General features: G+C 44.4%; 2 protein-coding genes across 3 annotated transcripts; one reads left to right on the top strand and one right to left on the bottom strand.

Moving 5' to 3' along the window:
* The first annotated feature begins 18,343 nt into the window (after window positions 1-18,343).
* On the top strand, window positions 18,344-23,414 carry Tsr2 (TSR2 ribosome maturation factor). 2 transcript variants are annotated; one of them, XM_077793886.1, is made up of 5 exons: window positions 18,344-18,427; window positions 18,592-18,682; window positions 21,296-21,387; window positions 21,924-22,100; window positions 22,345-23,414. In XM_077793886.1, the coding sequence occupies exons 1-5, from the start codon at window positions 18,344-18,346 to the stop codon at window positions 22,477-22,479; spliced, it is 579 nt and encodes a 192-aa protein (XP_077650012.1). In that variant the 3' UTR covers window positions 22,480-23,414. The 2 variants fall into 2 exon arrangements, with proteins under 2 accessions (XP_077650012.1, XP_077650013.1); XM_077793887.1 differs by lacking the exons at window positions 18,344-18,427; window positions 18,592-18,682 and adding an exon at window positions 19,995-20,071.
* Window positions 23,415-23,782: 368 nt separating this feature from the next.
* On the bottom strand, window positions 23,783-65,846 carry Fgd1 (FYVE, RhoGEF and PH domain containing 1). Its single transcript, XM_026407432.2, has 18 exons — window positions 65,540-65,846; window positions 47,440-47,613; window positions 46,930-47,107; window positions 46,367-46,808; window positions 44,707-44,796; window positions 43,861-44,009; window positions 41,303-41,459; window positions 41,054-41,192; window positions 33,698-33,756; window positions 33,408-33,554; window positions 32,928-33,020; window positions 32,684-32,763; window positions 28,153-28,183; window positions 27,558-27,659; window positions 27,092-27,217; window positions 26,754-26,915; window positions 25,069-25,212; window positions 23,783-24,321 (listed from the first exon to the last, which is right to left on the bottom strand). Exons 1-18 carry the CDS (start codon window positions 65,844-65,846, stop codon window positions 24,016-24,018), a joined length of 2,886 nt encoding a protein of 961 aa, XP_026263217.1. The 3' UTR covers window positions 23,783-24,015.
* Window positions 65,847-71,354: the final 5,508 nt, after the last annotated feature.

Below are 71,354 nucleotides of genomic sequence, written 5' to 3'. Positions count from 1 at the left end.
TTTTTTCTGGGGACATCAATGTGGGGGTTTGGTCTAGAAACTGGACGACTGTAGTCTGTCTAGAGGCTCAGGCATTGGTGTCCAGGATCAGTCTCACTGTATTGGTCATTCAGGAGCTCTTTCTGAATCACTCACTGTTGGATGTTCAGCATTGGGATTCAGACGTAGAATGCTGAGTCATTGTTGCTCAGATTTTAGCCCACTCAAAAGGCCTTAGTTGACATCATATGCAATTTCATATAACCATAAACTATCAAATAAAGTTGATTCAAACAAGATAGGAGCCTCTATATTTCTCTTGTAAAAGCAGTCGTAAGGAACTATCCTTTTAATCTTATTGGCTAAAGCTTATATCACATGGCTATACTCTGTTGCAAGGAAGGCTGGGAAATGTAGTCTTTTAGCAGACAGATGCTCACCTAACTAAAAATATAGATTTTGTTACAAAGGAGGAAAGGAGAATGGATGTTGGGGTGTAAAGCTAGCAGCCTTGCCACAAGGTGTCTCAGCCTAAGATTCTCAGTCTGGGTCTCTGATTCTATGGATACCACTTTGAATACTCAATTCAGGGAATATGGTTTTAGAGAATGATAGATTGGAATCTCAATCTGAGGGAATCAATTTCATGATCAAGGACTTTACCCTAAAGGACTCAGTTCAGTTTCTGAGTCTGTAGACAGTCTGGCTGATTGAACATATAGATTCCCATTCGTTTTTGGAGGTAGCGGGAGGGTGCTGGGGTGGAACCCAGGGCCTTTTGCATGCTAGGCAATCACCCTAGCACTGAGCTACCCCCTCACCCCTCAGATTCCCATTCTTTTTTGGGGGGGAGGTACGGGGATTGAACTCAGGGGCACTTGACCACTGAGCCACATCCCAGCCCTATTTTGTATTTTATTTAGAGACAGAGTCTCATTGAGTTGCTTAGCACCTTGCTGCTGCTGAGGCTGGCTTTGAACTCTCCATCCTCTTGCCTCAGCCTCCTGATCCTCTGGGATTATAGGCATGTGCCACTGTGCCTGGCCAGATTCCCATTCTTAACGTTCTGTTTATTGGGGGCTCAGTCTGTGCTTGGTCTGGGTGGGACTGGGGGATCGTTCTAGTATTTCAGTATAAAAATTCATTCTAAGAAGCTGGGCACAATGGCACATGCCTATAATTCCAACTACTCAAGAGGTTGAAGCAGGAGGATAGCAAGTTTGGATCTCAAGTCTGAGGCCACCTTGGCAACTTAGTAAGACAACCCTGTTTCAAAATAAAATAAAAATAGGACTGAGGATGTAGCTCAGAGGTACAGTGCTTGCCTAGCATGCATGAGGCACTGGGTTCACACACACATATGCGCACATACACACACATAATTTATTCTGGCCTGAGCTCATGGTGTGTACCTGTAATGTCAGTGACTTGGGAGGCTGAGGCAGGAGGATCACAAGTTCAAGACCAGTCTCAGCAATTTAGCAAGACCTTAAGCACCTCTGTGTTCATTCCCCAGTACAAAAGGAGGAGGAGGAGGAGGAGGAGGAGGAGGAGGAGGAGGAGGAGGAGGAGGAGGAGGAGGAGGAGGAGGAGGAGGAGGAGGAGGAGAATTCATTCTGAGATCCTGATTTTTGTGATTCTGGCCTCAGGGCTCAGTTCACGGCATATTTGAGCCTCTATATTGCCAGTCTAGTACTTCTTCTGAACTTTGGGTTTGTGGGCCCAGATTTTGGAGGTTCAGTCTAAATAAACCAGCTTATTTTAGAGCATTAGGCCTCTGCCATTAGTTTTGGGATTCAGTGTGAGGTCCTCAGACTGGATTGTCATGGGCCTCCCCTCTCTAAATGCTTGTCTGGGGATTTGTTCTGAGGACAGGACTTGGGAGTTTAGGTATTGGGAACTCAGTGTAGGAGCTTGACATGGCATCTTCTTCAGGGGGGTCAATTTAATTAATAAACTTGGAACTTATTCTGGGGTATTTAGGTTAGGATTTGGTGTTGGAGGCTAATTCTGCAAACTTAAGCAAGGTTTTGAGAGTGGAGGTTCAAGTTGATGGCCCAGTTGGGGTCTACCTCTCTTCCATAAAAATTTTAGAACTCAGACCAGGGTACTAGTTTGGGGCTGAGACTCTGCAGGATCATCTCAGAGGACTCAGATTCATGATCCTAATTTGTGGGTTTATTCTGGAAATGGAAGTTGAGGAGCTCAGAAACTGGCAGCTCAGTCTGAAGCAATTAGCCTCATGGTCTTATATCTGGGAATTTGTGTTAGTCTCCAGAAGCAGACAACAAGGTATATTAATTGTGAAATATTCGGGGTTTTTTTTTTTTGGTACCAGGGATAAACTAATGATAGAGTATAGATTACTTTGTACTCTAACCCTAGAGGAGATCCCCAGAGATACTTACCCACTGAACCACATCTCAAACCCTTATTTCATTTGTTTTAGTTTTTTATTTTGAGAATGGATCTCGCTAAATTGCTTAGGGCCTTGCTAAATTGCTGAAGCTGGCTTTGAACTTGAGATCTTCCTGCCTCAGCCTTCCAAGCCACTGGGATTACAGGCATGCACCACCATACCCCATTGTGCAGGAATTTTATTAGAGAAATTATCATGAAAGAAAATGACATCACTTCCATAAGAATGTGATGCAGTCTGACCCAAACTAAGGTGAGGCCAGAGGGATGTTGGGTGACAGGGTTCTAGACTGCTGTTCAGTGCAAGGGAGATTTGGCAAGGCTGTCTGGGATTCCTTGAGCCAAAGTAATCTGTACTCTATCATTAGCTGAGAGTAGTTTATGGAAGCATGGTCTGTGCAGATACAGGGATGCATTTCAGGACAGCAGCCAGGGCTTTTAACCAATTATATTTAGCTATAGTTTGAAGTCTGACATGTAGTCTCATGGGGTACATACTGGCAGTTGTCTCTGGGGATCTCCTCTAGGGCTCATTCTAGGTATGTTATTTGGGGGCTTGAAACATTAGATTTTAGGTCTGAGGCAATCTGCTTCAGAACATGGGCTCAGTCTGGAAATGAGCCTGTGGTGTCAGTATGTATGGAATTCTCATAGGAACTCAGCCAGGGCCCACTGCAGGATATTGGTCCCCATACTTCTTCAAGCAGCTAAATTTAAGTGCTTGGTTCCATGACTTTACCTAGAGACTTATTATGAAGACATAAATTTGACACTTTAGATGTTGACAGTTCATTCTTGAGATACTTATTCTAGTATCCCAGTCACTTAGAGCATTAGATATTGGAGTCTGATATTTGATCTGAGATGCAACTAAGCCTCTCATTGATAGAGTGTCAAGTTCAGGGTTCAATCTGCGTGGCTCAGTTTGGAATGTTTTGGGAGGCTTAGATATTGGGAACTTGTCCTATAATATTTTAGTCTGAGGTCAAGCCTAGAGGATCTCCATGTGATGAACTCACCTGGGGATCTGTCAGGTGGGCTTTGTGTTGGGGTCTCAGGCTGGGTCTTAAGCTAAACATTTCCCTCCTGACTCACACTAGCAGTTTGGTGTGGCCATTCAATCTGTATTTCAATCTTAGAGCTCATTCTGAGGTGTCATCATGGGGGTCAAAATTGTGCTTAGGCTTTGTGAGTCAGTGTTAGACATGTCAATATGGCCATCTGAAGACAAAAATCTAGTCTGAAATATTCACTCTTCAGTAGGGCACTTAAGTTGAGATACAAACACTCAAAGTATTATGCATAGAATTCAGAGTGTCTGTGTATTTAGATGTGAAAAAAATTATATTTTTCTCACTAACCTCTAATGATTTTTTTTGTATTGGGTATTGAACCCAGGGATGCTTTACCACTGAGCTACATCCAAAACCCTTTTTTCTTTTTTGTTTTTGAGATAGGACCTCACTATGTTGTTAAAGACCTCACTAAGTTGTTAAGGCTCTAACCTCTAATGAAATTTAACGCATCTTTTAATAATCAGCAACCAATCACACTTGTGTTAACAGTACCTATGACTTTGTCACCATTATGAATATTTTGTGTGTTTGTGTGTATGTGTGTGTGTGTGTGTGCATGTGTGTGCGTGTGTGTGATGGCGGGATTGAACATAAGGGCATTCTACCACTGAGCTACATCCTTAAACCTTTATATCTTACAAAATGTTTAAATTTGTTCTAATTAGTTATACATTGACAGTAGAATGCATTTTCACACATTGCACACAAATGGAGCACAACTTCTCCTTCCTCTAGCTGTACATGGTGCAGAGTCACACCGGTAGTGTAATCATACATGTATATAGGGTAATGTCTGTCTCATTCTACCGTCCTTCTCATCCCCACACCCCTCCCTTCCCCTCACTCCCCTCTGCACAAACCAAAGCTCTTTCATTCTTCCCTACCACCCCCATTATGGATCAGCATCTGCTTATCAGAGAAAACATTCAGTCTTTGGTTTTTGGGGTTTGGCTTATTTTGCTTAGAATGATATTTAGAGGTAGCAAAGCTATCTATCTATAACAAAACTAATGGGAGTATACTGCTGAGCTATGTGAACTCTAAAATTGGTGATCAAAGCAGGTGACCAAAAGCAAATAAAGCTAGAGGGTTTATTCAGGTTTTTTCCTTGGTTTCACAGATGGTCCTCCAGCCTCAGCTTCTCAAATAGCTGGGAGTATATGTGTACCACCAAACCCAACCTCAAACTGTATTTTAAGATACTTGATGTCTTTTGTAATCCTATATTTTATTTTATGCATTTAGAAACAATATTCTGGCATCTAAGATTGCTAAGGCACAAAAAAAGATGAACAAGTCTGCTGCACAGGATACTCAGCCTTGAATTTCAGTCTGCAGGCTAAGTCTCAGGGTTCATCCAGAGACCTTAGTTTGTTAGACCCCAGAATGGGACTCCACACGTGGGAATGTCTAGCAGGCCTACTTTCTATATGTATTTTAGAGGCCTCAGACCCTGGGAACTCAAATTAATTGCACAGGACTTTTGTGTGTAACAGTGGGGACTGGGGATCAAATCCAGGGCCTCATGTATGCTACGCAAATGCTTTACCAACAACCCACACCCCCAGCCCTGGGCTCAATCCCAGTAGTTTTGCTCAGTCCTCTTTGAACTCAATATGGCTTACTGAGTCTATACAGTTCCAGAGGAGCCTATATGCCTCCTGAAGTTCGCAGTCTGGGAATACCAATAATTGTCACACCTTGTTATTTCTCATCTCTGTATTTGCATACAAATTCAAATGGGATGATTCTGCCGGGATGGTTCTTCCCTGCTTTTATTAACACACCTCCACTTCCATACACACAAACTCCTATCATTCAGCAAAATTCTGCTCAATCTTTAAGAATCAGCTCAGATATCATATCCTATCAGAAACTTGCCATAACCCCCAATGCCAGGTCAGGAACCTTCTGCTGCATTTCCATGACTATCTACACCCTTTCTTCTCTAGCACTGCATACTGAATGATTTATCATTGAATATAGCTTAAGCCTCAGGGCCTGGTGCTTACAGAGGTCACTTCCAAGCCTCTGGTTATTGAGTGTGGTCAATTTGAAGAGTATTTAAGCTCTGTCACTGCAGAAATGAACTAAACTATCCTGAACTCATAGCTCACAAGTAAAAGAAACTAGATATTTTCGAATATTTAATGATCATCTTAAAATTTACTAATAATGAGTTGCAAAGTTGAAACTTTCCTGAACTACTACTAATTTAAAAAATTGGCCAATCAAACGGAGCTGAAATCAATTGAATTCTTTGTATGGTTTCTAGAATATATTATAAAATAATTGTCATAAATAATTATCGAATAAGGAGGATATAATTCCAGCTACTCTGGAGACTGAGGCAGAATGATGGCAAATTTGAGGCCAGCCTGGGCAATTTAGCAAGACCTTTTCTCAAAATAAAAAATAGAAAGGGCTAGGGATGTAGTTCAGTGGTAGAGTGCACTCTGGATTCCATCTCTTGTACTGCACAAAAAAAGAAAAAAAAAGAAAGAAAGAAAAAAAAACAGGAAAGGAAAGAAAACTGTTAGGTAGTTCTTGAAACTGTAGCCAGAGCAGTTAGATAGATGAAAGAAATTAAAAGGATATAAACAGGAAAAGAAGAACTTACACTATCATTATTTGCTGATGACATGATTCTATACTTAGAGGAACCAAAAAATTCCACCAGAAAACTTACAGAATTAATAAATGAATTCAGCAAAGTAGCAGGATATAAAATCAATACCCATAAATCAAAATGCATTTATACATCAGTGATGAATCCTCTGAAAGCGAAATTAGAAAAACTACCCCATTCACAATAGCCTCAAAAAAAATACTTGGGAATCAATTTAATAAAAGAAGTGAAAGATCTATACAGGGGCTGGGGATGTGGCTCAAGCGGTAGCACGCTCGCCTGCATGTGTGCGGCCCGGGTTCGATCCTCAGCACCACATACAAACAAAGATGTTGTGTCTGCCGAGAACTAAAAAATAAATATTAAAAAATTCTCTCTCTCTCTCTCTCTCTCTCTCTAAAAAAAAAAAAGAAAGATCTATACAATGAAAACTATAGAACAGTAAAGAAAGAAATTGAAGAAGATCTTAGAAGACTGAAAGATCTCCCATGCTCCTGGATAGGCAGAATTAATATTGTCAAAATGGCCATACTGGGCTGGGGATGTGGCTCAAGCGGTAGCGCGCTCGCCTGGCATGCGTGCGGCCCGGGTTCGATCCTCAGCACCACATACCAACAAAAAGATGTTGTGTCCGCCAAGAACTGAAAAATAAATATTAAAAAAAAAATTCTCTCTCTCTCTCCTCTCTCACTCCCTCTTAAAAAAAAAAAATGGCCATACTACCCAAAGCACTATACAGATTCAATGTGATTCCAGTTAAATCTCAATGTCCTCCTTTATAGAAATAGAAAAAGCAATCTTGAAATTCATTTGGAAAAATAAGAGACAATGGTACAGAATAGAGTACACAAAGACAAACCCACATAAATATAGTTACCTCATATTAGACAAAGGTGCAAAAAATATACATTGGAGAAAAGCCTCTTCAACAAATGGTACTGGGAAAACTGGAAATCCATATGCAACAAAATGAAACTAGACCCCTCTCTCTCACCATGCACAAAATTCAACTCAAAGTGGATCAAGGACCTAGGAATGAGACCAGAGACCCTACACCTAATACAAGAAAAAGTAAGCCCCAATTTTGGGGGGTTGGGTAACTGGGGATTAAACTCAGTGGCACTCAACCACTGAGCCACATCCCCAGCCCAATTTTGTATTTTATTTAGAAGCAGGGTCTCACTGAGTTATTTAGCACCTCGTTGAACGTGGTAGCCTTTTTTGTGGTGCTGGGGATTGAAATCAAGGCCTTGTGCATTTGAGGAAAGCACTCTACCAACTGAGCAAGAATAATGCAAGAAATAAAATAAAAAAACATTGGTCTGAAGTTTTCTTTCTTTGAGGTGTCTTTGTCCGGTTTTGGAATTAGGGTGATATTGGCCTCATAGAATGAATTTGGAAGTACTCCCTCTTTTTCTATTTCCTGAAATAGATTGTAGAGTATTGGTATTAGTTCTTCCTTAAAGGTCTTGTAAAACTTGGCTCTATTTTCGTCCAGTCCTGGGCTTTTCTTGATTGGTAATCTTTTGATGGCTTTTTCTATTTCCTCATTTGATATTGGCCTGTTTAAGTTGTGTATATCTTCCTGACTCAACCTGAGCAAATCATATGACTCTAGGAATATATTGATGCCTTCACTATCTTCTATTTTATTAGAGTATAAGTTTTCAAAGAAATTTCTAGTTATCTTCTGTATTTCTGTAGTGTCTATTGTGATATTACCTTTTTCATCCCATATGCTAGTAATTTGAGTTCTCTCTCTTCTTCGTTAGCATGGCTAAGGGTCTGTCAATCTTATTTATTTTTTCAAAGAACCAACTTTTAGTTTTGTCAATTTTTTCAATTGTTTCTTTTGTTTCGATTTCATTTATTTCAGCTCTGATTTTAATTATTTCTTGCCTTCTACTGCTTTTGCTGCTGGTTTGTTCTTTTTCTGGGGCTTTGAGATGTAGTGTGAGATCATTTATTTGTTGGCTTTTTCTTCTTCTAAGGAATGAACTCCATGCAATGAATTTTCCTCTCAGTACTGCTTTTATAGTGTCCCAGAGATTTTGATATGTTGTGTCTGTGTTCTCATTTACCTCTAAGAATTTTTTAATTTCCTCCTTGATGTCTTCTGTAACCCATTGTTCATTCAGTAGCATATTGTTCATTCTCCATGTGATGTAGGAATTTTTCTTCCTTATTTTATCATTGATTTCCAATTTCATTCCATTATGATTGGATAAAATTCATGGTAGTATTACTGCTCCTTTGTAAAACTTCAGACCAATATCTCTAATATAGATGCAAAAATCCTCAATAAAATTCTGGCAGATCGAATATAAAAACATATCAAAAAGATCATGCACTATGATCAAGTGGGATTCATCCCAGGGATGCAAGGTTGGTTCAACATACGGAAATCAATAAATGTAATTCATCACATCAATAGACTTAAAGATAAGAACCATATGATCATCTCAATAGACGCAGAAAAAGCATTTGACAAAATACAGCACCCTTTTATGTTCAAAACACTAGAAAAACTAGGGATATCTGGAACTTATCTCAATATTGTAAAGGCTATCTACACTAAGCCTCAGGCCAACATCATTCTAAATGGAGAAAAACTGAAGGCATTCCCTCTAAAACCTGGAACAAGACAGGGATGCCCTCTCTCACAACTTCTATTCAACATAGTTCTTGAGACACTGGCCAGAGCAATTAGATGAAAGAAATTAAAGGATAACTATAGGAAAAGAAGAACTTAAACTAGCACTATTTGCTGATGATATGATTCTATACCTAGAAGACCCAAAAAAACTCCATCAGGAAACTTCTAGAACTAGTAAATGAATTCAGGAAAGTGGCAGGATATAAGATAAACACCCATAAATCAAAGGCTTTTCTGTATATCAGTGACTAATCCTCTGAAAGGAAAATGATGAAAATTACCCCATTCACAATATCCTAAAAAATAAAATAAAATACTTGGGAATCAACTTAACAAAAGAGGTGAAACATCTATACAATAAAAACTACAGAACCCTAAAGAGAGAAATAGAAGAAGACCTTAGAAGATGGAAAGATCTACCTTGCTCTTGGATAGGCAGAATTAATATTATTAAAATGACCATATTACCAAAAGCACTATACAGGCTGAATGCAATTCCGATCAAAATCCCAAAGGCATTCCTCATAGAAATAGAAAAAGCAATCATGAAATTAATCTGGAAAAATAAGAGACCCAGAATAGCTAAAGCAATTCTAAGCAGGAAGAGTGGTATCAAAATGGATCAAGGATCTAGGAATTAAACCAGAGACTCTGTTCTAATAGAAGAAAAAGTAGGCCCTAATCTTCATCACGTGGGGCCAGGCTCCAACTTCCTTAATAAGATGCCTATGCACAAGAATTAAAACCAAAAATCAACAAATGGGATGGACTCAAACTAAAAAGTTTTTTTCTCAGCAAAAGAAATAATCTGTGAGGTGAACAGGGAGCCTACATCCTGGGAACAAATTTTTACCCCTCACACATCAAATAGAGCTCTAATCTCTAGGATATGTAAAGAACTCAACAAGACAAGCACCAAAATAAACAAATAATCCAATTAATAAATGGGCCAAGGACCTGAACAGACACTTCACAGAAGAGGATATACAATCAATCAACAAATATACAAAAAAATGCACATCATCTCTAGCAATCATAGAAATGCAAATCAAAACCATCTCACTCCAGTAAGAATGGCAGCCATTATGAAGACAAACAACAGGTGTTGGTGAGGATGCGGGTAAAAAGGTACACTCATACTGCTGGTGGGACTGCAAACTAGTGCAGCCAATTTGGAAAGCAGTATGATGATTCCTTGGAAAGCTGGGAATGGAACCACCATTTGACCCAGCTATTCCTCTTCTCAGACTATACTCAAAGGCCCTAAAAACAGCATACTACAGGGACACAGCCACATCAATGTTTGTAGCAGCACAATTCACACTAGCTAAACTGTGGAGCCAAGCTAGATGTCCTTCAGTGGATGAATGGATTAAAAAATGTGGCATTTATACATAATGGAATATTACTCAGCACTAAAAAAGAATAAGATCATGGCATTTGCAGGGAAATGGATGGTATTAGAGAAGATTATGCTAAGTGAAGTTAGCCCCCAAAAAACAAATGCCAAATGTTTTCTCTGATATAAGGGGGGTGACTCAAAGTGGGGTACAGAGAGAGAGCAGGGGAGGAAGATTACCTCTAGATAGGAAATAGGAGTGGGAGGGAAAGGAAGGGAGAAGGGGAACAGCAAGGATGGTGGAAGGAGACAGTCATCATTATACAAATTACATGTATGAAGATGTGAATTTGGTGTCAACATACCTTATATACAAACAGAGATATGATAAATTGTGGTATAAAGGTGTATTAAGAATTGTAATGCCAAAAAAAATCAATAAGAGTGCTCATGTACAATGGCATAATTTGCCGTGAACATACTTTATATACAGAGTTATGAAAAAATGTGCTGTGAATGGATAATTATGAATGTAATGCATTCCACTATTGTCATGTATGAAATAAATAAATAAATAAATATGAACATAATCTCCAAAAAAACCAAAAATCAATAAATGGGATGAATTCAAACTAAAAAGCTTCTTCTCAGCAAAAATGAAATAATAATAATAATCAATGAGGTGAAAAGAGAGTCTACATTTGGGGAGCAAATTCTTGCCACATGAACATCAGATAGAGCACTAATCTCCAGGATATATAGAGAACTCAAAAAACTTAACATCAAAACCAAACAACCCAATCAATAAATGGGCTAAGGAGCTGAACAGACACTTCTCAGAAGAAAATACACAATCGATCAACAAATATATGAAAAGATGTTCAACATCTCTAGTAATTATAGAAATGCAAATTAAAACTACTTTAAGATTATATCTCCCTCCAGTCAGAATGGCAGTTATGAAGAATACAAACAACAATAAGTGTTGGAGAGAATGTGGGGGAAAAGGTACACTCACACACTGCTGGTGGGGCTGCAAATTGGTGCAGCCAATATGGAAAGCAGTATGGAGATTACTTGGAAATCTGGGAATGGAACCACCATTTGACCCAGCTATCCCACTCCTTGGTCTATACCCAAAGGACTTGAAATCAGCATACTTCAGGGACACAGCCACATCAATGTTTATAGCAGCACAATTCACAACAGCTAAATTGTGGATCCAACGTAGATACCCTTCAGTAGTTGAATGGATAAAGAAAATGTATATGTATATATATATACACAATGGAATATTACTCAGCATTAAAAGAGAATAAAATCATGGAATTTGCAGGTAAATGGATGGAGTTGGAGAATATCATGCTAAGCGAAGTTAGCCAATCCCAAATGTCTTTTCTGAAATAAGGATGCTGATTCATAGCGGGGATTGGGGGAGAGCATGAGAGGAGTAGACAAACTTTAGATAGTGCAAAGGGGAAGGAGGGGAAGGGAGGGGGTATGGGGGTAGGAAAGATGGTGGAGAGCTGGGGTTGTAGCTTGGTGGTAGAGCGCTTGCCTCAAACGCATGAGGCCCTGGGTTCCATCCTCAGCACCACATAAAAATAAAGACATTGTGACAATCCACAACTAAAAACAATTTTTTTTAAAAAAAGATGGTGGAATGAGACAGACATCATTACCCTAAGTACATGTATGAAAACACAAATGGTGTGATTCTACTTGTGCTCTATTTGTGTAATTTGAATTTATTTGCATTCTGTTGTCATATATAACTAATTACAATAAATAAATTTTAAAAACCAAGATACTACAGTGACACAACCACATTAATATTTATAGCAGCACAATTCACAATAGCTAAACTGTAGAACCAACCCAGATGCCCTTCAGTAGATGGATGGATAAAGAAACTGTGGTATATGTACACAATGAAATATTACTCAGCAATAAAAGAGAATAAAATTATGGCATTTGCAGGTAAATGCATGGAGTTAAAGAATATCATGCTAATATCATGAAATAATCCCCCCAAAACAAATACTGAATATTTTTTCTGATAAGTGGATGCTAATCCATAATGGGGGGGGGGCATGGGATGAGTGGAGGATCTTTGGATTGGCCAAACAGGAGGGAGGAGAGGGGGTGGGGTGGGAAAGATGGTGGAATGAGACAGACATCATCACCCTAGGTATATGTATGATTGCACAAATGGTGTGACCTACTTGGTGCACAACCAGAGGAGTGAAAAATTATGCTCCATTGTGTACAATGAATCAAAGAGCATTCTGCTGTCATGTATAACTGATTAGAACAAATAAATAAAAGAAGAAAGAAAAATGTTAGGCACATGCAGTACTTGCAAATTTGTGCCCCCAACTTTCTTGGGGTTAATTATAATATCATTTACATTTTAGTTTTGACTCTCCTTGTGGTATTCACATAGATGGTTATGCTAAGCACCAGCACATGGGGCCTAAATTTACGTAACTTGTAAATGTCAATCAAATGACTTAGAAGAAAAAGAAGGGATTAATTTATATCCTCACTGGCATAAGAACAGTCACACAGACCCAGGTAGTGGTTCTCACCACTCCTTGGTGCAGCCTGCTTCACTTCCTTTGGAGCATATGTTTGTACTTTTGCTTTGATAATAAATCACAAATCCACTGAGATTACATGCCTGTAATTTCAGTGATTCAAGAGCTGAGGCAGGAACAGAGCAAATCCAAGGCCAGGCTAGGCAATTTAGCAAGACTCTGCCTTAAAAAAAAAAAAATGTCTGGGATGTAGCTCAGTGGTAGACCAAACCTTGGTTCAATCCCTAGCACCATTTAAAACAAAACAAAACAAGCACCATAAAAAACCCATAAACCACTGCTGCTTTAACTGCTTCTGTTAAATCTTGAGTTACTTGACTGAAATCTTTCTTTCTGGAAGACAAGAACCAACCCCTCACCACCCACCCAATACCCTGCAGCTGGTAATAGGTTCAATCCCTAGCATGGCACACACACAAAAAGTACAGCAAAGAGTTTACAGTACCCAGAAGTGTAGGAAAAAAATTAATAGAGGTGAGTTGGACAATGAAGTAAAATATTTTATTTTTCTGCAAAAAATAAAAATATAAATAAATAAAACAATTTTTTTTCTGGGTTTGAAAATGTTCATGATATTTTTCACGGTGTTTTGATTTTCACATATTTTTATAAGGTTTTTTTTTCCTTCCATTTTTTAAATTTTTTCTTACTAATTATATTTTTCAGTTTTTAAAAATTTGTTATTAAGGGCTGGGTGTGTGGCTCAGTGGCAGAGTGCATTCTTAACATGTGCAAGGCCCAGAGTTTGATACCTAGAACCAAGATAAAACAACTACATAAATGACTGCACATATGGTGCAACGATACATCATGTACATCCAGAGAAATGAAAAGTTGTGCTGAAATTGAGTACAATTAATCAAAATGCATTCTGCTGTCATATATGCCTAATTAAAATTGATTAATTAATTAATTAATTTAAAAGACAAAAAAACCCCCAAATACCCCAAAGCAACAAAAAACTTGTAAAACTTTAACATTTGTGATTTATTTTATAATGATAAAGAAACACTTTTGTACTTGCGTGGGGGGTGGGGGTGTGAAGCCAGGGCTTCCTGCATGCCGAGCAAGTGTACTACCACTGAGCTATCCCAACAGCCCTGTTCTCTTTTTCTTTCCTTTTCTGTTTTCCTGTTCTATTTTTCTTAGAGAGGGCTGGAAAAATTGCATCTAATCAAGCCTAGATTCACCTTAGGCTCTGTTCATTCTCTATGGTCTTTGGACAATCTTGCATGCCAGACTACAAGGTCTTTGAGCAACCCATTAAACTTATGACCAAGCAGTGCTCATTACAGGCCCAGGCACAAAACTGTCAGGGCTGCTTGTTAGCATGGTCTAGTTCAAAGTTTGCAACCTTTGATGTGTGAGGAAAATCACCTAGGACACTCTTCTAAAAACAATTTTATTGAGATATTACTTACATGCCATGGCTTCAAGCATTTAAGGTATACAGTTGAATGGTTTTTAGTATACATTTTTAAATTGATAGCATACCCTTATTTTATTTGTTTATTTTAATGTGGTGCTAAGGATCGAGCTCAGTGCCTCACACATGCTAGGCAAGTGCTCTGCCACTGAGCCACAACTCCAGCCCTGTTTTTAGTGTATATAGAGAGTAAACTCTACTATGTTTCTAGGTCTGCAATAGGAAAATATAACAGACTGGGTAGTTTAAACAACAAAAATTTGATTTTCTCAGTTTTGGAGGCTAGAGGTCTAAGATCAAAGTATCAGCAGGATTGGCTTCTATTGATTTCCTCTTTGACTTTTAAAAAAAAAATTTCTTTCTTTCTTTCTTTCTTTCTTTCTTTTTTTATGGTGGGGAGGGGTACGGGGATTGAACTCAGGGGCACTCAATTAATGAGCCACATCCCAAGCCCTATTTTGTATTTTATTTAGAGACAGGGTCACACTGAGTTGCTTAGCACTTTACTTTTGCTGAGGCTGGCTTTGAACTCGTGACCATCCTGCTTCAACCTCCTGAGCCACAGGGATTACAGGCATGCATCACCATGCCCAGCTTCTTTAATTTTCTTTCTGTGTATTCAGCTGGTCATCTATGTATGAATACACCTATCCACCTGTTGGTGTCTCTGCCCCTTTTCTCTCTCTCTCTCTCTCTCTCTCTCTCTCTCTCTCTCTCTCTCTCTCTCTCTCTCTCTCTCTCCCTCTCTCTCTCTCAACCGGGATTGAACCCAAAGGGGCTTAATTACTGAGCCACACCTCCAGCCCTTTTTAATATTTTATTTAGAGACAGGGTCTCAATTAGCTGCTTAGGGCCTGGATAAGTTGTCCTGGATAAATTGTTCAAGGTGGCTTTGAACTCACAATCCTGCCTCAGCCTCCCGTGTTGCTGGGATTACAGGCATGCACCACTGCACCTGGCTTTTATCTCTTTAATTTTTTTTTTTTAGTTGTAGGAGGACACAATACTTTTATTTTATTTGTTCATTTTATGTAGGGTCAGGGATTGAACCCAGTGCCTCATGCATGCTAGGCAAGTGCTCTACCATTGAGCCACAACCCCAGCCCCTTTTATCCATTTTTCAAAGGATAATAATCATATTACATTAGGGCCTACCCTTATGACCTCACTTCACCTTAATTGCTTCTTGAAAGGCCCTATCCACAAATACAGTCACATTCTAACGTACTGGGCTGTAGGCTTCAACCTGTGAATTTAGGGTAGGTGTGGACACAATTTAGCATAGGTGTGGACACAATGGCACCATATCGCTGTCATTACATATGTAATTTTAGAACATTTTCATTACCCCCAAATTAAACTCTGGACCCATTAAGAGTAAGTGCTATTTCCTTTCCTTTCCATGCCCTGCAAAACAATTCATCTATTTTCTGTCCCTACACATTTGCCTATTGTGTACATTTCATATAAATAGTATCATATAATTTGTGGTCTCTTTTGACTAGTCAGTAGTGATGTCCCCTCTTTCATTACTGATTTCAGTGATTTGAGTCTTCTTTTCCCCCTCTTAGTCTAGCTAATGGGAGATAAATTTTCTTGATTTTATTCATTTCTTTTGTAGTCTTTGAGGTACTAGAGTTTGAAACCAGGGCCTCACACATGCTAGGCAAGCATTCTACCACTGAGCTACATCCCAGCCATTTTTATTTTGATATAGGGTCTTGCAGAGTTGCTGAGGCTGCCCCTCAATTTGCCACACTCCTGACTTAGCCACTAGAGTAGCTGGGATTATAGGCATGTGCAACACCCAGTTTGTTTGTTTGTTTTGGTACCAGGGATTGAACCCAGGGGTGTTTAACCACTCACTCACTGAGCAACTTCCCTAGCCCTTTTTTATACTTTATTAAGAGACAGGGTCTCGCTGAGTTGTTTAAGGCCCCACTAAATTGCTAAGTGCTGGGTTTGAACTCACGATCCTCCTGCCTCAACCTCCTAAATTGCTGAGAATACAGGCATGCACCACCACACCTGGCCACAATACCCAGTTTGATCTTTTCAAATAATCAACTTTTGGCTTCACTGATTTTCTCCATTGTCTATTTAACGTTTTCCTGCTCTTCTTATTATTTCCTTTTTCATGTTTGCTTTGGGATTACTTTTCTTTTTTCCTAAGCTTGTTAATTTAAGATCCTTCTTTTTAAATATTTATATAATGGGGGCCCACTTTATGCTTTTAATATAAACTTTGTTGCTTGGCAGCTTTTAGTTTTGTTTTTTTTTTTTGGTACTGTGGAGTACCCAAGGGCACTTAACCAAAGAGCCACATCCCCAGCTCCCCTTTTTTAAAATTTGAGACACGGTATTGCTAAATTGCTTAGGGCCTGGCTAAATTGCTGAAGCTGGCTTTGAACTTGCAATCCTCCTGTGTAGGCCTCTTGAGTTGCTGGGATTGTAGGCATGTGCCACCATGCACAGCTTTGATGGCTTATTTTAAAACTGGCCCTTTCCCCTTTTATCTTCTTCTCCCCCATTTCCTAACAGTGGGAGGAAATAACATCACATTTTCCCCATTGCAGGCTAAGCTATCCTGTCCTTTACCGCTCGGAAAGCTATAACTGCCCACAAGAATAAAGAAACTCCAAACCCACATGCTGAAGCAATGACTCTCTCAAGAACACCAGGTGGATATTAACTAAGTATGTCTGTTGATAATATTTAAACACCAGCCCTCCTATTCCTCTTTTTAAAGTGCTCTGTTCCCCTGGGGGAGAATCACAGTCTCTGGGACAGGAGTCCCCTGTGTTTCTCCCTTGCTAGCTGAACAATAAAACTTTTCCTTTTTCTCAATACCTTGTCCTCATTATTGGATTGGCAACAGACAAGGATTGAGATTTTGTTATCATTGACAACTACATTAAAAAAAACACAGCTTCAAATTTCCCTCTAAGTGTTGTTCCAACTATAGCTCACAAATTTTGGTATGCTGTTTTCATTTCAAAGTATTTTCTACTGTCTCTGTGAACTTTCTCCTTTTGGACCCATTCATTACTTTGGAGTGTACATTTCCATGTATTTCAGAAGTTTATTTCTGCTATTGATTTCTAATTTTACTCCATACTGTAACAGAGGTCCACTTTATGCTTTAAATAAGGCCCATGCTGCTCTGCCATTGCAACTTATTTTTTTTTCATTTTTTAAAATATATATTTATTTTAGTTGTAAATGGACCTTTATTTTATTTATATGTGGTGCCGAGACTCGAACCCAGGGCCTCACACATGCTAGGCAAATGCTCTACCACTGAGCCACAACCCCATCCCCTTTTTTTCATTAAAAATTATTTTTTACTTGTAGTTGGACACAATACCTTTATTTTATTTATTTATTTATTTATTTATTTTTAGTGCTGAGGATGGAACCCAGCACCTTGCACTACTGATTTTTAAAACGGACATTTTTCTTTTCTTTTGTGGTTCTGGGAATCAAATCCAAAGGCTGAGCCACATTCCCAGCCCTTTTTATTTAATTTTTAAAAAAATTTTAGATGGACATAGCACCTTTATTTTATTTACCTTTATGTCGTGCTAAGGATCGAGCACTTGTACTAAGTGAGCACTCTACCAGGCAAGTGTGATACCACTGAGCTGCAATCCCAGCCCATTTTCTAGCCCTTTTTATTTTGAGACAGAGTCTTGCTAAGTTGCCCAGGCTGGTCTCAAACTTGTGATCCTCCTGCCTCACCCTTCATGCACCACTGTGCCCGGCTGATTTATGGACTAATTTATGGTAGATTCTGGAGAATGTTCTTGTGCACTTCAGAAAAATGTGTATTCTGCTCTCGTTGCTTGCAGTGTTCCACAGATGTTAGCATGCTATTTACGATATAGATTTTGTTTTTAGGCTAAGCTCCCTGAGTCCTCTGTCCCAGAGCCTGGAGTCTGTAGACCTAATAACTACCCCACATTTTTCTTGCGCAGCACCCACGGATCGGGAAATCGAGGCTCAGAAATCATTCACGTTGGTTGTCCTTTGATTTAATTATTACAAGTGTTAACTGTGGTGGTGTCATCAATCGGTCTGATAGACTTTTCTATTGCTCTGGTCTTGTTGCCAGGTCAGCGGAAAAGAGAGTCTGTTCTCAGAATCAGCTTTCGGTTGGTTCAGCCTGTAACGATCTGTGGCGGGATTGGGCAGCCTGGGTTTCACGTGGTACAGACTGGATGATGGCGGGCGCCGGGGAAGATGCACGAGCCCTCTTCAGGGCTGGCGTCCGCGCGGCGTTGGAGGCTTGGCCTGCTTTACAGGTGAGTGAGGCCACGGCAGAATCAAGGTTAAGGCCACCCGGGCAAAATAGGAATCGGCCCAGGCGAAGCGCCTGAGGCTTGGCAGCGGCGTAAGCGACAGATCATTCAGGCCACACCAGGCCAGTTCCCAAGCTGACGTGGTGGGCTTGGGCCTGTGTTCGCAGATCGCTGTAGAGAATGGATTCGGGGGCGTGCACAGCCAAGAGAAGGCGGAGTGGCTGGGGGGTGCAGTGGAGGATTACTTCATCCGCAATGGTGAGTGAATGGGAGGCAAAGCGATCTGTGTCCGGGCGTGAAGAAGAGGGGCTCCATCCTGCTAAGTACGCACTTCCTCTTTAGCGGTTGTCGGTTGGTACCTGGACCGCGGTGGAATGAACGCAGGCTTTGGAGTCAGAATTCTATCTTAAGGGGCGTGCCACGGAATCATGCTTTTGCCCTGAGCAAGGCATTTTACCTACTGAGACTCAGTTTTCTAATTCCCAAAAATGAATGTAAGAGTCTCTACCCGCAGTGCTGTCCAGTAGAATTGTGTGTCATCCATCATGTAACTTACAAACCGTTGGGCTGTGGGTGTAGCTCAGTGGTAGAACACTTGCTTATCATTCTTAAGGTCCTGGGTTCCAACCCCAGCACCACACCCACCCACCCACCCCCCACACACACCCATTTTTACTAAAGCAAAGAGAGGCACATGAAATTAATAATACATACTTTTCAATTCACATTCAAAATATTTTAGTATGCCATAAGTATAAAACATTATTGAGCCAGGGGTGGTAGTGCATGCCTGTGATCCCACTAAGTGGGGAGGCTGAGGCAGGATGATAGCAAGGTGGAGGCCAGCTTGGGCAATTTAGTGAAACCCTGTTTCCAAAGTAAAATTTTTAGAAAGATCTGGTGATGTAGCTCAGTGCCTGGGGCCCTGGATCAAGTTCCCAGTTCCACAAAAACAAAACATTATTGAAATATTTTTATGTTTTTTAGTATTAAGTGTTCAAACTCTGGTAATTTCATTTTAGCACATCTCAGTTTGGCCTAGCAGCATTTCAAGTGCTCAGTAACCACATGTGGCTATTTCCTGTCTTGAGGATTATACAAGAACAAGTGGCTCAGAAGGGGGCCTGTTGCATTCTATGGTTTTTTATAAAATTATTCATTTTTTTAGCCTTGGAGATGATATCAGACAGTCATATCTCAAGAAAGTTTACAATCTAGTGAGGGTTGTAAATGGGTAAATGGACAGTTAAAACACTGGGAGATAAGTGTTCTGATAAAGGGGAGCTTGTAATTCTAGTTACAGGGACCTTGGAGAGAGGCTTCTCAGGGAAGTGGTGATTAGACTGGGTCTTAAGGGATGAGAAGGAGTTAATTGAATAGGAGAGGCGAAGAAAATAACACTCATGAATACTGTGGTATGAGGAGATAATGTGCTATATTTGGAAAGTGACAGAGGGCTCTATTGTGAAGGAGTAGTAGAGAATGAGGCTAGAGGTAGGGAGACCTTTCCCCCCAAAGGGTAAGACCTGGAAGGCCTTATGTGCCTTTGATTTTATCCTTTAGGCCAGTGTTTGCCAAAATGCATGCTATGGAAAACTTGTCCAGTTAGATGTTCAGTGAAGAAAAAAACTTCTCCAGTCAAATTATGTAAGTTCTTTTTCTTCAGCTTCCACTTGGGAGTTACAACATAACACTCATTAACATATTGAAGACATGCATAAGGATAAGAATCACTAAGAACCCTGTTTGCCTTTGTTTTCCATTAACATTCTATGGATAGCTTCCCTTAACATCAACAGAACAGATGTTTCCCAAAGGCAAACTATGAAACACTGCAGTAGGTGGTAAAAATTTATGGGCAGGTTCTAAGGTGAGTCATAGGATGGGATTTGTTGGATAGAAAGTAACAGTATAGAACATGGAGTGAAGACAGAAAGACTGAAGGGTAGGTTGTTTTGGTCTAGAAAATGATGAGGTCTGAAGTAGGGCAATGACAATGGTCACAGAAAAGAAAGGAATGGATTATGGCATTGGAGAGTACTTGGCAGGAGAGGGGTGAGGGAAAAAGAGACAGGTTTCTGGTTTGAGTGACTGGGTGGGTGGCTTAGGTGCCTTTTGTAGAACAGAGGAACTCTGGAGGATGAGGTTTGGAGGGTAAGGTGATGAGTCTTTGGATTTGGAGGTCTGAGGCACCTGTGAAACATCTATATACATACATACTCTGAGTTGGAGACAGAGTTGGGTGATATGAGCTTTGAGTGGTAGGGAAAAGCAAGAGGCTTGATGAGTTCTCCCAGGGAGACCATAGAGACAGAAGAGAGACTGAGGAACTTGGTATAAGACATTTTTGAGTTATTCTCTAGTTCAGAAAATGTAGAGAACATTGGCCCATAAGATGACTGAAGCCCAAAGAGGAAGACTTGGCCAGAGTCCCATTATAGGATGTGATTTTAGTCATTGGAAGTGGCACATCCATTTCTTCCTAGCCCTTTGGTCTGTGGCTTCCTGTATCAATGGAGCCACAGTTGTAATAGATCTATATATTTTAAACACTTCAGCCCATGAGTGATGGATATTTACACAGATTAGGGATCTCCCCTTTGCCATTCATTGGGTTGAGTGACTTCTTATTACAGATATTCAAGGAGGGCACTACTAGAAGAGGCTGAGAGAGAAGTAAGTAGTTTATACAAGATTACATAGAAGGGAGGCCAGTTAGAATAGGCCAGATGAAAGAGAGCACTCTAGTGAATAAAAGGCTCATGGTTTGGTCTTTTACCTCCAACCAGATTCAGACCTACCAAGTACATATTGAAAAGTAATGGGCAGTTGCCTGGTCTTTGACCGAGGGTCCTATCCTTTCCTACTCAGCTGACTTGGAGCTGGATGAGGTGGAAGACTTCCTTGGGGAGCTGATGACAAATGAGTTTGATACAGTTGTGGAGGATGGGAGTCTGCCCCAGGTGAGATTATCATGGACACAACTGCTACCTCCCCTACCTGTCATCTTTCTTCTCCTCAGCCGTATGTTTTGGGCTATAACTGTTCTTTTCTTGGGTCCTGCACAAGATGCTTCTAAGACTCCTTTAGCCCAGAGGAAAAGGTCTAGTCTTTCTAGGTCTTTTCAAACCTTACATTTCTTATATTTCTTCATATATTATTCCCATCCGGGCCTGTATCTAACCCCAGTAGATTTCTACCTCTGCTATGGTTAACACTGCTCCCCCTGATGAGATTGCTCTCCCTTTGACATCTTCTGTCTTTGAAAGTCTAGTTCTAGTGCCTTTCCTACTAGGAAGCCCTCCTTTAATGCTTCAGACCCTCACCTGAGCCCTACATATGTGATTTCTTCATTAGCAAACTTCTTAGGGAGGAAATAGCCCCATTCTCTTCTGGAAAATACAACTCCTTCCACAGTCTTGCTGCAAGCACAGACTGATTATATATATATAGTAGATTCTCTGGAAAAATCTAAGCTGGTTGAGTGTTTTCTTGGTAGGTGAGCCAGCAGTTGCAGACCATGTTCCACCACTTCCAGAAGGGTGATGGGGCTGCTCTGAGGGAGATGGCCTCCCACATCACCCAAAAAAAGTGTAAAGTCAAAGCCACTGCACTCAAGGCAGCCAAAGAGACTGATGGGGATCAAGATGATGCAGACAGCGTGGAAGAGATGGAGGTGAAAGGGGTGCTCCTTGGGTGGTGGGGGGATGCAGATGTTTTCAGTTTTCTGGGGGAGGATCTAAAATCACAGAAATGATTGGGGGTGATTGTTTCTGGAGGCTGTGGTATTATCCAGAGAGGCATAGGTCACAGCCAGTCCTGGGGAAGTTGGGAGCAGAGCCTGGGTCTACAATGGCTAGTGTATTTAACACTCTATCATGTACTTCTCTTCTATTTTTTTATATTTCTTGTATTCACAGGTCACAGCTACAAATGATGGGGCCACCACAGATGGGGTCTCCCCCCAGCCTGAACCCTCTGATCCAAACTCCCAGAATATTAAGGAAGAGGATATAGTGGAAGATGGCTGGACCATTGTCCGGAGAAAGAAATGAGTGGGGCTGGAATTGGTTTGGGCCCTTGTTTGCTAGGTATTCGAAACTTATTTGTAGGGCTTTTATGGAGGGCTATAGACCTCTGGATTGGTTATACTATTCCCACCCTCTTTCTTGTTCCTCTGTGCAATTCCCTACAGGGGAAGAAAAGCCCTAAGGTTCTTGGTTTTGGGGGGTCTAAGGCACTTGGTCCATCATACCCCCTTGGGCTTTAAGTTATCTGAGTGATGAGGCCAGTTTTCCCAGCATAGTTCCTCTTGGGTGCAGTCAGTGAAGAGGAGGGATGAGTGAATGTGGGCATGGATGGAGGAGGAGCTAGACTCTGGTGGATACTAGACAGGAGGATTATGGAGAGGATGAGCCTGGGGACCAGTACTCAGTGCCAAGGGTTGGCTGGGTCAGGAATGGTGAGATGAACATGCAGATGAAAGAAAAGTTGAAGATGTAAGCAAAAGTAGCTGTGGTGCCTCTCCCTTACCCCACCCCACCCCACCACACCCAACACATAGCAACTCTTATTCCTGCTCAGAGCTTAAAACCTCCCAGGAATGCTCCCTTCCTCCAGCCCAGCCTCTCACCCCAGGTTCCCTTAGGAATTCTAAGATCTTGGCAAGGTGGTGAGCTTGGAAGAAGAGTTGGGCTATTTTCTGTCTCCTCCAACCTCTTTCCTCATTCTTTATCCCATCCCATTTAAGTTCAGGGATGAGGCTTATGACCCTAATAAATAATACCCTCTTGTTTAATCTGTGGCTTGACCTGTGAGTAGCCTTGGAATCAGCCTTTTGGGAGTTGAACTTGAGAGTTCGGCAAGGGAGTGGTTTCTGGGCCCACCCTAGTAGCCTGGTACTTTGTATAAACAAACTATATGGATGAATGGAACACAGCAGTGCTCTGAAAGTTACTGTAAGCCTGAAATAAACTGTATTTTTCTTAAAAAAAAAAAAAAACAAAGAGTATCCATTGTCCTCCCCCCTGTTCCCTTGTCCTGCCCGGTGGCCCTGCCATGGGTCTGGACGATAAAATACTGGGTAGCCTTGGAGCTGGGTAGAAGCTATAAGCCATGGGAGAGGCAGGAGGGGTCTAGTCACCACTCCACGTGGAGTTGTACACGTGAAGACACTGGCTGAGGAGGCAGGAGTGGTTTGGGGTTCCAGGGTCAGTGGCAGAGCTGGCACTTTGAATCCAGAACTCCTGCCTCTGATGCTTTTGAGGGAAATTGGGTGGAGGCAGGATCTGTGGGGTATTGTTTTTTTTTGGGGGGGGGGACAGCCTAATTCAGGTGGGTATAGCAACAGCTCCTACCCTCCCTGGAGATGGGGATTTAAAAAAATGAATATCACTGTAGGAATACTTTTTAAAAGCCCACGTTTTGTGAAAAGATGAATTAAAAAACCCAAGACCCAGCATTCGGGATTGAAAGTGCCCGTGATGGGAGTTCAAGTATTGACTGAGCTGGGAAGGAGGGGGCTGGAACCCCCCAACTGGACATGGGCAGCTAGTGTGTGGGATGGGGGCTCCCAGTTCCCCCCAAACCCTCTAGGTCTTGTCTCGGGTCTGGGGGACTTCGGGGGGTTCAGCAGTGGCTCCTGAAGCTGCCACTGGTGGCTCTTCCATCTCCCTGTCCTCGGACAGTGTGGGCCCTGGGCAGAACGTGTCCCCACGGCCTGCCCGGCCAAGCACAGCCATCCAGCGTCGCTGGAGCTCCTCTGTTTCAGGGCTGAAGTACCAGCTTAGGTGGCTCTGGGTGATCTTGAAGACGTGTCTTCTGTCGGGCCTCTCCCCTGCCTCAGGAGGCCCCACCTCGAAGCCAATGAGGGGCAGGCTGCGCTGGGCTTTCACATCCTGTGGAGGAGGGATAGGGCTGGGATCACCTGGGGGCTGGACATTCCCCTTTGCCCCAACTTATAACGGGTTTTGCATGTGCTCCCCTTTTTCTTCCCCTGCTCAAGAAGATTTCCTTGGTTAGGGGCCATAGTGCGTGCCTATAACCCAGTAATTCAGAAGACGGAGTCAGGAAGATCAAAAGTCTGAGGCCAATCTCAGCAACTTAGTGAGATCCTATCTCAAATATTACATAAGGACTAGGGATCTCAGTGGTAAAGCATCCCTGAGATCAATCCCTAGTACCAAAAAGAAAAAAAAAATTACTTGGCCTTATTGTAACCAATAGGAAAATGTTTGAACTGGGGCTAGAATGCAGGCTGCTTCAAATACCCGTTTCCTCCCGCACCCCAAAATAGCTGGGCTTGTCTCTTTGGCACAGTGTTTTCAGGACTTTGTCTAGGTCATTGCCCCTATTTACATGCTTTTCCCCACTCCAAATTGAACCTAGTAGTGCCCTGTCTTCACTCCTGATTCTTCCAGAAAGCCAGCTTCCACCCCAAATTCACCTGTTTTCCCTACATGCCTTGGCCCACAACACTCCTTGTCTCTAGTCAGTCTTTGTCACACAAGGGTGGGAATTCTAACTTTCCCTTAGGTAGTCACCCTATCCCCCCAAGGCCAAGGAAAGGTCAAAGGACTGGAGAGAAGGTGGCTAGCCTGATTTTGCCAGGTGGCTGAAAAGACCCAAAGGAATAGGATGCACACCTGAGGGGCTCCGTAGATGTACAGCACCAAGGGTTCATTCTCAGGGACCACGAACCATGCCTTGTGCCATCCTTTCCCACCCTTCTCCATGTAGTGCAGGAAGCTGCAGATGACACTGTTCTCTGCTGCCACGGAGGCCTGTTTCTATATCAGAGACATGGGGTGGTGTCAATGTTGATAGAAGGCCTAGCCTGACTCCTCTTGGCTTAAAGAGCCCCTTAGAGTATAGATTCCTATTCCCATGTCTTAGAGGAAAACAGTGAAGCTCAGGTGGCAGAATTGATTTGCCTGGTGCCACCCAGAAAGTCAGGTAGAGTCAGAATTCAAAGCTAGGCTTATCTGTCTGGCTCAGGCCAGGGCTGCTGCTTCTAGAACCAGGGAAGAGGGGGGTATAGTTCTCAGTAGGGGCATCTAATAAATGTCTGTCAGGCACTCTTACTTCTGTCAGTCTATTTATTCAAGTCATTCACACATTCATACCTCACCTTTTTTCATCTTTCGTCACATTCATTTGTACACTCAAGAGGCAATCTAGCATTATGGTTAAGGGGTGGGTAGGTGGGTGGTAAATGTAGTCTGGCTCAGAATTCCAGCTCTAGATGAAAATGGTCTTGGAAGGAGAGCACAGAGGGCTGTTATAAACATCAAATGAATTAATACATGTAAATATTTAGGATAGTTCCTAGCACAGAGTAAGCACTCTAGGTGTTAAATAATAGTTTGTAAAAACAAACCCTTGGGCTGGGGTTGTGGCTAAGCAGCAGAGTGCTTGCCTAGCACATGCAAGGCCCTGGGTTTGATCCTCAGCACCACATAAAAATAAATAAATAAAGATATTGTGTCCAACTAAAAAATAAATATTAAAAAAACCCCATGTATACATGTACATGTGCCTAGAAAGATGGGAAGGATTGATGTTAGCAGTTGTGTCTAGGTAAAAGGAATATAGTATTTTGTTGCTTTTTGTTTATGCTGTCTTATTTAGCCTACTTTGTAATGAGAAAAGGCAGTTTGTTAATTGAAAAAAATCTTAGGCATGCATGGTGGTACGTGCCTATAGTGACAGGTACTTGAGAGACTGAGGCAGCTTTTCCAAGTTCAAGGCCAACCTGGGGAACATAGCCAGACCCTGTCTCAAAAACAATATAAGCCAGGCGCAGTGGTGCATGCCTATAATCCCAGCAGCTCAGGAGGCTGAGACAGGAGAATCGCAAGTTCAAAGTCAGCCTCAGCAATGGCGAGGTGCTAAGCAACTCAGACCCTGTCTCTAAATAAAATACAAAATAGGGCTGGAGATGTGGCTCTGTAGGCTAGTGCCCCTGAGTTTAATCCCTGGTACCAATCAAACAAACAAAAAGCAACACAAAACTCTAGCTTTGTCACTCACTGGCTATGTAATGGGCAAATAATCTCTCTGGGGCTCAGTTTCCTTGTTTGAAAACTAGGGATATTAATAGCATGAGGTAGGTTAGTTACTGTGAGGATTAAATGTGTAAAGCATTTCGAAATAATTACTGTGTTTCATTCACTCTTGCACTCATTTTATTCACTCCAAGCCTGGATCACTTGATCAACAGACGCACATCACACCCTAGTATTTTAGAGATTCCCAGGCTTCCTCAATCATACTAGCTAGGTGGCTGATGCCCACTTGTGGGATATTTGGTTAGGGGCCTGGCTCTTACCTCTAGGATGGATCTCCGGCGCTGAGGTGTATGCTGGCTGCAGGCTGGACTGCTCCCAGGCACCCCATGCAAGGCCACGTAGCAGTCAGTGCACACACGGTTGGAGCGGTTGTTGTCATAGATAAGGCGGGCCCGGAACTCGGAGCACTTCCCACAAACCACCTGGGGTGGCAAGTGGGCAAGAGCAGCCTGATTCCAGTGGGCCTTCCCCTTCAATGTATCAACTCCCACAGCAGACTTGCAGCCTCCCCCGACTTGGAGGGTGCCCACTTATAAGTGAGTCTTTGGGCTGTCAGCCCTAACCCTCCTGAGCTCCGCCCCCGCCTCCCAACACTCACATGCCCGCAGGCCTTGCAGTGGTGCCTGCGTTTGGTGATGGAATTGAAGGGCTCCTGACAGCGCATGCACATGGTGACTTCCTTTTCCCGGATGGGCGTAGGTGCCCGCTTCCCAAGATCCACGTTCTAGGGGGAGGGCCAGTTCCCAGGTCAGAGACAGTTCTTCCTCTGCCCAGTCCAACCAGCCCTTGTTCCTGCCCCAAGGCTTAGATCATCACAGCGGGGTTGGGGGGGGGGGGCGGGCAGCAGACAGTCAGAAGCCCTGCCTTTGAGTCTGGCTCTGCTCCTATCTCACTGTGTGTCTTTTCCTTTGGGGGCCCTAGTTTCCCCACTGATATTTCTGTGGCCCTACCAACAGAAGACTGCACATTGACTCCAGAAGGGGAGTGGATCATTGCAAGGGAAGGTGGGAATTTGGAGGCCTGGATAGGGTCCCAGTATAGGAGGAGAGGTTAGGGACTCTTACTGGAGAGTTGGGGGGTGTGTCTTCATCTTCCCTATTTGTTGAGTTCAACAGTTTGAAGGTCTCCAGCGTCTGCTCATGCTTCAGGAGGGTGGAGTTGATGGCCTGGTGAGGGAGGATCAAAAAATGAGAGATCAGATTGCCCTACAAGCCACCCATTTCCATCCTCACCTCTCCTTCCTATGCTATCCTGGAGTCAGAAAACTTGAGTTCTGTCCCTGCTAGGCATATGACCTTGAGCAAATTCCTCCCAATCCAAGTCTCAGTGTTATAATTATAAAATGAGGGAGGGGAGCAATAATTGAAAAACCAGGGGCCAGCTTTTCTGGCCCCTGTCTGGGCATAAGGTTTTATAGGGCTTGACTCACCAGGATCACACCCTCAAAGAAGACAGTTTTCTAACAGAAGAATTTGTAAGATTCTGTTTAACCTCTGGACCTCAGTTTGCTTATCTATAATATGGGAATGCTAAAATTCGTTGGAAGGCAAGTGTCCAAGGCCATAGTGTTCAGATGTGTTTTGGGGAAGAGGCCACCAACCCCTATGACACCTGTTAATACTTTCCCAGCCCCCACCACAAAGTCTTCTTGGATGTTACCTGGACCCAGTCTTTCTTCTCCTCCTCTGTCCTTGGGGGAAAAAAGATGTTGGGTTAGGCAGGTCAACAAAAAGCAATTGGAACAAAAAAAAAAAGCAACTGGAGAGTTGGGAATATAGCTCAGTGGAAGAATGCTTGCCTAGCAGGCATACATGAGACTCTGGGTTTGATCCCCAGCACTGTTGGGGGAAAGGCAACAACAATGACAACAACAACAACAAAAGCAACTGGTGTGGCAAAGAGCCAGTGTTTTAGAATTAGACAGACCTGGGTTTGACTATCTTCTTCACTTATTACTATGTGACTGGGGACCTGCCCCAGCCTGAAGTTTGGATGGGGGTTTTTAAGGAAACTTTCCTCAGGGAGGTGCAAGGGTTAATGTAAAGGAATAAGGGTGAAGTGGGTGTGAGTATGGAACATACACAAAACCACATCAATAATTCCCTGTGGCTGGAATGTCAAGTTTGAGAAAGGAAGCAGTTTATTTTGTTTTCATTTGTAACATAAAGATGATTATCACTCTTTGTGTTGTTCTTAGCATAACTGAGGTGAAAGATAAAATGTCAACCAATGTGAGGTTTTCCTCCCTTTGCCTTCTTCCTGGACTCTCCTGTCTGCCCTCCATTCTCTCAGGTCTCTGCCCTGGTATAGCTTCATCAACTGCTCACTAGGAATAGGACCCCAAACTCTTGCTGCCTTCTATCTGGCCTATTTTAATTTCTTTCCTCATCCACACACTCTAGACATCAAAAACATTCTTCCAATATGAAAGTTCAATTATATCCCTAGAAACACTTCGTGAAAAAGTAAGGATGTAAGTCAATATTTAGCTCCAAGAATGTCCACTGCAAGGCATTTTTATTATAGTAAAAACTGGAAGCAGTTTAAGCATCTGACAATAGAGATCAGGTTAAAACAAAACAGATCATCCATGTCATTACTACAAGAAGACATTAGCTGGGCATGGTGGTGCACACATGTAATCCCAGCAGCTCAGGAGGTTGAGCCATAAGGAAGTTCAAGGCCAGCCTCAGCCACTTAGTGAGGTCTTAAGCAATTTAGTGAGACCCTGTCTCAAAAAATAAAAGGGGGCTAGGAATGTGGCTCAGAGCTTAAGCACCCTGGGTTCAATCTCTGGTACCCCCCCCCAAAAATTAATGGGGATGTGGCTCAGCCCTTGTCTGGCATGGTGAGGCCCTGGGATTGATCCCCAGCACAGAGAGAAAGAGAGAAAGAAAAAGAGCTGGGGAGAGGGAGAGGGAGAGGGAGAAGAGAGCTATTAATGGTATAGAATATTTATAATATGTTGAATGAAAAGAACACATATAAAATTATCTAATATCCAATATCCTATTTTTTTTGGCACTGGGGATTGAACTCAAGTGCACTCTACCCCTGATCCTATTTTATTTCAAATTTTGAGCAGGGTCTCACCAAGTTGCTTATGGCCTTGCTAAATTGCAGAGGCTGGCCTTGAACTTGCAATCCTCCTGCTTTAGCCTCTGGAGTTGCTGGGGTTACAGGTTGTACACTACCATGCCTGCATGTGTCAAACTCTTGAGGGGGGATGTGTAATGATGTTTGTAATTTATTTTTAAACACATTTAAAAAACAAATCACTTGGCTTGGTAGATGAATAGAATGATAGATAGATACGTGATAAAGTAAATATAGTACAATGTTAACACTTTTATAATCCAAATGGTGGGTTTATGAGTGTTCACTGGGCAATTCTACCAATTTTCTGTATTTTGGAAAACTTTCATAATAAAATGTGGAAAGAAAAGGTCATGGGTTATGCCTATGTGGTAGGGTTCTAGGGAGAATTTTTACTTTATTCTGATGGCTATTTATGTATATTTTCTAATTTATAATTTCTTTGCAGTGAAAAAGCATTGCTTTTTTTGGGGGGGGGGGTACTGGGGATTGAACTCAGGGGCACTTGACCACTGAGCCACATCCCCAGCCCTATTTTGTCTTTTATTTAGAGACAGAATCTCACTGAGTTGCTTAGCACCTCACCATTGCTGAGGCTGGCTTTGAAATCCCAATCCTCCTGTCTTAGCCTCCAAAGCTGCTGGAATTACAGGTGTGCACCACTGCACCTGGCTTTCTTTTGTTTTTTAAGAACCAAAATAGTATTTTTGGCCATTCATGCTGAATTATATAGGGATAAAATTTCATGATTTTTGTAATTTAGTTTAAAATGACTCATGTCAGTGCATGCTTATAGTCCCAACTACTTAAGAGGCTGAGGCAGGAGGATTATTTGAACCTAGCAGTTTGAGGCCTAGGAAACATAGTGAGACCCTGCCTTGAAAAACAAAAACACAGCTGGGTGCAGTGACGCATGCCTGTGATCCCAGTGGCTTGGGAGGCTAAGGCAGGAATCTTGTGAGTTCAAAGCCAGTCTCAGCAATTTAGCAAGGCACTTAGCAACTCAGGACACCCTGTCCCTAATAAAATAAAAAAAAAAAAATCTGGGGATGTGGCTCAGTGATTAAGCATCCCTGGGTTCAATCTCCAGTACCAAACAAAACAAAACAAAACAAACAAAACACAAAACAAAAAACAAACAACAAGAAAGCAAAAACCCCAAACCAAATTATATTAAACCAAAAAAGATATAGATGGCAAAATGTCCATAGTTGTCTCTCTCTCTCTTTCTCTCTTTGTGGTACTGGGAATGGAACTCAGGACCTCATGGATGCTAGGCAAGTGCTCTACCACTTGTTGCATTTGACTTGGTGATTCTAAGCCCTGGTGCACAAATTGAAATAACCTGGGGAGCTTTTAAAACTCCCCATTTTTTAAGGCTACATCCTAGAATAATTAAATCAGAATCTCTGGATGTGGCTCCCAGCTATCAATATTTACTATAAGCTCCTCAGTTGATTCCAAGAGTTGCCAAGGTTGAGAACCAGTTGTCCAAATTGTGAGCATATGGGTGCTTGTTATAGTTCTACTTTTCTTGATACTTGAAAATTTTCATTAAAAAAATAATAAGGGCAGTAAAAGCAGCTGCAAAGCCAACTTTCCATACCTTCCTGTTGCCACTAGGAGGAAACCCTACACTGCTTGGTCCAGTGATCTCTGCAGCCCCCTCCCTCTCTGTAGTCAACGTGTCCCTGTCACGTGGCTTGTCATTCTTTCAGATGTGTCTGTTTTGCTCCTGCTGTCCCTGCTGCAGGCCTCAGGGAGGCTCTCTCAGGCTCCTTCAGTTTCAAGGACCAAGTCTCAGCTAGCTTTACTCTCAGTTTACACTCATCTCTGTTCTGTCTCAATGCAGTCCCTCCACACAGCCTGTCAGAGGCAGGTCATCTGCTGAGGTGAATCTATTCTCCAGTCCTGGCCATGAACTTCATATCCCTTTCCTTAGAAGGCAGCCTAGACAGTGGTTGAGGGTGTGGACATTAGACTCAAGTGGCCTGAGCTCCAATTCCAGCTCTGTTCCTTTACAGCTGTGGGATCTGGGGCAACACTGTTTTGTGCCTCAGTTTCCTCATCTGTAAAATGGGTTGATGGCAATCATAGCCGAAGTAGCTACTTGAAAAAAGTGTTGTTGAAAGGAAGGACTTCAACTAGACAGTTCAATTAAGTTAAAATAGTACCTGGCACAAGAGTAAGATTTTATGAAATATAATCTATTAATATAAACATCCACATAGAGGATAGATATCAAAGCCCCTCTGTTAAAAGGCTCAACACTTTACTCATGCTATTACTTTTACAATTTTATTTTATTTTATTACTGTTATTATTTGCAGTACTGGGGATTGAACCCAGGGACACTTAACCACTAAGTTACATTCCCTAGACTGTTTTCTTTTTCTCTTTTTTTGGTACTGGGAATTTAACCAGTGCTTAAACACTGAGCCACATCACCAGCCCTATTTATTTGTTTATTTATTTATGTATCTATTCATTTATTATTTTGGGACAAGATCTCACTAAGTTGCTTAGGACCCTGATAAGTTGCTGAGACTAGCTTTGGACTTGTGATCCTCCTTTCTCAGCCTCCTGGGTCACTTGGATTATAGGAGTATGACAATGTGCTCATTACATCTAAGGTTCAATTCAATCCTTGTCTAGCAAATCTCATTTAAAGCTGTTTTTCCCAAACCAGGCTTCTATCGTGGAACACACATTGCATTTAGTTATTTTCCTTAAGTCTGTGAATCTGCAATAAACTATCTGTGGTGCTATTATTGTATGTTAGAGTTAGTATTCTACTCTTCCCTGTCCTCTGACAGAACCCACCAGAAGAAATTCTTGTTTGAATCCGGGAGAGCTTATTCTTTCTCCAAAAGCCCCCCCACTGGCAGGAGTGCTGACTTTCCCCACACCAGTAAGTACTTATCCTTAGTCCAAATATCATCTAGCTCTCAGGGGTGGCCCACATTGCAGAAGAGCAAGCCTGCATCTTTGGGGAAAGGTGGTCATCCTTTCTCTAGAATAATCTCCAGGCCTGGAATACCTAAGCATATCTTAAGGAGAAGGCTGTAAGGAAGGCATAGGCAAAGGCAGGTACCTGGCCTGGAGCTCCAGGGAGCGCTGCTTTCCTGACACCAGGAAGGTCCGAGGCAGATTGAGGTTGGAGCTCTCCTTTAGCTGAATGGAAGGAGAAAGGGTAGTGGTAAGGCCTACTGAGCTCCCTAGAGCCCTAGTCTTCTGCACTTATACACACAGGCTTATGTTCAAAGCTAGCACGTCTTTGTTCTTCCCAACACCAACACCCCAGGCTGGATTCCCATTTCCCACCTCCTGGTGCTCACCTCCATGCCATCTACATCAATGCGTGCCCGCACGCTAAACTTCTGGCCAAGGAGCCGCAGCCTGGGCACGCAGTAAAGGAGGCGGTCGTTGAACTAGGAAGGAAAAGGTTTGGGATGTATGTGCAGGAGACCTAGTGGGGATGTGGCCTGGCTCCCCACCCTTATGGGACTTCCAAAGCTTTATTGTTGAGGACTCAAGGCAATAGATGGAGGAAAGAAAGCCCAGATTGGGATCAGGGTTTGCAAAGAAAGAGCCTAGGCATGTGAGTCACTTTCTAGTGGGTGACCTTGTTCAAGTCATTTATCTCTAAGTCTTAGTTACATCATCTGTAAAGAAGAAAAAAATAATTCATAACATAGATAGTGATAATACAAGATACCATAGGAAAGAAAGTCTGGCTGGAGGCATATTCTTGAGTACCATGTCAACATGAATGGGGATCTGGCATGCCTACCCACAACTCTACACCTGGCACTTACTAGTATGAGGTATCGGTCTTGAGTGGTCCCATTCTTCGCTGACAGCTTAAGGATGTGGCCTTCTTTTATGAGCTCTTTGGTGGGGCTGACAATGTCTTCCTCACCCCCTAGCAACTCATATACCTTCAGCAGCTTGTGCATTCGCTCCTGGAAGGAGACAGTGAGCAAAAGGGAAGGCTTGGGGTGCCAACCTCCCTTGCATGTCCTTACATCACAAACTCCCCAAACCCTGGAGAGGGACACCACAAGTGGGTGGCAAAGGAAGGGCAGGATCTAGAAGGGCCACTCACCATTTTTCGGATGGCAGCATTAGAGTGCTCTGCCGCTGTGGCTATCAGCTCCAGAGACTCTACAGGTAGAGAAGTGAGGTCAGATGGAGGGTTAGCAGAAATGAAGCTCTTGGGGGCTTTTTCCCTCCCTGAATACTTCCTCCTGGGCTGACCACACCCCCCAACCCATCTTGGAAAGTTCTAGCCTCAAAGATGTCCAAAGCAACATCATACAGAATCTGAAACTGTCTCAAGGCCACAATAGCAGAATCATAGTATATGCGATGGCAGACAGCCATTAAATGCAAGCTTGGCAAAACTATTATTACCATTAATAGTAATGACAATAATAGTTACATATAAAAATTCATGTTTAGCAAGTTGTCTCTGGATGGTGGGACTGTGGGTGGTTTTTATTACCTTCTTTAGATTTTCTGTATTTTATATATATATAAAATAAACAAATAATATATGAAAACTATATATATTTGTACTGGAGATCAAATGCCAGGGTACTTCACCACTGAACCCAGACCTTTTTATTTTTCATTTCAAGACGGGGTGTAAATTGCCCAGGTTGGCCTTGAACTTGTGATCTTTCTGACTCAGCCTTCTGAGTTGCTGGGATTACAAGGATGTAGCACCACACCCATCTTCTCTTCCACAGGTGTGAGTGTGTATGTGTGTGTGTGTGTGTGTGTATGTTTGCTTTTTAGTATGGGGTGGGGACTGGAGATTGAACCCAGAGGCATTTTACCATTGAGCTACATCCCTAGCCCTTTTTGACTTTTTAATTTTGAGATAGGGTTTTACTAAATTGCTTAGGCTGGCCTTGAATTGACCATTCTGCTTTTGCTTCCCAAGTCATTAGGATTACAGGGTGCACCACTGTGCCTGGCTCTTCCATAGTTTTGACAAAGAACATGTATTATTTTTATAATCAGAAAAGTCATATAAATAAACAAAGAGAGGCTAGAGATATAACCCAGTGTTAGAGTGCTTGCCTAGCATATTTGATGCCCTGGGTTTAATCTCCAGTACCCTAAAAGAGAGTGGGGGAGATGATTCTTTCATCTGTCTCAATAATTCTGATTATAGGCACAAGTTCTATGTATAAATACACTTTCATTGAAGTGATGTTTTTAATGTGCCAAGTCGAAAACAAAAACATCCAACTGTAGCAGTTTGGTTAAATTATGGTACACTCATGTAATGGAATATCAAATAATTTTTATAAGTGATACTTATGTAGGGTTCTTTTTTCTTTTTTCTTTTTGTACCAGAGATTGAACCCAGGGGTACTTAACCACTGGGCCACATGCCAAGTCCTTTTTATTTTTTATTTTGACACAGTTCTAAGTTGCTTAGGGCCTTGCTAAGTTGCTGAGGCTGGCCTCAAACTTGTGATCCTCCTGCTTCAGTTTTCCAAGTCACTGGGATTACAGGTGTGTGCCACCCAGCCCAGCTTATGTAGGGTTTTTAACAGTCTGGGAAATGCTCAGGGTATTTTAAGGATACAATCTTGTATATACAGGATGATCTCATTTTTGCAAATATACATACCTAAAAAACACTAGAAGAATAATATCAAAGTGCTCATCATGCTTATTCTACATGGGTTTGGATCACATGAGATTCTCCCCTACTTTAATCTTTTCTGTAATTTCCATATTTCCTACAGTGACTAGGTATCATCAGAAAAAAACTGAAATGTTCTGGGGATGGTGGCGCAATGCCTATAATCACAGCAACTCAGGAGGCTGAGGCAGGAGGATTGCAAGTCCAAGGCCAACCTTGGCAACTTAGTGAGGCCCTAAGCAAAGACCTTGTCTCTAAATACATAAATAAGGGCTGGGGATGTGGCTCAAGTGGTAGTGCGTTCGCCTGGCATGCGTGTGGCCCGGGTTCAATCCTCAGCACCACATACCAACAAAGATGTTGTGTCCGCCGAGAACTAAAAAAAAATAATAAATATTAAAAATTCTCTCTCTCTCTCTCTCTCTCTCTCTCTCTCTCTCTCTCTGCTCTCTCACTCTCTCTTTAAAAAATAAATAAATAAGTAAATACATAAATAAATAAAAAGGGCTGGGAATGTAGTTCAGTAAGGCAGCCCTGGGTTCAATCCCTAGTACCCAAAACAAAACAAAACCCCCAAACCAACAAAAAACCTGAAATGAGTCCCCAAGCACTAAACAAATCCTGCCCCTACTAATTGCCTGGACATAGCTTTACTCGTCCCTATTCTACATACTGTATTTCCCCATGCGTGTATTGGAGGGCCGCAGGTACTTCTGAAGAGGCTCCATATGGTTGGTAAACCAAGTCCTGTTTTGGTGCTCAAGCATCAGGTCCCTGTCCTGGCTCAGGCCTCCCCATGCCTTTCAGGTGTTGGGCTATCCCCAACTTCTTTTCTACCCTGATTGCCAGAAGGAGCTTTGTCACACACAGCTCACTGTCACTCCTCTGCTCAAATCTGTCAATGGTTCCCTTTACCTGCAGAGCAACGACCCAGCCCTTTAACCTGGCATTCAAAGCCCTTGGTGATCTGGCTTCTGCTGACCACTCCAGTTTCCTCCTCTGCCCCTCCCTAAACATGTTTATCTTGCTTCACTCGGCCAACTGCTAGTCAGTCTTCCAGGTTCTGACCACTACCTCCATTAAGCCTGCCCTGAATTCCCAGGCTGATTGAGGGCACGGTGTTTCCAAATTCCCCTTTGCCTCCTTCTGTCCCACTCGTCACACTGTGTGTTCATCATACATCTACATTTGTGTCCCTCAGCAGACTGTGAGCTACTTAGGACAGGGCCAAGGTTCTACTACCTTTTCAGGATTCCCCAATAGATGCTTTTCATAAACTGGCACCTTTGATCCTCACAACCCTGGCAGATAGGTGTGACTGTGTTCTATTTGTCCAATGACAAAACCAAGACTCAGAAAGCAGGTAGCCACTTTAGGTTGGCTAGCTGGGAGGTGATAGTTGGCATCAGAGCAGGGGCTGATCTCCCTTTTGTCTTTTCTCCTGCATGTCCTCCATTCCAGGGTAAGTGGCAGGCTGAGTGGTGAACATAGGGGAGCCCAAGGGAAGGAAGAGAAATATTCTGGCAAGCTTGAAGCACACAAGCTCGGGCCTATTTTAGGCCACTGGGCTCAGACTGGAAGCTTTGCTATAGGGACCTCTGTCTGAAGAAGTATCACATGAGGTACAGAATGGCATTTCCAGGAGTCTGGTGTGAGCAGGTTCAGTCTAGGGGATTCGTGTGGGGATGTTAGCCCATGATTTCACCTGGGGTTCAGGCGAGGGAGTACAGTTTGGTGCATAAGTTTGGTCTAGAAGCTTTCATGGAGCCTGGTTTGGGCTTGGTAGTCTGGGATCTTGGTTTGGAGTTCAGTCTTAACTCAGTGTAGGCAGCCTACTTAGCGTGGTCTGGGTACTCAGTCTATGGTCTAGGCTCAGGAGTTTACTTTGGAGCTAGAGAGTGGCTAAGTCAGTTTGTGGAACCAGAGATATGATTCAGTGGGGCTCAGCCAAGAGATTTTAGCTGATGGGTAAATAATAGCTCAGTTTAAGATCTTGGGCTGGGGAGCTTAGTGGGCATATCTTAGCTAGCTTTCATTCAGAGATCATCATTCTAAGCAGCTTATAAAACCAGACTGGGAAGTTCTTTCTAGGGGTTTCACCTTTGGGCTCAATGTGGGGAGCCCATTTAGCCAACCTCAAACTCTGAGGTTCATTCTGGGGACTTGGATAGGGTTAGGATTAGTACAAAACAGGAAACTAAGTTTGAAAGGCCCAATCTGGGGGCTAATTTTAGAGGGATTCTGTATGGATGACATTATCCAGGACATTTGGTAATAAAAAACAGCTTGGGCCTTGACCATGTGCCAGGCACTGTGCTACAAAATTATCTCATTTATCCTCAAAACAACCCTAAGAGGTAGCCATCATCATTCTACTTCTGCATGTACAAAAACTGGGGCTGAGAGGCTGAGTAGATTGCTGGAGAATGCACTATTGACAAAAGAGGCTCAACCTGTGGCCCAATCTAGGGAGCTTATATTGGCAGCTCAATTTGGAGTGCAGTTCAGGGAGCTCCTTTAGGGAACTTCCATCTGGGAATCTCATGTTGGGGATCCAGTAAAATAAAAGAACAGAGTCCTAGAAGCTTAATGTGGACATGTGATTCTATGGGGCTCAGTAGAGAAATGAGATAGGAGGTACCTTCTGAGGACCCTAGCTGGATGGTACAAAATGTGGGGAGTTAATATAGCAGTGAGGCACCTTTCTTGGGTCTCAGCACAGGGCCGTCTGGAGACTTGTCTGTTGGACTTGGCCCAGAAATATCAACTCAGGAATTGAAGTCTGAGAGATAGAAAATTAGAGGTTCAGCATGGGGGAAGTCAGTCTGAGTTGAGACTTGGAAAATAAGCCTATGAGGTACTTAGCCTATGTGGCTTAATTTGGGGGACAATCCAGGGCATTAGTCTGAGGGCTTAGTGAAGGACTCTCAATCTGATTGATGAAAAATAGGGCTCTTCAGAGACTTGGGCTAGGGAAAACACAGTCTGGAATACTTGGAGCTCAGGCTGGGCTGCTCAATTTCAGGGTCATTTCTGGGGTTTACATTGGGGAACTGTGAGAATCCAGTCTGAGGATTCAGTGATGTTTCAATGTGTGGGATGGAACAGGAAAATCAGTCTTTTGGGTTCAGACTGGAAGTTTTAATCTAAGGGATAAAAATGGTGGGATTAACCTAGGGGGTTCAGTCTGGCAATACCTGTCTAGAGAATGATGGCCAAGGAGAAAAGATTGAGTAGCTCTTTTGGAGGACTTTGGGACTCAGGCCAAGGGCAGTGATTAGGAACCCACTCTCAGGGCTAAGAGTGGGGTGATCATTCTTGAGGCCTAGTCTGGGGATCTAATTTTGAGCCCTGTAGGGGTCTATAATTGCGACCTCAGACTTTACTTAGCTTGAGGGCTCAGGTGGGAGATGTCAGTTCATGGGGTTCATCCCAAGGAATCATTCAGGTTCTTTCTAGAGGTTTAGGTTAGGCACCCAGTGGGGCTCTAATTCTGTGGGAGGAATGAGATACTTAGTATTTTGTATCCATTTGGAGATTTGAGCTATCATATCTCTGGATCAAAATAAAGGTAGGGTGAAAGGGGCTAAGTAGGGAAGCAGACACAGCACAGGACACAGCTGTTTACTCTTCACTCTTGTGGCTTCCACACTTTCCATGTTTTCTTCCTACCTTTATGGCTGCCCCTTCTAAGTCTCCTTTTCTGATTCCACTTCCCTGAGTTTTGTCCTAGGTCCTTTTTCTCCTCCATTTACACTCACTCCTTATGGTGATCCTGGCCAACTCCATGACTTTCTATACTTTCTATGTGCCAGTGAAATCTAAATCTCTCTCCCTGGAATTCTAGACTCATCTAACTGCCAAAATTGGCAGCTCATTTTGGTCTAAAAGCCAAATTCCCAAACTTATCTAAAAAACCAATATTCTTGTGGCTCTGTGGTAGAGCACTTGCCTAGCATTTGTGAAGCACTGGGTTCAATTCTCAGCACCACATATAAATAAGTGAATAAAATAAAGGTCCATCAACAACTAAAAAAAATTTTTAAAAGAAGATCCATCATTCTTTTTTTGTACTGGGGATTGAACCTACAGGTGCTTTACCTCTGAGCCACATCCCCAATCCTTCTTATTTTTATATGAGACGGGATCTTACTAAGTTGCTGAGGCTGGCCTTGAACTTGTGATTCTACTACCTCAGCTTCCTGAGTCACAGGTATTACAGGCATGCACCACCATGCCCAGCTAAGAACCATTGTTCTTAGCTCTCCCAGGCTCCATATCCACTCTAAGGCCTTTCAGTGCCACTTCCAAATAGAATATATCCTGAATTCAATCTTTTCTAACCATTTCCACTATTTAATTCAAGTCAGCTTTTCTCATTTAGATTATTGCAAAGGTCTTCAAATTAATCACTTGATTCCCTCCCTTTTTCCCATGTAATCCAGACAAAAACTTTCTCATGGCTATCCACCCCACTCAGAATAAATCCATCTCCTTATCTTGACCTTCAAAGTCTTGCTTATCTCTCCAACCCCACTTCTATTCTACCCTCACTTGCCATGCTTGAATCATAGTGGCCTTTATTTTGATCCAGAGATATGCAAAGGCTTCCCACCTCTCAAAATTTCCCCCAGTCTCCCTATTGCCTTGGGGACTCTGCACCTGCTGTTGCCTCTGCCTGAAAAGTGCTCCTCCCATTGGCATGTAGCTGTCTTCTTCTTGTTATTCAGGTTTTGACTCAAATGTCTTCTACTCAGAGAAGCCACCCAACTTAAAGTAGACTGCCCAGTCACTGTCATATCACTCTCTTCTAATTCTCTGAGTTACACTTAGCATCTACCTAATGCCCTCCTGTGCATTTGTTACTTTAATCGTTTCTCTGCCCAACTAGAATACATGCTTTCTGAAATCAAGGCCCTTGTCTGCTTTGTTTGCGTCTATATCTCCAGTGCCTAGAGCTCTGCCCTAAATATTAAGGTGCTCAATTGTTAAGTTAATGAATGAATAAATATAAATAGCAGTCTGGGGAAGGGCAAGTGGGGTGGACCCTGGGGAGCTCTACCTGGGGTGTGATGCTATAGGGATAGGACAGGTACTGGAGGAGTCACAATAAAATACTTTTCTAGTGGTAGTGTGTAGGGACTCAGTCTGGGGAGGAAGTTTCTTGGCCTAGAGATCCAAATCTGAGGTAGAAAATAAGGGAACCAGTTTAGGGTGATCATTTCTAGAGGTGATTCTGTGGGGCCCTGATCAAATTTGGATGTTCTTTTGGAAGGTTCATTTTGGGGAGTGGATAGTGGACATAGAATGGAGCTCTTTCTGGGGAGCTCAGCCATGGAGACTTAGTAAAAGAGGTCTTGCTCTGAGGAAGTTAGGCTAAGCTCTAGCCTAGAAGCTCAGTCCCTGGGGGTTCATGTTCAGTTTAATTTTGTACTTGTACTTCATTTGGGGATAAATCTGAGGGTCAGCCTAAAAAATGGATGGCTTCCTTTAGGGGGTCAATCTGGGCATGCCTCTCAAACTCTGGGGTTCCATTTGGGAAGTTCCAGCTGGGAGACTCCTTTTGAGTGTTCTTTCTGGGTACACAGGGAGGGATCTTAACCGGGAGGTTCATCCTGAGATCTCAATTCAGTGTCAATGTAGGTCTTTCAGTTTAGAGATTCTTTCTATTCTTGGATCTCAATCACATGTCAATGGAAAGCTGAACCTGGGAATTAAGTTTTGGGGACCTGCATGAGAGGTCTGACCTAGGGGTATCAGTGTCAGGGAGCAGGGCAGGGTCTGGGTACACACACTCACTTTGGGCATCCTTGCTGTCTGGGGAGCCATGAGGCAGCTTTAACAGATAGTCCTTGAGAAGCAGCTCATAGCGGGGGATACGCTGCACAGGCTCCAGCATGTGGTGCTGCAATGTCAGATTGCCACAGGCTTCCTCCTTCTGTGACAGGCAGAAAGAGAGGAGCTCAGGTCTAGTTGCAGACACACCCCCCAACAGGTCCCTGCAGATCTTTCCTCCCTCCATCTGCTCCATCCAGGTTCGCCACTCACCTGCACCTCATGGATGATGACTTTGAACTGGGTGGAGCGCTCTGTCCAGGTGTTGACCAGCTCCACAGCCCTATCAAAGTTCTTCACATACTCGCCATACATCTTGAGGAAGGGTGCCAGCTTCTGCAGGATGTCCCCAATGCGTGGGTAGCGGTCCCTGGGGTAGAAAAGGGGGCTGATATGGTCCTGCTGAACCTTAGCTCTCAGGGACCTCCCTCATAGGTCTCTAATCCCAGGCATATCACTCTCATTTCAGTCCTGGAAACCTACTTCCCAACCAGTTGACTTCTTTGGAAATGCTGCTTACATAGGCCAATTAGGCCAGGAGGCTCTTTTGACCTGAGAACATGGCCTGGGAGGCCTCCTGCCCTGACTCCTGCTCAAGCACCAGGAACAACATGTCCTGGAACATCTGCCTTGACTTTACTGCAAGGCCTATGTAATTGATTCTGTGCCCAATCTTGTGTTAAGTGGTGTTGGGAACACAGAAATGAGTCACACCCAGTTGAGCCCTGAGAGGTTCACTGTCCATTGCGGGAGGCCAAGAAACCAGGTCTGCTCATAATCCTCGCTAGTCATAGTCTGATGTGGGAGATAAACCAGACCTGAGGTCACGGGCTCCTGGGGAGATAGCAAAGCCAGGTTTCATGTCAGGCCTCTGTGATCACAGTCTGGTAAGAGGGACACAGTTTATCTTATAAGTGTGGGGAACATGTAGACAATTTTAAGCAGGGACTGATATGATCTGGTTGTTGTTAAATGCTCATTCAAGTAGGTGGTATAGACTCAAAAAGGCTGAATTGAAAGAGGAAAGTCTAGAGGCTAGAGTTTATCTGTAAAACCTGCCCTGCTCCCTCAGGACTAGGTTCAGGCATTATCTCCTCTCTAAATCTGTTCTCAGACCCCCAGGCTAGGCTTGATCCATCTGTTTGATCCCTACACCCTCCCATTCTCACCTCTATCATAGCACAGATAAAAATAACAATAGCTGACAAACACTGAGCACTTAGATACTGGGTGCTGTTTGTTAAGAGATCTCCACATGTATCAACTTATTTAATCCTTAAAATAACACTTATTATTCCCATTGTAAAGATGAGGGGTCAGGCACAAAGGTTCACACCTATAATAATTCCAGCTACTTAAAATGCGCAGGTAGGAGGATTACAAATTTGAAGCCAGACTCAGCAATTGAGTAAGACCTTATCTCCAAATAAAAAGTAGAAAGGGCTGGGAATATAGCTCAATGGTAAATGCCTCTGGTTTCAATCTCAGTACCTAAATAAATATGAGGAAACTGAGGCACAGCAATTTAAGAAATTAGCAAGCAGCAGAGTCAGAATTTGAACATGCCAATTTATCTCTGGATAGTTTGATTTCTCTTGAGATTGTGTAAATCTTTCACCTTGTATCAATTTAGCTTTGAACCTCATACTTTTTTTCTTCCAGTAGTGGGGCTTAAATCCAGAGGTACTTTACTACTGAGTTGCAGCCTGGGCCCTTTTTATTTTTATTTATTTTATTTTGAATCAGGGTCTGGCCAAGTTGCCAAAGCTGGTTTCCAACTTGTGATCCTCCTGCCTTAGCTTACCAAGTAGCTGGGATTACAGGCATGTGCTACCATGTCTGGCCTGAACTTCACCTGCTTAAGGGCTCTGCAATTCTGTTGTAATCTTCTAAATCTACATCTGTGCTGCACTCAGGAGGGCCTAGAAGGTGCAGCTTGGGCCTGGTTCTTTTTATGAAATCAGTAGGAAAGGGCAGGTAGGAATGAACTTTCTTCTTTTTATTTTGTGGTGAATATGAGCAAACCAGGGCATGCTAAGCAAGCATTCTACCAGTGAACTACACCCCCAGGCCAGGAATGAACTTTATTAAGAGACAAGTGAAGCCAGATTTAAAGTTAGGTAGTCAGTGTAGTTAGGTAAATCGGGTCTAATACCGAGTGAAATCTAAAATGGAGGCCATGCTGGGAATGACTCAGGGAAAACAGGACAACTCATGGAGTGTTAATAAAGTTCCGAAAAGGCCCTAGGCCAAAGTCCACCTGAAAGAAATGTTAATGAACATCCCCCAACAGACTTGAAGACAGCCCATCCCAAAGAAATGTTAATGAAGCCCAGGATACAGCCCCCAACAGATTTGGAGGTAGCTCATCCCAAAGAAATGTTAATGAACAGCAAACTTGACTCGGAAATGACCAGATTACTCCTTTGTCCCAAACCCTTCCCACCTACATTCCTTCACCAAACCTATAAAAAGGGAAACACATTGCCCGCTAACTGGATTCCACCTTTTGGGTCCCCTTCTTCCTCCGGGAGAAGTCTTTTCTTCTGTCCTTTAATAAATTTCTAATTTCTACTCTGACCTTGCCTCGGCGTGCTTCTTTGGTGTTATTCTTCAACATCGGGGAGCAAGAACTCGTCACCGGTCAACAGCGGTAACACAAGGTCTTGCTATGTTACCCAGGCTGGCCTCAAACTCCTGGGTTCAAATGTACACATCTGGGCTTAGGATCAGCAGCAAATTGTAGGCAGCCTAGCTCTGGGGCCTCTCACCATTCCTCCATGCGCTTCTCTAGCTCAGGCAACAGAAACTGCTGGTGGAAGCAGTAGATGGAGCAGATGTTAGAGAAGATGCCATGTACAACATCAGCTGGGAAGGAACTGCGGTTCCGAGCTTCTTCTAGCAGACGGGCACAGAACACCTGCAGAGTAAGGCAGGAGCATTTAGCCCAGCTGGGCTTGGGGCTTGGCTGGGGAAGGGCTAGCTTGCAGGTGAGGGTAGTGTTTGTGGAAATTTTTGTGAGGGTTTGGGATCAATATTGGTTTGGAGACTGAGGAGAAAGGGAATGGAATTAGGGTTATATATGGAGTTGGACTTCACAATGTTAAGGTTAGCAGTTAGACATTGGAACAATGAGAAGTCAGGATCGGAGTCAAAATCAGAAACAGATTCAGGATCAGATAGAAAGTTGGAATTAAATCCATTCATTTAACAAATATTTCTGAGTGCCTACTGTGTCCCAGGCACTGTCCTGCTGGTTAGGATGGAGCAGTGAACAAAGTAGATAAAAATTCCTATTGGATTTGGGACCAGGAAAAGGGCCAGAATTAGAGTGAAGTTCAAATAAGGGGTAAATTTAGGATCTGGGGAATAGTCAGTATTAATGTTAGAATTGTAATCAGGGCTGGAATACCTGTCCAGGCTTAATATCAGGATCAAACTTGGAATAATAAAAATCAGAGTTGGATTCAGGGACAGTTAGCTTCAAGGTCAGAGAGGTGCCTTACCACCTCTAGATTCTAACCTCAGTGGTAGGGTTAGGCTCAGGTCCTATCATTTCTTCCTTGGAACCCATCTATCAGGTAATGGGTCCCTGGGACCCCTGAGGGGACATTCACCTGATCCAGTAGATGGAGCCTGGAAACATAAGCCTTCTCAGTTTGCAGGAGCTCATTGGCAATGTGGAACACCTTCTGCTGCACAGTCAACTGAAAGGAGAAGAGCCGACGCTTGATTCATCATCCTCCACCCTAACCCTTACCCAAGTTTCTAGAATAATTTGTTAAGAGACAAGGTCTTGCTATGTTGCCCAGGCTGGCCTCAAACTCCTGGGTTCAAATAAGTGATCCTTCTACTTCAGCCTCCTCAGTAGCTGGGACTCCAGGCACATGCCACTTTACCTGGCTCCCCTAGAATTCTTACAACAGCTCACATTGTGCTCTAAGCCCAATGCTGCCCTGAGATAACCATGACCCCATCTCTAGAAACTTAAGTCCCTCTCCTGCTTCATCCCTGACTCCCCAGTTGATCACAAAGCCCACCCGCAATTCTGATAATATGTACTCACTCAGTCATTCATTTATCTTTTCATCTGCTCTCTCTGTTCACTGGGCATAGTGTAGTGGTTAAGCACAGGGGCTGGAATGTCAAGACTTCATGGGTTCAAATCCTAGCTCTGCCACTTACAAGATTGCGTAAGTTATTTAACTGCTCTGTATATAAGATCCCTCATCTATAAATTCCAATTATAAGAGGACCTAAGCCCATTTGTAATTCAGACAATTATGTAACAGAGTAAACTACAGATCAAGTAGTCTATAAATATTAGTTAGCTATTTATTCACCCATTCAGTTTATAGTCAGCAAAGGCTTGATGATTACCTGGGGGTGAGATAAACACACAAAAGTATAGAAAGGTCTAAAACTCATTGCCTGCTGGTTCAGTTTCCTGATTTGCTAGATACATATTCACTGAATACCTTTTATCCCAGTAATTTATGGCCTTAGCCCCCACACTTGAGCTTGGTCCTGGCAGAGCAGCTGAGATCTAACTCAAGTGCAAGGATGCCTTTTGAAGAAATATTAGGTTGTAAGGGTACAGAAAGGGGTCCCTGAAGTTAAGAGTCTCCTTCTCGGGCTGGGGGTGTAGCTCAGTGGTAGAGCGCATGCCTTGAATGTGTGAGGCACTGGGTTTGATTCTCAGCACCACATATAAATAAATAAAGGTCCATTGGCAACTAAAATGAATAAATAATTTTAAAAAAGAGTCTCCTCCACAGGCTTAAGTCTTTCCAGGGCTCTAGATCTTGTGCCCTCCCTCCAGCTGTCAGGAAGCCTCTCTGGAATGTAAGACTTTCTCTTATACAAACAAGGATACTGAGGTTTGTGGTAGGAGAGCAGAGAGGGAAGAGACTTGACCAATGTCACACAGCTACTGAGTCATGAGATTTTCCCAATTGGGACAGAACTTTAAAGATCTCCCAACCAGAATGCTCATCTTCAGAATGGAAAACTGAGATCTAGCTAGTGGTTCTCTGATGAAGGTAGAACCACCTTCCTTGTGGGCATTTGGAATGATGTATGGTCATTTTGGTGGTCACAATAATTAGAGGGGTTTTTGCTATCGGTATTTAGTGCCAGGATACTAGGGAAGCTAAACATCCTAAATGGAAACAATGCCTATTTTGAGAAATACCATGCTGGGCAAGAACCAAGCACAAAAGCCAGGTTCCTGGTTTCTCTGCAAGGTCTCGTCTCTTGGTGAACACAGATCAGTACCTCCACAGACTCCTGTCTCTCCATTGGAGGCACTGGGATTTCTCTGTCCTTCTCCTCATCCTCTTCTTCATCATCCTCTTCTTCCAGGTCACTGTCAACCTCCTGGGAGCCAGGCCGGTGGGGGTCGGCCAAAGCAACAGGCATACTGGCCAGGGCAGGGGGCCCAGGACAGAGGCTGTGGCTGGGAGGCCCATCATCACTGACAAAGCAGGTCTCTTCACTGTTGGATGGTGAGCTGATGCTGTCGATGCCGCTGTCACGGTTAGGTACCTTCTCACCATCCCGAGGCCCAGGAGCCAGCAGGAACAGGCAGCGGGAGGCCTCACCTTCAGGGAGCTGGGACACTGGTGGTTGCGGGGGTGGCTGTGGCAACATGGCTGGCTCTGGGGGACCTGGACAGGGGCCAGGGGCTGGCCTATCCGAGGCGACAATCACAGGTTCTCTGAAGTTGGTGGCGGACACATATGGAAGCAGGGTATGAGGTTGACTGAGAGGCCTCTCCTAAAACCATCCCTTCCTATCCCAATCCATTCCCCACAAGGTCCTAGAGGTACCAGACTTACCTTTCAAACTTCTCAATCAGTGAGGATACTGCTGCAGAACTGGGGCTGGCCTCTACCCTAGGGGCCAGACCCTTGGCCACTCGGGGGTCCGCAGGTAGTGGGCGGGATGGCGGAGGAGGGATAGGCTCAGGTTGGGGGGGCATCCGAGGCATCTGCAGGTAGCTGGGCTTTGGGGGGACTAGAGAGGTTGAGGAAGAGAAGAGATACCTCAATGAGCTGGGTTTAGGGGTGGCTATATGACCAGGCTACCTCCCTCTCTACAAACCCCAGTTTTGTGGGATTTTTTTTTTTTCTTTTGTCTTTGTTTGAGGTAGGCACAGAGCAGGCCTGAGGTGAGATCCCAGTGCACATTCACCCCAAGCCACAATCCTCTGCCTGTTGGGTAGGTAGCACTCTCTCTGAGACCACAGGGCCTCTTGTTCTAACAAGCCCTCTCCTCTGACACTGGTTAACTTCTCTCCTTTATCCCCTCCCCTGGGCCATTTTTCAGCTCTTTCTGGAAGCACTTACCCTGTGGCTTTGGGCCTGGTGCCCGCTTCAGTGGTGAAGGACGCTGGCTAGGGGTTTCAGTGGGGGGGCCTGGATCTGAGCGAAGCCGCTGGGGGCCTTCTGGATGAGGCTCAAGGCTCTGGCCAGGGTCAAGGGACAAGCTTTTAACCAGGATCCGGTTTCCCTGGTGCAGCCCTGCAGAAAGGGAGAAACTGGATGTGAAGCAACTAACTTTACTCCAAAGGGGAGTTCCATGTCTTAGCAGGTATCGTGGGTATTGGGTTTCATGAAGCCCCTTTTATGGCCACAATGCACTGCTGGGAAACCCCTACCCCAGCCCTCAGATGTGAAGCCAGGCCTAGGGCTTGGGCTGATTGTTTTCATCAACAGATAAGAGTTCTTTGTGATTAGTGCATTGATTTCATGTATATCAGTGGGCATTACTATTAGGGAGTTTAATCAGGCTGGGGATGGGAATGAGCACCCTAAAGTTTGTATATTTGTAGCATTTGTTTATACAGTTACAGTGGGTATGCTTGGCATAAACCATTTTCTATCTTTTTTTTTTTTTTTTTTTTGTACTGGGGATTAAACCCAAGGGTGTTTTAATACTAAGCTACATCCTCAGCCTTTTTTTTTTTTAAATTTTGAGATAGAGCCAGGCATGGTGGCATATGCCTATAATTCCAGTGGCTCTGGAGGCTGAGGCAGGAGGATTTCGAGTTCAAAGCCAGTCTCAGCAATTTAGCGAGGGCCTAAGAAACGTGGTGAGACCCTGTCTCAGAATGAAATGTAAAAAGGGCTGGAGATGTTGCTCAGCTGTTGAGTGCCCCTGGGTTCAATCCCCAGTACAAAAAAAAAAAAAAAAAAGAGAAAGAAAAGAAACATAAACATCTTGGGATTTGGGGACAGGGTCTTGCTAAATTACTGAGGGTCTCACTAAATTGCTGGTTAATTTCACCAAGATTACAGGTATGTCACCATTCCTGGCTTCAACCTGTTTTTTAAGGCTATGAGAATATTTGAACTTTTTTTGTCTACAATTTTGTACAGCTGAGTGAGCTTAAAAATGATGAAACTGTGTTTCATGAGCAAAAGTTTTGCTTCTTAAAACCCCAGTAACTCGGGAGGCTGAGGCAGGAAGCCAGAGTTGGCAATTTAGTGAGACCCTATCCCAAAACAAAATATAAAAAGGACTGGGAATGTAGCTTACTGTTAAAGTGCCCCTGGGTTCAATCCCTAGCACTGAAAAAACCTCCAACAACAACAACAAAAAACAGTGTCTCACCAATCTGTGTTAGTCTTGCCTACTTTCACATCAACACATACCCACACATATGCTACCCCTGACACACACATCCAGAATTCTGAGTTCAGGTCACCAGAATGAGTTTAAAAGAGCAAGCAGCAAATTCAGAAATACAGGAAGTCTTTTTGTATTATTCCTCCTCCCTTAGTTTAGGGCCTCCTAAACCCACCTGTTTGGGGCCTTGGAGATGATGGTGACACAAGAAAAATTTCAGTCTGGAAGGCAGTGAAGGGTCTCTTAGGGTTGACACGCGGTCTTGACTGGGGAGGGGGCCGTAGGAATGCCTCATATTACAGAGAAGTCAGGTGGGGCCAGAGAGAAGGGGATAAAGCTTGGATGACAGGCTGAGGAGTTGAACATCTATCCTGTGGCAGAATGGAGCCATAAAAGGTGCTTGTGTAGGGAAAGACGCAGGAAAGCAGGTGTGAGGACAAAAGAGTGAACAGTAGTTCAGAGCTTCTAGAGCTACCAGTGGCACACATTGCCAGTTATGTTGTGCCACAGTTACTTGGACTCTCATAGCCATAAAAGGTCTGTTAACTGTGTGACAGTCTCATCAACGACCAGTCACAAATGGTTCCACTCTGTCACAAAAGCACATGGTGTTATTTATAGTTTTACACAACTGTAAGGCCACATAAATTCAAACATCCAAACACAGGTCATTATACTCCTGAAAGTCTGTCTGGTCATATGCAGTTACAAAGACCTGAAGTTATGATCTCACATATGATTACACAGGATCATGGTATCATATTTACCTGCAAACATGGTCATACACAGTTACAAAGATACTCACATAATGGCTAATCTACCATCTCATGATAATCACCTAAACACATACCGTCATCATCATATACCTTATTATACATCCCTCAAACATGGTTCCATTGAATCATAAAGATACACAGTGTCATTTAACTCTATCTCAATTTACAGAATCATGGAGATGATATACATTATAATGTACCTCCACACATCTGCAAACATGGTTAAACATAAAGACTAGCCATGTGGGGTCAATTATACCAGGCCAGACACAACCTCACACAATGACAACTACTTACTCAGATACATGAACACAGAATCACAGACATAACATAATTTACTATGTCACACTCATGAAATAAACATTAGGGTCTTAGCCCTAGGATACACACAGACATAAGACACTTGCCTTCTCCTGGTAAACAATCACCTCCACTACAAAAAGATATAGCAGTGGCACACAGAGATATCCATATCCTCCCTTACAAGGTCATAAAGGCAGAGTTTTAAGGGATTTTTAAGTCTCTGAGTCTTGGAAGGAAAGAATATTCAACTCACAGGATTCCAGAACCTTCCTTGTGCCCCTGACCCCACCCACGCTATGCCTGGGCCAGGTAAGCCCCAGGAGACTCGGGCCAAGGGCCCTTTCTAGCTGAGGGAACATGGTGTCCCAGGCCAAGCACTCCCCCCGCCATCCGGTACCTTGCTTTGGGTACAGTTTCCTCACTTCCTTGCCCACTTGAGCAGTTAGGGCCCGGCCAGGACTGAGGAGGTGCTCCTCTCAGCTTAGCTGGGCTGCTTACCCTGCCCTGCTCAGCACATCCTGGCTGATCCTGCCCTGCCCTCCCCCTGGGCGTGGGGTTGAGGAGGATGAATCACCTGGATGGAGGCACAGGCGGAGACACAGTTGGAAAGACACTTGTCCAGAGAAAGTGAGACACAAGAGAGTAGCTGATAGGGTCAAAGATCAAGTGAACAAATGTAGACACCTCCTCTTCCAGAAATACACACAAGTGCTAAGACCCCAGGAGCTCCTTGTATGCCTCCCTAGGCCTGTGGAACCCACAAATCCCTTCTCCATACCCCAACCCAAGTGTGCCTCTCTAAGAAAGCCCTCCCCACCTGGTCTGTAGCAAGGCAGCAGGTCTCCTGTGGGGCTGTTCCACTGCTATTCTTCATGGTGTGGTGACCCTCTGCTCTTCCTCACCTATCTCACCCTGGAGTCCACACATGGCCCTGTCTCTCTATTCTCTCTGCCTTCTTGTAGGCAGCCCTACAGAATAGTAGGCTGAATCCCAGGTGAGCGGGGCAGGGATTCTCAGCTCAGTTTCTAACTGGAGATGAAAGCAGACAGAGAGGCAGTGACTACCCCCAGGTCACACAGCAAGTCAATGTCAGACTTTTAGGCAGGCTGATTCTGGACTGGACTCTTCTCTTAACCCTGCTTTCTAAGGGGAAGCTGGAAAAGTAGGGAACCAAGAGGGACAGGGTGGATTCCACGGATTTAAAGTCACAAATCATAGTGTGGTTAATAAGAGGGACAACCCCAACTCTGCCTATAGGGAAAAACTACATGGTTCAAGTTTAGTGGTATAGGTCTGGCTAAGAACCAGCCTAGGTTCCACCAAGGGGAAAAAGGTTTGAGATCCCTCCATTTCCTATTTCAGTATTCCCTTTCTCTTCTTTACCTACACTCCCAATTTCCCTCCTGTTTTCAGTGGATCCCTTGGCCCCAGGGCTTGCTCCCTCTTGATGGTTGGCTGCATTTTTAATAATATAGCTTGGTCTTATGACTTATCTACACAAAAACCTTCCATAACTTCCTAACACCCATATAAAAACAGAAACTACTCAGCTAGGTCTCTGCAGCACCTTATAACACTACTGAATTATCTGATTTCCCCTACAAATATTTCTGAGCCTGGTCCACTGTATGCTGGCAGACAAGAAAATCCCATTCCTGCTCTCAGGGAGCTTCCAGGGTAGGATGCCCCCTTCCCCTTTCTAGAAACCACAGGCCTTCCCACTGACTCACCTAATCAGCACCAAGCTAGGTCCTACATTAGTTTTCTCCAGCCCACTTTTTCTTTGTACTAGGGATTGAACTCAGGGCTATTCTGCCATTGAGCTACATTCCCAATCCTTTCATTTTTTTTCTTTAATTAAAAAAAAAGAATTTAGTTGTAGATGGACACAATACCTTTATTTTATTTATTTATTTTTATGTGGTGCCGAGGATTCAACCTAGTGCCTCACACATGCTAGTTAAGCGCTCTACCACTGAGCTACAACCCCAGCACCCAATCCTTTAACTTTTATTCAAATTTTGAAATGGTCTCATTAAGTCACTGAGGTTTTTACTAAATTGCTGAGGCTGCCCTTGAACTTGTGATCCTACTCCTTCAGCTTCCTGAGTTGCTGAGATTACAGGAATATAAATGGCCCATTTTTAAATGGTTGATAATCCACAACATTCTCACACATAAATCCATACCCCTGACAAGATCCTCTATCAGCACTGCCCTTTTACCCCTGGGTTTACCAGAGTTCTCATTGCCCAACAGAACAGAGGACACAAAGGAGGCCTCCTCACACCCATAAAGACACATCACCAAGTCCTACAACAATATAGTGACACATCTACTGTACACAGTCCTCAAAGACGCAGAGAGAACCACAAAGCCTTTCCATATACTCATATACAACATGCAAAGTGCACATACACAACCACTACTACCACTTGGACATCTCTTGGCACTGACAGGAAGCACATCCTGGGCACCCCAAGAGCACCTGGGTTCTTCTCAGCTCTGCTGTGGGTGTGGAGGTGGGTGTACATCCTCCTTGCTCTGCCTTCACCCCTCTTGACTCTCAGCATGCTGGAAGGGCAATTGTTTTTTGCAGGCTGGGTGTAGAACACAGGGCTTTGCATGCTATGTAAGTGCTCTACCACTGACCTACACCCCCAGCCCAAGTTAGGGAAATTTTGACTGTTACCTTCAGGGAGCTCCCAATCTTAAAGACAAGAGACTCTCATTCAGAAAAAGTTAAGTGGTGGCTCAGAAGGTGCAAGGGGGTTAGCCTGTTGGGATTGGGGAGCTCAGGAGAGGGAGAGGTCAGGAAAAAGATAGCCAGATAAAATACAGGACACCCAGTAAAATTCAAATTTCACACGAATGACAAATAGATGTTTTAGTATAAGCATGTTTTATGCATACTTATACTAAAATATTATGCTACACAGGTTGAGCATCCCTTATCTGAAAGGCTTCAGACCAGAATTTTTCAGATTCTTTCAGATTTTGGAATTTGTTGTTTTGTTTTGGATTGGGGACTATTTGCATAGAGTTTACCAGTTGAACATCCCATGAAATTCCAACACCACCATTTACTAGCTAAGTGGTTCTCAGTCCCCATCTTTCTGAGTCTTGGTTCCATGTCTGGAAAAGAAGATAATAATAGCAGCTTCCTGGTTTGGTTCTGAAATTTCCAGAAAGAAGGGAAAGTGAAGTAAGGTTCAGTTCCAGTGGGTGTGGGCCAAAGAGAGGAGTCCTTGCTCTTGAATTCAGCTAGAAGCTGAACCCAGCACAAAACTACTGATACATTGAGAAATGCAAGTAAACCCAGCCAGAGATGGGCACAGAATCCAGCCCTCTTCACCACAAGAGCTCCGTAGATCAGGGCAGTATTCCTATTAGAGGTGAAAAGACAATGATGCCCTGTCTCCTCCATTCAAACACAATTCAAAATACAAACCATACAAAAGTCTAAAATATGTGTCAAGAATTGCATCTGAGTTTCAAATTTTCCCATGACAATTTATTATTGTTGAAATAGCAAAATCATTCCAAAAATTGTTTCTGATTGCTGTATGCCCCTGCTTGGCAGGTGCCCTGAGCACATGCTTCTGGGTTTACTGGCAGAGGAGGTCCAGCTTCTAGCTGAGCTTGAGGACAAGGACTCCTCTTTTGGCCCATTCCCACTGGAACCAGACCCTACTTTTCCTTCACCTCTTTCTGGGAATTTCAGCTGCCAGTTTCCCCTCTTCCCTGGCCAGCACTATCCCCTCTCTCTTCTCCCAGCTGTAGCCTTGGCTTAATTTCAAGATAGCTCTTAGGGCCCCAAGACTGGACATTGGCCATTAACTCCCTGGTGACCTGGGGCAAGGGGCTGCATAGCTTGAACTCCCAATTTCCCCATTTGTAAAACTGGGACAATATGTGTGTGCTTTTTGTTGTGAGGAATCTGTGAGATGCTAGGTGGGCAGAAGCTGACCCTAGCATTCAGGCCTTTTCACAGCTGATGTAAACTTCTCCCAATAGCCCTCAAATCTTTGCCTTTCCTGGCTGAGAGGTAGGCCCCAGGGACAGTTGGAATTCCTGGGGTGGGGTTGGGGTGGGGAAAGGGAACAGAGGGAGTGGAGAAGAAAGAACAACAGCAAAGAGGAAAATGCCTTTTGAGAAGCCAGCTCTGTGGGGGGGAGTCCCACAGCTTGAGAGAAAAAGCAAGGGATGAAGGCAAAACTGCCCCACCTCTTCCTGCCTACCCCTTGAATATGAACTCCAGCTCAGCTGCCCCAATTCACCTTCAAGGCCAGACTGTACACAGGACTTGCTTGGCCTGGCAGATGTTCTTTCTGGAAGTCCAAACACAAAGCTCTGTCAAGTGTGAAATGTGCAGGAGGAGATGTTTACAGGAACCCTGTGGGTAGTCCAGAGGTTCCTTCCCTTAAGTCCACTAGTCTTCTGAACATAAAGGACTCAGCAGAAAAATGGGGAATGAAGACTTTGTGTTTGTGTGTTATTAAGGACTGAACTCAGGAGCACTTAATCATTGAGTCACATTCCCAGCCCTTTTTTTCTTAAAAAACATCTTTATTTTTATTTGTTTATTTTTATGTGGTACTGAGGATGGAACCCAGGGCCTCACACATGTGAGGCAAGCACTCTACCACTGACCTACAACTCCAGCCCATTCCCAGCCCTTTTTAAAAAAATTTCAAGATAGGATCTTGCTAAGTTGCAGAGGGCCTCAATGAGTTGCTGAGTCTGGCCTTGAACTTGTGATCTTCCTGCCTCAGCCTCCTCAGCTGCTGAGATTACAGGCATGCACCACTGTGCCTGACTGTGAAGATACTTTTGAGAGCCTACCTGGCATGCATGAAGCACTGAGTTTGATTCTCAGCACTACATAGAAAAAATGAATAAATAAAATAAAGATATTGTGTCCATCTACAACTAAAAATATTTTTTTTAAAAAAAGAGTATGTCCTCCATACCCTCCTGAAAAATGGAGAAGCTTTCTATAAAATAGAAGTCTCTGATGAAAAAGCCCTTTCTGAAAAGGAAGAAGTTTCTGTAAAATGAAAGAGCTTCCTTCAAAGTGCAGGGACATTCTGTAAAATGAGGCAAGTTCTATAGAAACTCTTTTGTAAAATGTATGACCTACCAGTAATTGAATGACTCTGACAAAATAGAAGCTTTGTATGAAAAATGGAGGAATGCTTATTTAGTAAAGTGTGGTCCCTTCTGTAAAGTGTAGGACCTTCCTGTAAAGCATGGACCCTTATGTAAAGGGAGAACCTTTCTGTGGAATGGGATAGTAAAGAGCAATAGGGAATGGTATGAATTGTGGTAAAGTGAAGAGCACATCCTCACCTAAAGTAGGGACAGCAGCTCCTCCCCTCCAATCTGTTTTTACCTTGTAGGACTAGGGCCATGTACTGCCAAATCTTGCAATATTTCAAGAGAATCCAGAAATCCAGATTTTTGTATGAAACTGCATTTTAAAAACAGTGAACAGGTCAAATAAACCTTGGGATCCAATTCAACTTTTAGGTCATCACTTTAAAATCTGAGTTATTTCATTTCTGCTGTTCAGCTTTTGCCCTACAAGGCATGCTCTGGTCTTAGGGAGGAGCCTGTTCCACCTTCTGGAAGTACCTGGTCTCTGTTGGGCCTGAGGAGGCCCAGGAAGTTGGCCTATGCAATACTTTTCAGGAATTCATCAAATTAGAATCTGCTTTTTTTTTTTTTCTGTCTGGCTCCGTTCACCTTCTGCCCTGCACAGGATGCCTAAAGAAAAGAGCAGGGGATTCTAAGAAAATTCTGAATTCTCTGGAACTCAAGCTGTTAATTTTTCTTGTGTGTGGTACTGGCTATTTAACCCAGGAATACTCTGCCACTTGGCTATACCCCCAGTTTATTTTTAAATATTTTTAGAGATAGAGTCTCACTAAGTTGTGTTGCCAAGGCTGGCCTTGAACTTTCAATTCTCCTGCCTCAGCCTCCTGAGTCTCTGGGACTACAGGTGTGCACCACAGCAGTCACCTATGCTGATAATATTTTAGTGGGAAATACAAGGTATAGCAATTCAACTGTTTGTTGAACACCTATTCTAGGTCAGGCATTGTCTTGATACTCTCCTGTGTGCCATCCTCCTACTCTGTGAGCTATTAGCTCCATTTTACAGATGAGGAAACTGAGACACAAAGAAATGAAATAAACTGGGTGCCATGGTGCATGCCTATAATCCCAGCAACTCCTCCTGAGGCAGGAGGATCACAAATTTGAAGCCAGCCTCAACAATTTAGTGTGTCCCTCAGCAATTTAGTGAGACACTGTCTCAAGGGCTGAGGGTACAGCTCAGTGGTAGAGCACCCCTGGATTAAATCCTCAGCACTACAAAATAAATGAATAAATAAATAAATAAATAAATAGGGCTGGGGATATATCTTAGTGATAGAATGCCCCTGGATTCAATTCACAATACTACAAACAAACAAAACAACTAACCACCAACAGCAACAACCAAAAAAATAAAAAGCAAAATAACCTATTTGAGGATACCCAGCTAATAGTAACTGGAGCCGTATCCCAAGTGTGTCTATGTCCAGACTCATAGAATACATCTTCAGTGAATGTTTGATGACTTAGAAAAGAAATCACATTTAGATGCAGTGGAGAGAATTTTTTATAAAGGAGGTAGTTTTTAGTTGAGCTGTTCAGGATAGGGTTTTTTTTTTTTTTAATATATGGAGATGGACCCACAGACAAGGAAAGAAGAGTGGGCAAAATTATGGATACTTTGGAGGGTGGTATGGTTGAAGTGTGTGTCTAAAGGACAGAGAGCTCTGGGTTTACAAGAAGGCTCCAGAACAGAAAGAAGGGGCAGGGGAGACCAAAAGATGAAGGCAGGCAGCACCCTACCCCACTGAACAACCACCACCATCAAGACATAGACCTATATTAGGTGAGGTGGCTTATGCTTGTAAGGGACCAAGGAGGGACCAAGGAGGCTGAGGCAGGAGGATCACAAGTTCAAAAAAGGCTCAGGAACTTAGCAAGGCACTTAGAAATTCAGCAAGACCCTGTCTCTACATAAAATATAAAAATGGGCTGGGGATATGCCTCTGTGGTTAAACACCCTGGGTTCAATTCCCGGTACTAAAAAAAAAAAAAAAAAAAGACATAGACCTATAGGGGACACACAGAAACAGACAGACAGACACTAGATATATAGAGACCCATATGCAGAAACATCTAGAAACCTCCACGTTTAGATTGAGTTAAGGTGACATACTATCTGGAACATACAATATATCTAGATCCAAAAACACACATGAAAACATACAGACATACAAAAACAAGAACATTAAGACACAAAGAAGACCCATGGGGACAAACTCAGGCGGACAGCCAGGCACATGTGCGTGCGCACGCGCGCGCGCACACACAAACATGCACACCACAGTCACATGAGAGCACAAGCAGTCCATCCCTCATCCAGTGGCTTGACTGCTGTGAAGGCCTGGCCACCTCCTCTCTGTTTCTTTGGACCAGAGACCAGAGAAGGATAGGGGGTGGTAGCTCCACCCCCGGGAGGAGCTGGGGACTTCAGAGGACAGGAAGGGAAGGGAGTGGAACTGCAGCTGGGAGCACTGGGGGCAGTAATTACCCAGTGCTAGGGCTGCCACGCTGGCTGGGATTCCCCTCCCTGGGAGGACAAAGCCACAACGGGATGGTCCCTCTGACCCCTGCCTCGACCCTAGGGACCCCAACACCCACCCATCTCCCTTCCCATGCACCAGCGGCCCAGTCAAATCTGAAAGTTGGAGACACAGAAAGACTATGAGGGAAAAAGACACTTGATAGTGAAAGACACTGGGACAAAGAAAGGAGGGAGAAGACAGGAAAACTAGAGACCCAGATACACACACACACACACACACACACACAGAGCAAAGGGAGGGGACAAGTCAGAAGGGAGACAGAGACAAAGAGGTCCACATGGAGCATGGAAGTCAGTGAGGGATGCAGACCCAGAAAAGCAAAGGGTCAAGGAGAAAAAGAGCAGGCCAGGGCCACTTGTTGAACCATACTGCAGTGTGCCATGCTGAGGGCTGTGGGCTCTGCCGGTAACATTTAATCCTTAAAACAGCCCTAGGAAGTAGGAATTTCAACCCCATTTTACAGATGAGAAAACCGAGGTTCAGAGAGGTAAGGTGACTTTCTCAAGGTCACATGAAACTTTAGAAAAGAATCAGACCTGGGTCTGAGGGGACTCTCCCTCTTGCCAGCCCATGCCAAAGACACGGGCCTGAAGAAAAGGGATCCTTGAAGACACTCTCCAGAGAGAGAAGCAGTCAGTGACACCGGGAGACTCACCCTAAGAGATGCACAGCAAGAAAAAGACCCAGGCCTTCCCTGCCCCCCTCCCTTGCGGCCCCGGGGTGGGGGAGGGGCGGCGTCTACACCTGGAATGCATTAGGTAGGGAGGCCCCACTCAGGGGAGCCAAAAAGAAGCTGGAGGGGAAGCAGGGAAGGTGAAGGTGAAGGTGAAGGCGGCAGCGTGGGCGGTGGTGGCGGCAGCAGCAGCAGCAGCAGCAGCGTCCACAGCGGTGGCGGCGCGGGCCTAGCAGGCCCGGGCGGAAAGGCTTCTATGCCAGCTGCAGCTCCCAGGGGCCAGCCCTGCCAGTCCCGCCTTTCCCGCTTTCCACAGGCGCCTTCCCTCCGTGACTTAACCCCTTCCCTTCAGGGGCCACGGGGATGCAGTACAAACAACTAAAAGCCACTGGCACCTGGAAGAGCCTGCGGCTCCCTGGAGGCTTCAGCCACACACGTGTGCCCCTCACCCTCCTAACTTTACTCTGGGGCCCACATAGGCACAGCTGACGTCGGTTGGGCGCTCTCACCTAGATATCCTGACTTTGGACTCCTCGGTGCATCCTAAATCAACCACACTGCTAACCCCACTCTAGTCTGCTCCTCTTGCCTTCCCCATCCCAAGAGCAGCACCTCCCTCTACTCACTTCCCCAAGTCCCAAACTGGGCTTTCTCCACCACTCCTGCCTCTCCCTCAAGTCACACATCCAGCAAGTTCCCAAGTTCTGCAGCTGAGGCTCCCTCAGTAGCTGGAGAATCCATACACTGCCCCCCTCCAGCCTCCTAAGTAATTTCCCTTGCATCCGCAGGGCCCTCTTCAAGGCACTCTCTACAACACAGCCAGCTTTTGGAGAACACAGCCCCTTCAATTCCTTCAGCCTCTGAAGAGCTCCCCTTGCCTTGGGGGTGAACTACAAACTCCTGAGCACAGGGACAAGGAAAGCCTAAGCTCATGAACACTTCCCCACCCCCAATCTCCAGCCACAATGGCCTCTTGTCTGTTCCTCGAAAGTGCTCTCTTCTGCCTGGGGCTTGGGCACATGTTGTTCCCGTGGCCTGAACCACTTTTCCACTTCTTACCTCTGGACTGCTATTTATCCCTTCAGGTCTCAACTCAAGAGTCCTCTTTTCCCTGCCTCCTCCCCATGTGTTCCTGCAGCATCCTTGCTTGGAATTATTTGTAGTGTGCCTTTCCTGATAGAAATGAGCTCCTTGTTGCCCACCCAGCACCCAGCTCAGAACTTAGCATGTAGAAGGCACTCAATGGACACATGTTAAAGAAATGACCTCCTACCCCTTCTTTCTCAATTATTTGCTCACCAAGTATTTATGGATGACATTATATGCTTAACAAGTGGGAAAAAGCAGGTCTGTGATGTTATAGATGGAGAAACTAAGGCCTTGAGTGGGGAGAAGAGGCCTAGAGGAACAATGAACCAATAGTAGAGCCAGGAGTACTGAGGTTCCTTCAGCTGCTGCCCTGCAACCTTGTTTCCAGGTATTTTGGAGGCATGATGCCTTCCAGGTTCAAGGAACTGGACACTAGAACTCCAAGAGGCTGGATTTCTTGTTCCAAAGATGTCTGCTCTCAAGATGAGGGAACTTAAACCTGAGGGGCTAGCCAATGGCAGACTTCGCTTCCTGCCCTCATTCCAGACAGGTCCTAGTCCCTCCCAGCCAGTGTCTGGCCAGCTCCACATCTGTTTAAGGCATTTAGTTATCTGGCCCCCAGAAACTCATGGCTTGTGTCTGGTGCAATCTTAGCTACTCATCTTCAGGGAGCAGGCAGCCATACCTGGGCTCTCCCTGAGGTACAGGACCTGAAAGGACTCAGGAGATGATGAGAATCTACATTTGGAAACCTCAATTCTTCTTCCCTTTTTGTTACTGGTATTGAACCCAGGGATGGCTTACCACTGAGCTACATTCTCAGCACTTTTTATTTTTTATTTTGAGACAAAGTCTCATTGAGATGTTTAGGGCCTCACTTGTATGCTGAGGCTGGCCTCAGACTTGCAATTCTCCTGCCTCAGCTTCCTTAGACACTGGGATTCCAGTTATAGACCACTGTGCCCAGCTAATTCTTTTAGTTCTGTCTGGGGAAGTCCTTTGTCCAGCTAACCAGGGTCTTTTAATTTTGTTGTGTTTATTTGGAAGGCCCCAGCTGACTAGGAACCAAATCTGGGTCTTTTCCCAGACATCCCTCCCCCTAGAATCTGACCTACTATTTTCCAAAACACCCTTCAGAACCCACTAGGACCCCTCCTGTCCTCAGCCCTCTCTTCTCCTTTCAATGAGCAAACCCCCTCTGTGGCCTCTCAGGATTCCCTCAACATGGGAAACATTGAGGAAGCCATATGAATTTACTTTACTAGTATTTGGCTTGACTTTCAGGAGTACTTCCTCAGTTCTTTGCAAAAGTCAGCTACCCTGGGTGTATGTGAAATAGGTCTCAGCTCCACATACATTTTAAAAACTGCTCCCCTACAGCTGGGCACGGTGGCACATGCCTGTAATCCCAGCAACTCAGGAGGCTAAAGCAGGAGGATCACAAGTTTGAGACCAGCCTCAGCAACTTAGAGAGGTCGTCAGTAACTTAGCAAGACGCTATTTCAAAGTAAAATATAAAAAGGACTAGAGACATTGCTTAGCGGTAAAGTGTTTCTGGGTTCAATCCCCAGCACCCAAAATTAAAAACTAAAACAAAATAACCCCTGCTCCTCCACAAAAAAAGACACATTTGTAGGGCAAACTTTGGGCAGGTAATGAGTGATTCACCTGAATGTGACTCTGCTGCCCTCACTGTCTTCAAGGATGGGACTGGCCCTCAGAGCCATACATATCTCTCCATGAGACACCATGTGGTCCATGGGATGTGTTGGTGGTGAAAACTCCCAAATATCTCTGGCCCAGACCATTATGAGATTTTGAATCCATCTTTACTTTGATGTCCCCACCAGGCCTCTCAATCTCACCATGTCTCAAACACAACTCACTATTTTCCCCTAAATCTTCTCCTTCTCTTGCATGTACATGGCCCCACCATCATTCATCAAGTCTGTGGGTTGGTCTCAGAAAACAATCCTGAGCCACCCTGCCCTTTCCCCTCTTCTGCAGCCTCTACATCTGACTATCAAGGCTTGTTCATGTTAGCATCTAAATGTTTCTCAGATCATACTTTCCCTACCTGCTGTTACTCTAATGAGAACTACCATCACCTCTCTCTGAAACGACTGCAATACCCACCTGCCTGTCTCCCTGCTTGTACCCTTTTCATCCATTCTCCATGTATACTTATGGGGAGCTTCAAACCCCCATATCTGAGCACATCATTCTCCCGTTAATAAACCCTTCAGTGACTACTGACTGCACTCAGGAGAAAGCCCCCTTACCAAACTTATCCCTCTACTCCTCCCAATACCAGTCCCACTCAGTACCCCATGTCTTGGTGTTTTTGCTCTCACCAAACCTCCTGCATAAACTGTCCTCCATGTTCCTCTCTAGTTCTACAATTCTTGACACCTCTCTAGGACCTTTCCCTTGGGACAGGCCCTGTGCTGGGCACTACTGATATCAGGATTTCATCTCCCCAGAGTACCAGAACTACAACTCCCTTCTAATTGGAAACTGCCAAATGACAGCTGTTCACAAGAGCTGGGGTTAGAGGTAAACTGAGGTAACCAGTGTTTGTGTGTATGTGGGTGAGGGATTGATTCACTCCCTTTATCTTAGATCCCATGTCTCCCTTCTGGGCTGAGAGTAAACTGTGGGAGTTCCATATAAGGCCCTGGGGGGGCAATGAATTCTCCTGGCCATCAGGATGCTGACTCACTATAGGACCATGGCTAAATCACTGCCTCTCTAAGCTTCCACTGCCTCAACTGGAAATTGGGCTTGGCTAGTGGTTTCCAACTCTAGGCCATGCATCATAATCACCTGAGAACCTTTTAAAACTTGATCCCTGGGTTCCAACCCCAAGACTCTGGAACTCTGAGTTTGAGTCTGGGAATAGCTTTTATTTCTTTTTATGATAAACAAGGGATTCTGATGCTCACTCAGTTTGGGAGGCCCAGAACCAGACAGTGTCTAGGGTCTTTCCCAGTTCCACTATTTTTTCAGTGGTAGGGATGGAACCAAGACCTCGCACATACTAGGCAAGTACGCTACAACTGAATTATACCCTTAGACCCTCCCCAGACTCCAAATCAGAAAGATCCAGCCTTTCCTGCTGTCTCCCAAATTGGCTGTTTCCCCTACTACCTGCAAAAAGGCTCTAACAATACATGCAACTCTTTTGAGCTAGGTCAGGCCCTGAGTTCCCCCAAACCTCCAGTATTTGGAAGAACATTCTAGACATCAACCATGGGAAAAAGGATAGGATTCTCTTAAATCCCTATGAGCAAACCTGTACCCTTCCCAACCTTCTCAAAGCCCCTGTGGCAACTCACTGGTTTATCCCAATGACCCAATTGAAGCCTTAAGTTTTATCAACCTGGAAAATGGGCATAATAACTGTCCCTTCCTTCACCAGGAATCAGATAGGACAGCTAAAAGAGAAAGGACTTGGAAGCAATTCAAGGCTTTTCATACAGATAAGATATAATCATTATTTTTAAAAGCCTCCCCGCCACTTGCAGGCCTAGGCCACTGGGCCCTAAGGATGGTGATTCAATAAGGCCTCAGCAGTGTAAGGGAGGAAGTCAGCAGGCATACTGAAATCTTAACATGTGGATTAAAATGTTTCAACCCTTTAATTGAAGTTCAGGAAACCCTCTCTCCCCCTCTTACACACACACACACCCTACAACCACCAACCCTGCCCTCTTTGAGCCAATTATAGGCTAGTCTGGTGGAGAGAGAAGCAAGTCACTTGTGCCTACCCCTGGGCTGGCTGGGCAGTGGGGGAGGCGGGCCTCTCACAATCCATGCTACTGTGAATCACATGGCCCAGCACCCGCCTTGCCAGTGCTTGAGTAATTCCTCCGCCTCCTCTTCAAAAGGTTTTCCTCTCTTCTTATTATTTTCTTTTTTTTTTTAAACTCCTGGTTACTGAGGGTTTAAACCATGCTGCAGGCTTTGCAACCAGTACCTCACAGTCTCCTCATGGCATTCTCTAGACAAGGCAATTGAGGCTCAGAAAAGAGAAGTCAGTCACCTGGGGTCACAGAGTGAGTCAGTTATGAATGTTTGGATGGGAGACCAGGTCTCTCCCTGATACCCTTTTTTGCCCAATCCTCACTTAAAAAAACAAAAAAAACACCCACCATGCAATTACAGAGTCAGATACTTCACTTGGAAAAAGGATCTTGGGAATGCTGAGCTGCTTTTGTGGCGGGGTGGGGGGGGTAGATTTGGAAAAATCAGACAGGTCAAGGACCAGGGGTCTAGATGCTCCCAGCTACTAACTCTCAGACCAAGAGTATATGGAGGGCAGGAAGTCAGGGTCCTTCTCTTAAGCTATAGTTATGAGGACCTATGTGCTCATGTAGTATCTGTTCAGGCATTTGTTCAACAAAGATTTATTGAGCACTTTCTGTGTGCCGGGCACTATGCTAGTCACCGGGGATACAATAGTGAACAATACAGACACAATCCCCTTGCCCTCATGGAGCTCACATTCTAGTGGAGGAAGATGGGCAATAAACAAGTAGACCACACAATAAGGTGATTTCAGATTGTATTAAGTACAAGGATGGGAAGCATACTGGCAGCTGTGATAGAGACTCACAAGTGGTCCTATCTAAAGTGATTAGGAAAGGTCTCTTGGAGGAGGTGACATCTGAGCTGAGACCCAAAAGATGAGGAGCAAACTAGGTGGAGGACTAGGGGAAGAGCTAGCTACAAGGCAGAAGGCAAAGCAAATGCAAAGGCCCTAAGTAGGGTGGGAGTGCTCGTGGGTGTTTTGGGATCTGAAAGAAGAAGCTACATTAAAGTATGAGTAGCCCCCTCCACACAGCATCTGTCAAGGGGAGCTTGGAAAACCAGCAGAAGCAATAAGCAGGGTAGGGTGTTAAGGGCCTGTTGTCAGACTGGCTATCCCCAGTCCACAAGGAGGGAGTTCCCTGAAATCTCCCAGAGGCTCTATGACTATAGCCCAAGGTCATGACAGCCCAAGGGGCTCATCCTTTCATTGTTTTATGCTTCACTAGTGCTACCTGGTGCTGGCTACCATCCCAAAGACCTGTGGAGCCAGATGTGAGTCCTGAAAGCCCTCAGGCTCAACAACTCCTTTAGTCTCAGTGGAAGGCAGAGCAAGCAGATGTGCACTGCTCTTTCTCCATGGCTCCTGAGCTTAGGCCCAATGAGAATGTCCCCATATGGAGGAGGCCTGCTGGGCTCCTCAGACACTTAAGGCTGTGCAGTTCACAGGCCTCTTCAGGCAGTAGTCTATGGCCCCAGCCTGACCTAGAGCTGCTCCACCTCTGCAAATCTGAGCAACCATTCTGATTTATCCCCACAAACAACCTCATGGCCCACAGCTCTCCAGCTCTGCTACAACTGGTTTCTGCCCTTCTGACCTTTCCACTGTCTCCCTCTACCCACCTCTCAAGCCCTTCTCCTCCAGTCTGACCCCCAAGACCCACATCTTCACCTTTCTCTCTCATCAGCACCTTCTGCTCCTCCCTTCCCTTGTCCTCCTACCACACACACCTGGCACAACCCCAACCTTGGATCAATCCACCCGTCCCTCTTTTTTTTTTTCCACTCATACTCCAGGCCTGCTGAATAGTACAGGAGAAAATCACATAAGCAGAAGGCTTGGCATTACTTTCATGGTCTCCAGCCTGAGTTTGGGATAGTGGAAAGACCATAGACTTTGGACTCAGATCTGGTTTTGAATTCAGATTCCATAGTGGCTGTGCAACCTTGGGCAAATTATTTAACTTCTCTGAGTCTCAGTTCCCTCCCTTCCAACAAAATGGGGCTAACATATCTACTTAACAGAGGGCTCCTGAAGGTGAAATGAGAACCTATGTTAAGCACCCAGTTCCGTGCCTTGCACAATGTAGGCACTTGGCTAATGGGAGACTCCTTTTCTCCCATTCCCCCAACTAAACTCCCCCTACCAATCCCCACTTCTATCTTGCAATACTGTCTCTTTTTCTTGAAGTGCTTCCTCTCCCAGTAGCCTCAACAGATAGAAGAGAAAGGGGTCGGCAGGGTTGATGGGCACCAGGGACAGAAAGAAGAGTCAGGGAACAGAGGTTGAACGGACTGGACAGGAGGTGGAGGGATAAGGGGAGGGAATTGGGGTTGAGGGGACCCAAGAGGCCAGGGTGAGCGGGCAGCCCTGAGGTGGGGCTTGGAGAGCCCGAGAACAAGAACCCGCTCCCAGTACCAGGCCTTTGGCCCGAGCTCCCATGTCTTCTGGATCACTCACCAGGCCGAGGCTGCGAGCCCTCCAGGTGGTAGGAGAAGCGCAGGGCCCGGTGGTGCTGTGGACTGGGGCCGCAGGGCAAGACCCGGGGCCCTGGAGCAGGACCCAGGTTGGTGTCCGAGGGTCCGGCAAACTGGGGATCCAGAGGGCCGCCAAGAGTCGAGCCTGAGCCTCTGCGCACGGGTAGTCCGGGCTCCGAGGTTCCAGGGTCCGAGTCGGCACAGGCCAATGGAGCTGCGCCTGGGGGATTCGTGGCCGGGTGTTGGGGATCCGAAGGCCCGGCGCCCCCCGGGACTCGGTGGCCATGCATGGTCCGGGCCTGGGCGCGGGGCCCGGGCTCCCCGCTTGGCTCCAGCTCCTGGGGCGGAGGCGCGGGCGGAGGAGGCCCGGCGCCCGGCGGAGCAGCGGCCTCAGGCTCGGGGGGCGGGGCTGCGGGCTCAGCCCCACTGCGGAGACTGGAGCCCCCGGCCCGGGCCGGGGCCAGCAGCTGTGGCAGCGGTGGCAGTAGCAGCAGCAGCCGCGGCCACCGCCGCTGCCGTGCCAGGCATCGCCGGCCCTGGCCCCAAGCGGGGAGTGGGCTCCGCGGGGCTGGGGGCCCGCTGGGGAGCGCTGTCTATGCGGCTGCGGCTGGGCAAGGGTCGGAGGGCTGCACTCGGCGCGGGCTCTCCACTGGACTGTGAGCCACTTCCGTGGCCCCGGGGCGAGCGGCCAGTCGGATCTGAGTGCGGGGTCTCTTCTTTCTCCTCAAATGGGAATCGATCTGGGCTCTCTTGGCTGGTCGGAAAGGGTTCTTCCTCCCGCCGCAGCGGAGGCTGGGGGCGGAGAAGAGGGAAGGGGAGGGTAAGGGAGGGAAGAGAGGACGGCGGTGGCCTGGGGGCGCGCGTGTGCGCCGCGCGCTCCGGCTGCGGGGCTCTCCTTCAGCCCGTCCTCCGGACGATGCTCCAGCCGCGGGGGGCAGGGAAACTGCCTGGGCCGGGCTCCACCGTCCTCTCCAGCCTCAGCCTTGGTCTCCGCGGCGGCGGGCGGGAAGAAGCCCTGGGAAGGGGGATGGGGAGGCGGGGGCCCGTCCCTGAGGCAGCCCAGCCGCAGCCACAGCGGCGCTGGGACCCAGTTACCGGGGCCCGCCCCCTCGCCCGGGATTTGCGCTTGACCACGCCCCCTCGTCGGTCCCGCCTCACTTCTCGCAGCGAATGCCTTCAAGGCCCTCCTCCTACCCCTTAAAATTTCTCCCTCAGTTTGCCTTCTCCAACCTTCAATGTTTCCACACCGGCAAATCTCCTGGCACCATCCTCTAAATCTGTTCTTCCATCCCATGTCAAGTCTTCTTCCGCTCGCCTATCACTCTCTTCCAGAAGCCTTTCCACACGTTCCAGAGTTTCCCTAGGGTTTGGTCATAGCTGGCCTGTACTCTTCACTTTGCTCAGACCAGATCTCATGGTCTTTTACTTTTCAACTCTCTTACCAGTAGCCTCAGTTCCCTGATTTGTCGCATGGGCTTGGCAACATCCCAGTCCTGAATCCGTCCAACTGTCCGCCTTTTCCCAGGCAGGAAAACATTGCTGGCAAAAGCTATTCAACTTTACAGACGTGTGCCATTATAAACCCATATTTCCCAGCTTCTGTGACGTCTTCAGTGCTGACCTACAACCCTACTCGTCAGCTCTCAAGCGCCCGCCCCTCTCTCTCTCTCATTCTCCTCACCACTCCCTGATCATCCCTCTCTCCCATTCTTCACGACGGCCATTTCAAACCTTCCCTCACCTGGCCCCCTATTTCTCCATCAGCCTTCTAACCCTTAGCAGATGACCCCATCTCCTACTTCACAGGGTAAACAAAAGCCACCAAACATGAAGTTCTTGACTTTTGCCACCAAGCCTAGGAATCTGCCCCTTGCTCCTTCCCGTTTAAGCATACTCAGGTCTCATCCATCTAAAAATTAATAAATGACTACCCAAAATTCTTTCTCTCCAACCATCTCCTTATCTTCTCTTTTCTACAAACTTCTCAAGAGGGTTGCCTACCTCAACTGTCTTCATTTCCCCACTTTCCACGTATCTTTGAACCCACTACAATCTGCCTCCACTTCTTGCCTCTTACCAAGGTCTGCCATGGTTTAAGTCACTAACTCCAATAGAATCTTCATTTTCTCCTCCTTCTCCTCCTTCCTCTCCCTCTCCCTCTCTTCTCCTTCTCCTTCTCCTCCTTCTTTGTACCAGGAATTGAACCCAGGGGGACTTAACCACTGAGCCATATCTCCAGCCCATTTTTTTTTTTTAATTTTGAGACAGGGTCTTGCTAAATTCCTTAGGGCCTCCCTAAATTGCTGAGGCTGGCTTTGAACTTGAGATCTTTCTGTCTCAGCTTCCCAAAATGCTGGACAATAGAATCTTTTCAGAGGTGATCCTACTTGGCTTTTAGGTAGCATTTGGCACTGGGGACCACTCCCTCTTCCTTCTTTCATGACATCATATTCTCCTTATATTTCTCCTACTTCCTTGGTAATTCCTTTTTATTTTCTGAGCTCCTCCTTGTCTAACCCCTAATGTTGCTGTTCTTTAGGGCTGTGATCTAAGCTCCTGTCTTTCTCTCTTCTTTCCTTCAGTTATCTCATTTGCACTCATGGCTTCAATTATTATCTTTGCTGATTACCCATAAACTGGTAACTCCAAGTCCAAATGTTTCTTCTGACTCATGCATTCCATTGGTTTACCTGAATATCCCAGAGACACCTAAAACCTCAGCTTGTTTCCAACCCCAGGTATCCTCCTCCAAACTGTTTGTCCTTCTTGGCACCTTATCTTAGTGAATGACCCCAGTGAAAGAAGAAACCTGAGGTACACCCCTGGTTCTGCTTTTTCTTCTAGCCCCCCATGTAATTATTAAGTACTGTCATTTAACTCCTTAATATCTCCCAAGTCTATTTATGTAGACTCTTCATTTTGAAAAAAAAATTTTTTAGTTGTAGATGGACACATACCTTTATCTTATTTATTTTTTTTTTACGTGGTGCTGAGGATAGAACCCAGTGCCTTACATGTGCTAGGCAAGTGCTTACCACAGAGCTACAACCCCAGCTCTAGGCTCTTAATTTCTGATGACACAATTCTGGTTTAGACCAGCGCCATTTCTAACCTGCAATACTTCTGCAGCTGCCTTGGTTCATTTCTGTTCTTTGGAATCTATTTTCTACACTATAGGCAATGTGTATCTTTTGAAAAGGCAAATCAAATCATATTACTCCTATGTTTAGAATCTTTCAGCAAGTCCCAACTGACTCAAAAGAAAATCTACCTTCCTTAACTGGGAAGGTTAAGCTGATCCCTTCATCATCTGGCTCCCTGCCAGCTTTTCCAGACTACATGCTTGAGTCAAAGCTGAAATTCTTAGACTTTCCTTAGCCTTATAGCTTCTGAACTTTTGCATATGCTGTTGCCTCTGTGTGAAACTCTCTCCACATTTCCTTAATTCCCCTTCATTTGTTCTCCAAATCTCAGCTCATTCAATGAATGTCTTTTGAGCACACACTATGGGCCAGGCTCCATGTGAAACACTATGCAGTAGTAAGACAGAGATGAACAAGACAGTGGTGAACAAAGTCTTTCCTCAGAGTTTATAGCCTGGTATTGAAGATAATATGAAATATACAAACATAGTTATAACACATAAACACACATAATTACAAAATATGATAAGGCTATAAAGGGACAAAACAGGGTGATAGGATAGAAAAAAGAATAATGGGGTTGGGTGATTTAGTCTGAGGCGTCAGGCAAGGCCTGATGTTTAAGCTGAAACTGAAGGAGTCAGCAGAGGAAGGGTGAAGGCAAAAATGTTCCAGGCACAGTGGACAACACAAGTAGGAAGGCCCTGGAGAGAAAGAGAAATGATATACAATTGCTCCTCTGTTGCATCCACTGATTCAACCAATTTCAGATAAAAAATATTTTGAACTGGGTGTGGTAGCACACACCTGGAATCCAAGTTATTTGGGAGGCTGAAGAAGGAAGATCACAAGTTCTAGGTCAGCCTGGGTAAACTAGTGAGCCCCTATTTCAAAATAAAAATTTAAAAAAGGGCTGCGGATGTATCTCAGTGGTGGAGCACTTGTCTAGCATGTGTGAAGCTCTGGGTTCACACTCCAGTCTGTCTCTCTCTCTCTCTCTCTCTCTCTCTCTCTCTCTCTCTCTCTCTCTCTCTATATATATATATATATATATATATATATCCTGTGTATGAATGAAAAAATTGTGCCTGTACCAAATGTATACAGATTTTTTATTGTTGTTATTCCTTAAACAGTACAGTATAACAATTATTTACATAGCATCATGTTGCATTAGCTGTTATAAGTAATCTAGAGATGATTTAAAGTATATAGGAGGATGTGCATAGGTTATTTACAAATACTGTGCCATTCTTTTGTGATGGGGTCTGCTTTGTTAACCAGGCTATGCCATTTTATATAAGGGACTTGAGCATCTGCAGATTTTGGCATCCATGTGGTGAGGGTCCTGGAACCAATTGTCCAAGTATGCCAGTGGACAACTGTATTTAGGAGCTATAGGAAGGCTAGTGTGATTGGAATATAGTCAATGGTGAGAGGGGTGGGATATGAGGTTAAAGGAGTCAAATTATGTAGAGCTTTATAGGACATGGTAAGGAGAATGGATTTGAGTCTACAAGCATTGGAAAGGTATTGAAGCAATGATTTTACATGCGGATCCCACTGAAGAAGGTACTGTAGTCAATTTGAGAAAAGAATAGAAAGTGTTAGAGTGTATCATAGAATTATGTAGGAAGGATAAGTATGTTCCATGAAATTCTTCACTTTGTGTCATATGTAAACAGAATCATAAGAAAATAGAATCCCTTTTGTAGGTATTTCATATCTAAAACCTGTTGAGATACACTTAAAAATTAAGTTTTTAACTTGGGGTTGACATCATTGCTGTGGACTGGATTGATGGTGGACAAGATTAGGAACTCATTGCAAATAGAGATAATGGTGAGTTGACAAATGCTGAAAGTAGTGGCAGTTTAGATAGGGAGAGGTATACAAATTTAAGAGATATTTAGAATTGAGAGGATATGGTGTAGAGGCTTGGAAGGGGAGGTGGGGAGGGAGAACTCAAGAATGATTCTCAGGGACTGCAGATGGTGGAGCCAGTCCCTCATTGAAGTGACAAAAATAGAAAGAGGAACAGGTTTTTCTGGGGAAGAGCAAGAATTAAGTTTTGGATATGTTAAATGGGACATGCTCTTTTGAAATCCACATGGAAAAGTCAAGTATGTGGTGGTATATTCTAGGGAAGTGGTCTGGGTTTTGAATATAAAGGAGAGTCATCAGCATAAAGCCAGGCACAATTGCACACACCTGTAATCTTAGTGACTTGGGAAGCTGAGGCAGGAGGATTGCAAGTTCAAGACCAGCCTCAGCAACTTAGTGATGCCCTAAGCAACTTAGCAAGACTCTGTCTCAAAATTTAAGATAAAACATTCTGGAATATAGCTCAGTGGTAAAGTGCCCTGGGTTAAATCCCCACTATAAACAAGCAAACAAATACATGCCATGAGAATAAAAAAGATGAGTAAAGATAAAGCAAAGAGTGAAAATGGAAGAGGATTTATGAGTGAGCTCTACAGAGTTCCAACTTTACTTGTTGGGTGAAAAAGCAGGAGCTGGCAAAGAGACTGAGAGGTAGGGTCCTAAATAGGAGTGTGTCTGGGATCTTTTAAGAATGTTGAGAAGTCAAGTATGATGAGGAATGAAAAGAGTCCATTGGATATAGCAACATAGTTACTGTTGGTGACATTGATA

The sequence above is a fragment of the Urocitellus parryii genome, chromosome X (genome assembly GCF_045843805.1).
Source record: "Urocitellus parryii isolate mUroPar1 chromosome X, mUroPar1.hap1, whole genome shotgun sequence".
Lineage (NCBI taxonomy): Eukaryota > Metazoa > Chordata > Mammalia > Rodentia > Sciuridae > Urocitellus > Urocitellus parryii.
This window is presented reverse-complemented; position numbering and strand designations above follow the sequence as displayed.

Coding starts and splice junctions, on each gene's coding strand:
- Fgd1 (XM_026407432.2), bottom strand. CDS start 65,846: ATGCATGGCCACCGAGTCCCGGGGGGCGCCGGGCCTTCGGATCCCCAA. Junction 47,614..65,539: donor GGGCTCGCAGCCTCGGCCTG/GTGAGTGATCCA, acceptor CCCTTTCTGCAG/GGCTGCACCAGGGAAACCGG. Junction 46,809..46,929: donor CTGATTGAGAAGTTTGAAAG/GTAAGTCTGGTA, acceptor CACCAACTTCAG/AGAACCTGTGATTGTCGCCT.
- Tsr2 (XM_077793886.1), top strand. CDS start 18,344: ATGATGGCGGGCGCCGGGGAAGATGCACGAGCCCTCTTCAGGGCTGGC. Junction 18,428..18,591: donor AGGCTTGGCCTGCTTTACAG/GTGAGTGAGGCC, acceptor CTGTGTTCGCAG/ATCGCTGTAGAGAATGGATT. Junction 21,388..21,923: donor AGGATGGGAGTCTGCCCCAG/GTGAGATTATCA, acceptor TTTTCTTGGTAG/GTGAGCCAGCAGTTGCAGAC.